Source organism: Crocodylus siamensis, chromosome 1, assembly GCF_052110815.1.
Source record: "Crocodylus siamensis isolate JL-2025a chromosome 1, ASM5211081v1, whole genome shotgun sequence".
Lineage (NCBI taxonomy): Eukaryota > Metazoa > Chordata > Crocodylia > Crocodylidae > Crocodylus > Crocodylus siamensis.
Window position 1 is genome coordinate 109,297,126 of NC_143395.1, and position 69,015 is coordinate 109,366,140.

Consider the following 69,015-nt stretch of genomic DNA (forward strand, 5'->3'; position numbering starts at 1 on the left):
AATTTGACGGCCATGGGAACTTCAGGATGTTGATCCTGCAATTGATTTAGGATTCCAGTAATTTTTTGGCATTCTCTTTTAGTAGTTGGAATTTGTAATTTGGTTTGCCATTGATACTTAGCCTGCCATGCCAAATCTGCTTTAATGTGTTCTGGTGTCCATGTTTTCCCCAGCCACTGTGTCACCTGGGCTGGTCCTTGTTCTTTCTCTAAATTAATTTGAAAGTTATGGGCATTTAAAATTTTCTCAACTCGATCAGTTAACTTCAGGCATTCTTCCTCTCCCTCAGTACAGAGGAGGATATCATCAATATATACAAAAAGGCCTTTTAATCCTAGCACTAAACTATTTACATACTGTGAAGCAATGCTTGGAGAATTGTGCCATCCCATTGGCAATCTAGTAAATCCGTATTGGACTCCTTTCCATGTAATACTCATGACCCTTTCTGGGTCTTGCAGCGGAATACTATAGAACATTTGATTTAAATCTAGTACTGTCATAAAAGGATTTTCAATCTGTGCTGAAGTTTTTCGTACTTGTAACTCTAAACAAGGCTTGTGTGCCACTGCTCCCCCTCCCAAAACCTTTGTACATTGGTTTACCTTTCTTAAATCTGCTACTACTCACAGTTTACTTCCACTAAATACTACAAAGATAGGGGAATTATGTGGGCTAATTTGTTTAATCAGTATTCATTTGTCTTGTAAATCTAATAACCATTGATCTATTATTGCATGCGAGTCCTTTTTAATCGAAAATTGAGGTGTATAGATAGGCCCTTCTTTAATGGGATAACTGGAGCATTGGCTACATCTTGATTTTTTTGTAAAGTCCTTAAATCAAAAGCTGAAAAACTATATTTCATATTATCTATTCCTAAAATGCAATGTTTGAGTCCTTCTACTCTATAAGCTTTAACTTGTCTTCCTTCTAAATTACCGAGAACTTCATACGCTATTCCATGGCCTGTCACGCCTGATATTCCACTGACTTTTCCTGTTTTCATTCCCCCTTCTGTAACTGCTGTAATTTGTGCACCTGTGTCTAACAAAAATAGTTTATTTTTTCCTTCCCATCGTAAAATAGCAAAAGGTCTAAAATCACCATCGTTACGGGGTTCTGTAGCCAGAGAAAGTTGCTCCATCTGGCGTGAAGAGCAACAACCCCCCTCCTGGCTGTCCTGTTGCAATAAATCTACTTCTTCTTGGCTGTCCAGTTGGGCAACCATGCTATTTTCTTCTGGCTGGCTTTTGGGATTTTGCCTCTGGGGAAGATCCTTAAGCCCTAACTGTCACGCTCTGCGCTCAAGCAGCCAATCTGGTTTTCTATCCCAGGCAGTCATGTCATCCCCTTTTTCTTTAAGGAATCTCCACCACATAGGTCATCTGGGATCCACCCTTTTAAGTGGGGTTACTGTTGCATTGCCGCGATTTGAGTTAAATATCTGTCCCTTTTTCCCCGTATTGTTGATGACCATTACTTGTCTGGAGGACTTACGTGAGTGTTGCTCTTTTGAGAATAAGTCCCACATTCCCTCCATAACATCTCTGATTCTCCGTCCCCCACTGGCTAAGATTAGGGTCCGAATTGCTTCAGACACTTCACAATTTTGATTTACTAACTTAGGATGGCGCAAAACAGCAGTATCGTGATTCCACCGTTCGCAGTCTGGGCCCCAAGTACTTGTAAACATTGTGCTTACTGACATTGCTAACATCAAATAGTACAAATCATCTGGGTCTTGAGGCTTTTTAACAAGCAATTCAAACATCTGAAATCCACCTCCTTGCCTGGCTGTCCACAAGTGCCACCAGACAAAATACTGATAATCTAATGCAAGCTGAGGGGGATTCTGAACTAAACGCCATTCATTCCAGGGAGGCCTTTCAGTAGGGACTACATGTTGGGGCGAAGCTGCATATACTATACACGCTTCTTCAGGGGTTAGCTGGGTAAATTCCTCTCCGGCTCTGAATATGTTTATCAGTCCCTGAATAAATCCTCCCCCGTATTGCTGTTGAACTAGACGTTTTAACTTTACAAGTTCATCAGGAGAGAAGTTACGAAGACTAGTAGAGGTAGTGACGATTGCTGGTGGAGCTTGTCCATCATCACCCACAGGACCTCATTGGGACCGTACTTCACTTTTTACTACTGGGTACACTTGGTTGACTGTAGCCAAGTTATACTCAGGGGGATCTAAAGGAGGAGCTGAAGGCATTTTGGGTTTTTCTGGCAATGTTGATAGCTGTAACAATGTTTTAAGCATAGACAGTAGGGCTTTTTTAGTTTCATTAATGTCTTTGACTATCTGATTGCTTAAGGCTTCAGACAGAAGGGTTTTAAGCTCTGTTTTGGACAATTGATATTTTCCTTTGGTCTCTTTAATCAAAGGAGGTACATCTGTACATTTTTCCGCAACTTTAAACATGGCAATTACTATGCGTTTGCGGCTTTCCAGATCCTTCGGAGGCAAAATAGGACTACCTGCAAGCTGATATACTTCATTTAACAATTGTCCTTTTAGTAACCAAAACACTTCTCCTTTATCTATTTTTTCATCTCTCACTATTACTTCCAAAGCTGGCACTCCGCCCGCTCCTCCATGAATATTCCTTGTTGCAGGGTTATTCCAATTGGCCCTTTTAGTGGCTACCAGCAAAATATTGGGGTCATCAAAACATCCATTTAGTTGACAACACAGATAATCTTGAGGGCTAAGAGTGACATATATCTGGGATGGGGTATTACCGGCTGCTGTCCCACTTTGTCGCAAATAAACTATTCTGCAACGCAAGTCTGTTAAAATGGGATTATCACTAGGGATAGCTCTATGATGAAAAACTATGTGATTTAATTTAATATCATTCCCTACTACTTGCAATACTCCTCCCTCTTGTTCTCCAATTAAATTATTAGCAAAACGCTCAGCATTACTTTGTAAATATTCGCATTGACTAAAGGGGGTATTAGAAGGCGTCTGATTTTGCAGTGCCTCAGTGAGATCTTGTAAAGGAGGACATTGGTGGCTAGGAGTGGGATTGGGAAGTGAACGACCCATACTCTACTCTGGCCCGGTATTTAATATCTAGGCCGAAAAAAGTTTTTTTCCAAACGAACAAGATCTTTAAAACAGAAGTGTTTTAAAAGTACAAACTTGGATAAGAGCGATAGGGATGGAATGGGCTCTCGGGTAGCTAAAGGACTGAGTATCCTAAGGTTAGTGCTTAAATGTCCAATCTTTTTACAATTTTGTTGAATATATCGCAATTCATATTCATGATAAATTTGCGGGATAAAATTTAAAGGGTGTAAGGTACAAAAAATGTTGGGAATTTTTATCTTACACCAAGGACGCCGCCGAGACCCTATTAAAAGCAGAATCCAAGGTCATACAGGAGGAAAAACTGCTTTAATAGCCCCTCCAAACAACAACAATTTATTTTGTAAGATTTCTACATTGTGTTCCTCACAAGCCCATAAAGAGCCTCTTACCCATTCGTCAAACCTAATATTTCTTATAAGGCAACAAACAGTATTAGGTGAAGGTTTAACGGGAAGCAAGGAAAAAAGACAAAGGTCACACACCTGATTCAATCGAGGCCAAGGGTCCAAACAGGAAGGAAAAGGTTCCCGTTCCAGATTTAGCAATGGACACGACCTCTGAAAAAGGGTACACCAATTATTTTTCCATAGCCACTTGGTGTAGGTGCTAAGTAATAAACCCTACACTTCTGCTCGGGCCACCATCTGAGAAACTTTATTATTTTATCTTGAGAGGCCGCCCATAATAACGCGTAAAGCTCGTCCTGACTACTAATAACTTGATCTAAATCAGTAGTTATATGTGAGTTAAGTACATGTCGTGTAGAAGCACACACCCACAACTTTGTCTTCCATCCCTTATTTTCCCATGCAGGGAATACTTGACTACAGTCGCAACACCGCTTTGCTATTTCTGCATCAAGAGTCTCACTTTTCTTTTGTACAATTAACTGTAAACAAGTTGAATCTATTAAATAATGGTCATAAATGACCTGTCCTGTAAATTTTGGTTTGTTTAGAGGCTCTATAAGGGGAAAAGGTAAACGGGGATAAGGGCCAAAATAATTTTGAATGTGTAGTTCGGGGTAATCTCCGACTCAGAGTACAGGAAAAGAAGGTCCCCACTCAATCACCTGTTCCATTTAAAATATAACAACACCCTGACATATATATTTAAGTAAATTCTGATAAGAGGCGTTATACAGTGCCAATGCTAACATGTAGGAGTCAATTAAAGGTAAAACTCCAATCATAATTAGCATTAACAACATACAGCCTACAAAGAGCTCTGTTGAATAGTCTATAATATACTCAGCAAAAAACAAAATTATCTATTCAAAATCATTTCTCAACGGCGTTTAAATTTACACCATGAATTTTAGGGAAAATGACTTCCTCCAACCAAACTCAAAGTAAAGTATAATGCCTATAACTATTCCAATTCCTATAGCACTAATAATACCTATTCCTATACGAAGTTTATTTCGCTCCCAATTTCTCCTTTCATCTTTGTTTTTTCTACTGTCAATTAACTGATAATGGAGACAATCTTTTATGTCCCCTTTCCAATTTACATCTCTCCCCACTAAACCCATAAGATTTTTTTATTATTACACAGATTTTTTATGGGCCTTAATCTTCTACTGCCAACCAAATTGCATCTGACCCAACCACTCAATAAATTCACGACACTTTAGATAATCATTGGGACCTTGAGCGCTGCCTGAGTACGCCTGAGTAGTTGAGTTATAACACGAAACTTTTAACAACTGATGACAATAATAACCATCTTGTTTCCAGTAAAAAAGACCCAACCAAAGTATTATGGCCAAAGCAAAGATCCCGATTACTAACTGAATATACAACCAAACTCCACAAAACCAGTCCTGTGTATCACAATGAGTATTTTGTCCATTTAAAGGACATTCGGGATTGTCAGGGTCATGACAACAATACCGAATTTCCTTTTCAAAATTTCCATAATCAGTGACCTTTTTTAAAATTTGTACCATTTAGACTTCTATGTCATTAATCTAACCAATTTCAACACAACTAAGTTCTGATATTATCCTCTCTTCCACAACTGATATTCTCCTTCTCCTTGAGGTGTATACACTGTGGCAACACACCGTTCACCTGGTAATAAATAATTGTTTACCAGAGCGGGGTTACTATTTTTCAGCCAGACTATTCTATATGGTCCTGAGGTTGCCAATAGACAGATTAAACTGTCCCCAAAACTATAATTTGAGTGAAAACTAATCACCCCTAAAAAATAGGAACTGATTTTTTTTTTGTGGCTCTCTGCTCCCGGTTCCCCCTATAATTACTTACAGATTTTATCTAGAGACCACTGTTTAACCCTACTCACACTCCCGTGACTAGGCTACTCTTACTGCCCCTCTCACACTCCCGTGATTAGGCTACTCTTACTGCCCTTCGGGCTATTCTGTGCCCTTTAGGCTATTCTTACCTGGTTGATTCCGAAGTCCAAAGTCTGAAAATCCGAAGATCCCTTGCTGTCCTCTAGCGGGAATCAGGATGCTCCTTCTTTCTTCGCTTTGTGAAACAGACTTTTTGGGTACCACTACAACCTCTTTGGGGTTGAGGGCACGCTGCTCGCTGCGCCAAATTGTGGGAGCTCGATGCCGAATTATATAGGACTGAATTAAGCACGGGCTCAGACCTGTTCAATTTAGAACTTTTATTGTTTCACAAAGTCATAAACTAAAGGAGGTCTGTTGGTTCACGAGGTTCCCAAATCAAGCCCTTGCTCTCTAACCTGGAGGCTAGGTGCGGCTGCCTGATTCAGTAGTCTCAGAACTGATCAACAGCTCATTTAAAAGGAGTCCCTTATCTTTTTTTAGGCAAAAGATACAAAACTGTCCCCATGGTGGAAGTGAGGCATCTAACATAACTTTACTATTAGTTATATATGATAACACTTATACATATGCATTTTCTAATTCTTACTTCTATTGGTTATTTAGTTAACTTATCTATATTATAATATCAGGTGATACGCTTTGTATTATAATCATTACGCTTCTTATGTTAATTCTTAATGACCTTTATATTTCTTATGCTAATTTTCTATAACCTAAATACATTATTCATCTATATGTTTTGCTGGTTTTTGCAGGGTTAAAATGTCAAAACTGACATAATATGCAGTTGTTTTTTCGTCATTGTGGTTTAGCCATGCAGTTTCCTATTCTTAACAATGTAAGTGGCATGTCTGCTATTTTTATCATTGTTCAAAGGTCAGAAGTTCAGTATTTTCATCTAAGGGTCAGAAAGTGATTACCAGAATGTCAGTCGCTGACTCCTCAACCTCCTTGAAGCATTTTGGGAGTTTTAGTGCATTTTTTTTAATGCTAGGCCTTGCTTAGCATAAGCACTCTCTCACAGATACACGCACAGCACCTAGCCAGCCTGTGACATGGCTGTCACCCTACAAATAGCTCTGTTTAGGTAGACTATGTGCTTGTAAGCAGCCCCAGTGAAGTAGGGTTGCCCACAGACTCGGTGGTGTGTCCATGAAGACAGTGGGCCCCCTCGGCAGCAAGACTGGCTGTGGGGGGACCCCTCCTGGTCAGTGGGACTGGTCACAGGGGGGGCACATGCCCCCCCGACTAAGGTGGCACCAGTAACCCATTCATGCAGACAAATTCGTAGGGCTGGCTGACCCCTATCTGAAGACTGGATTTTTTTTGGTTTGAATCTGTTTCTTTTGGGCACTGAACTGGCACCAACTGACTTAAGTCAGGCATCCTGGAGCACAAACAACTAATAGCCCAACACATTATATTAGCTTGCTTCACCAAAACATACCTGCAACTATGTAATAATCCACATCTCCTGTGAGTCTAATACAGTGGAAATTTGCAAAAATAGCTTCATGAGCTACATTGGACAGATTTAAAGTCTGGTGTATGCATTGCTACAAAGCATGCTGACCCCTACATACCCTTATGCACAATTTCAGAATGAACAGCCCAGATTAAAATAAAATTAAACCCATAGCAGCAACTATAACAGGGCTCTCCTCAGCAGGACCCAGGTTTTGTGCATACTGAGGCTAACAGATGGTGCAGAGAAATTAATAGACAGCCATTGTCTTTGCACCTGGCCAGTGGTGTCACAGTCTGAGACTATAAACACAGGGCAACCACAGCAACGACTGATGTTATTTTTCCAGAAAGACATAAATTACATGATAATTATAGCAGAAATATTTAATGTAAAACTTTATATATAAAGAGACATGCTGGAATTTTTAACTACAAACCCTTTTTTTAATCCTCTTGTTTTCAAAAGAAAGCGAGTCTTTTATAAACCAAAGAGAGGGGAACAGCTAGATCAGAAAATGCAAATCAACCCTCAACACATTGGACTAGACTTTAATCCTCATGAATCTATGGATAAGCAACAATGACAATTTTGACTGTTGGTTTTGTTAACTAAAAGAAACAGAACTCGTATACAAGGCCCATCTGTTTATAACGGCAAGAATGGGAGGAAAACAGAAGGCTCCCCTTCCTACACAAAGTGGTGTAATGCAAAATCATGTTGCTTTGGGTTTTGAATTCGTAATAATTAGCAGCTAAGTAATGATACAAGGGAAATAGGCCCTGAGTCAGCAAGCACTCAAGCATATGGCAAGCTTTTTGCTCATGCTTTGCTGAATTGGGTCATCATTCACCTATGATCATTACTCAGGTTCACTTCAGCACCAGTAGTGATGGACACCACTTTAAAATTTTTTTTTCTTTTTGTTCATGTAAACCTTTGAGTGGATGCTATAATTTTCCTACAACAGATGTCTAAACTGATATTCCTCATCAAATGAGTAACAGCAACTAGTAACAATAAAACCTATCCCCAGTGTTTTAATTAAAAACATACACACTCATTTATATACAGTTATTTATAACAGAAGAACAGTCCTTTGCACACACATCAAGTAACAGCAAGAGGCAGGTAATGATAATGTATGCTTTTACAGTGGGATTTTTACAACTTAACTTGATTTTAAAAAGTAAATGCTACAAATGGAACACAGACAATATGCCCCTCAGTTTTTGAGTTCAATCTTTCTATAGGTTCTGAGCAGATTTGTCAGGATAATATTTGGAACTTTGGAAAAATATAATCCACTGAAGATCTGACATAAAATGACTGCAGAATTAATAACAAATGCAAAGTTTCTTTATTGTTACTACTTAGAAATCACAAAAGAATTACTAACTACTTTGCTTGCTGCAAGAGTATCCACTTTTTTGTAGAACTCTCTTTAGAGAACCACTTATTTTTTAATGTAGGTGTACTAAATCTACACAGACATCAACAATGTGGCTCTGAAATGACCAGAAGTCACATAATAGCTATAAAAATAACCTCAAAGCCAGTGAACAGCACAACTAAATAGAGTGCCAGATCTAGTAGGCTTTGCTTATACAAATAACTCACTGCATTAACCATTGTTGTATGTGATTGAGACTTGGTTTTACCAAGAAGAGATTTGTTTAGAGAAAATTTGCTATCGACACATGGAAGCTTCCAGGAAGGAATGCAGAAGGGAAATTATCAAAATCAGTTTCATCCTCTTTGTGGCATAACTACAAAAATAAACGGTCCAGTGGAATGGATCTGTGGGAGTTTGTATCCTGGAGATGTCTCCACTTGTTTGCTTATTCTCCCATACTTCGGGGTCTCCCTTATTATTTTCCTGTCATGCCTTGGTGTTCAAAAGGAAAGAAAGCTAAGAAGGGAGGTTAGGTGTTTGTCACAAACAGTGGCAGGTGTGGTGGCCCAGTAGAGGGTGCTCCTGTGTTGAGCCACCCATCTCACTGTGCCTGACCACCTTCCAGGCTCTGAGTGCCTTCCTGGGGGGTGCCTCACATCTAGCCAACCCTTTTCCTGGAGCACACCTGCAAGTCTGGGGGTAGCACCACCACCACCCAGAGTCTAGACTGATCTTGGACCTGCACCCTCTGGGAAACACAGGCCTAGTAGTCCTTGAAGGTACTTGACCCCCTGCAAGAACTTGGGGTGCTTCCCTCAGCCTCAAGCACAAATAGTGGCCCCAACGCATAATCTAGACCCTGTCCCAATAAGCCTCCCATGCTAGGTAAAGGAGAACTTTATTGGTTACAAGGAGTAGGTTTGGAATAGGGTACAGGGTATGTCACAGGCCAGCTGGGCACTGTGAGTATATCAATTTAGTTGCAGACTGACTGAGCACTGCAACTTTATTAGCCACTGAGCTTTTTGGTCCGAGATCGAGAAGGTGATGTTGGAAAGAAAAGAAATGACAAGTTTCACTTACAAAAAGGAATGAATTTTACTTATGACAGCAAAAGATATAGTTTGCATATATAATAGTTAATAAAAAGGTTAAGCTAATAAGCAGACAACATAACAATACAGATTAAAATTGACAGTGATAATAAAACAGATAAAGAAATTAACCAAGAGTTTCCACTTGGTTAGTAACTTAGTGATAGTTCCTCGGTTAGAAGATGCACGTCAAGTTGAATCAGCAAAGTCAGACGTCTCTGAACTGGGCTGCCCAAAGGATACCGGTGGAAGCCCCTCAGTCAGGATCTGGTCCTCACTCTCATAGGGAGTAAGAAAGATCCGTGGAGTATGGGACAGCAATGACCCTTCTGTTCCGTCCTTCTCAAGGGTTACTATGACATGTGTGTTTTTTTATATTCTAATTATGCTAATTTTTAGTTATATAGCCATTCATAATATTGCTTTATAGCTGTTATCCTATGGGGTTAAAAGGTGTTAGAAATTATTATAATAAGTTACTGCCCAAGCTTGGGTTTATCCAATAAGCAAATTGCAACACAACATCTTCAGGTTTAAAATTAACATTACCCTGCCTAAATCCAGCCCCTTCAAAACTCTCTGACCGTGCTTTTTTGAGATGTCCTTTCTTGAAATGTACTGAATAAGCCGGGCACTTGAATCCAGTTTTTATCATCATAAAGGATAAATTCTGAGTGAGAAAGAACTATTAGGTCAGCTAATTTCACAGCTATAGCTTTGTCTTTGAGGCCTAGTCAGTTCCACAAACAGTTACAAGTTACATTTGTGGGTTACAAAAATACAAGCTTCGTATTAGACAAAAGTTCCAAATGCCTCCAAGAAGCACATATTTATTGCTTATTAATTTCTTTGGTTCTAGCCATCACAAGGGTAGAGCGATATCAGAGAAATATCTTAGAGAAAACAGTGGCATGATAGCCTTTGATTATGCATTTGTGTTACTGCAAGCTATGTATCTAGTTAGATCTCAAGTAGCTTACTCACAAGTATCATCCAGAGGCAGGTGGAGATTCCCTCTGGAGGCAAGCAGTTCATTGACAATGAGTTTCAAGAGAGAGAGCACATTTCAGATGGTTCCGCTTACCTGAGATTTCTTATTATGGCTGCTACCTCTCTTCCTGGGCAGTTCTTAACTTATATAGACCATATGACCTCATTTACCTGATCCAATGAAGGCCAGCAACAGCTAGCCAACAAATTTGAAATGTATCACTGGTTGCCGGGTAAACTAGCAGGGTCTCTAGCCCCTCCCATTGCTTAGAATAATAGGGAGTTTAAGCCCCTACCCAGGTGTGTGATGCCAGTCATGTAGGCAGAGAGAGCAAGTTTTCCCTCTCCCTCAGGAATGTATCCAGCTCAGGTTACAACTCAAGGCTACCTGAAGCTGATGGGGCCAGAGGTGTCTGCCCTCTGCAGTTACCATGGTAACCAAATTGTCAGCTAGCAGAGTTTAGGGAGAGACAGAGATGGTATTCTGCCACAGTGAGAATTAAAGCAAGTTTTTTCTTCACAGGGCTCCACCTCCCCTACACCCTGCCCCTACCACACCACCTAGCTGTGGAGACAGTTCAGCCTTTTGATGCTTGACAGGACTGAAAAGGTCCCTTAGGCCTGCAAGGCAGCCTTGACATAAGTAGGCTAAGAGTGGAGTTATGCAATTGTATGACCTGTTCTCTACAGAGAAAAGGTTCTGATGCAGCTTGTTTTTCTGCAAGTCTGATGATAAAAATGCTTGTTATGGGTAAAAGGATTTGTTATGGTGAATTCCACCCATATCTTAAGCAAATGGCTCCTGATACTAAGGAAGAGAAAAACAACGATAAAGTGAAGACAAACCCCAAGTTGATGAAAAACAGAATATTGGCCTAATTGGTTGGTATGTGACTAAAGGACTATAAATATTACATCCCCACCTTTTTCCTTCCCTTCTCTCTCTCCTTCTCCTCCCCTTTTCCATCCTGTCCGCTTCTGCCTTCCTTTCCACTAACCCCAATGATGTCTGAGAACTGAAGACATCTGATCTCCCTTCAAGGAACCTGAGCCCACTATGAGATGTCTTGTCAGCACTTGATGTGTGTATTATTAGGACTGGTAATATACAATTACTTGCTTGCTAAGATTGTATCTTATTAAGATTATTCCAACTGATAAGATTATATCTGTGTGTATTCCTGGAGTTAATACCTTATAATGCTGAATAAAATATAAAACTGATTTATTAAAGAGATAACTGAGTCCTCATTTGGAGAAGCTAAATAGAAACTGGGCCCTCAGTTGGAGGGCATGAATAAGTCCTTGGTTAGAAAAAAACTGAAGCATACTTTAATGCAATATTGATTGCTGTTTGTTCTTTCTCTGTTTGGGAGCAGAACAAGATAACCCCTGGTTCTTTGTGTAGCATAGCAGCTGCCTAGATCCCACCTTGCTTGCCTCCTCTGGCTTCTTAGGTTTCCACCCTGTTGTCCCATCTCCAATGCTATAATTGGACAGGAAGGCTGGCCCTAGTGGACAGGGGGGTTCACTTAGGTCCTTGTTTGGGCTGAGGCCCCCTGGCTTTGGCCCTTTACTCTACCTGGGGTCCGTTGAACCAGGACACTAGGCTTTCAGGTCCCAGCTCCAGCCTTGCCCTTCATGGGCTCTGGGCTTGTGCCCTCAGTCTTTTCTGTCTCACACCACAGTCCTTCAGCTGACAGCAGTGTTCACCCCTTTTGAAGGAGTTAGGACCTGGGGTGCCCCTAATGCCCTTCTCAGTGCCCTCTTCCTCCCCCACAGGCACAACTGGCCTTCTGCCCTCCCCCCCAAATACAAGTATCTGCTCCCAAACAAAAGGTTTGCCCAACCCTGGGTCAACATTCTACTGTGGCAACAAGCCACATCACGAGTCCCAAAATACTTGCTGCCTGGTGGTGCAGGGGCTTCCTTGCATCTCCCTGGAGTCCTTCCTCCTTGGTCAGTCAAGCCCCTCTCCTCCCAGACCTCCTTGCAACATGCAGGGCCAGACTGCCTGCCTTGTCCAGGTGCCCTGGGTCACCTGACCTCCTCCTCCCACCCCATGCCTGTTAATCATGGGCTGTACTGTGCTGGCCACACCTGGGGTGGGTGGCTGTTATATTAAAGGAGCTTCTGCCCCTATCAGTTCCTTTTAGGGGGCTGGAACCAGCCAGCTGCTCCCTGGCTCTCTCTGTCCATCAGTAATGGGGTAGGGGTCTATAGTTTCATAGTAGTTTCATAGTAGCTAGGGTCAGGAGGGACCTGAACAGATCATCTAGCTTGACCTCCTGCCACAGGCAGGAATAAATGCTGGGTTCACAAGACCCCAAACAGGTGATCATCCAACCTCCTCATGAATTTGCCCAAGGTAGGTGTGAGGACCACTCCCCTGGGAAGATTTTGGCCACCCTAACTGTAAAAATTTTCCTTCTGATCTCTAACCTAAACCTATTCTTCATCAGCTTATTACCATTGTTCCTTGTCATCCCAGGTGGTGCTGGGGAGAAAAGGGCTCTACCTATTTGCTGTTGATCTCCCTTAATGAGTTTGTAGGCAGCCACCAGGTCCCCCCTCAGCCTCCTCTTGCTGAGGCTGAACAGGTTCAGGTCCCTTAGTCTCTCCTCATAGGGCCTGTCATGCTGCCTTCTCACCAAGTGGGTGACCCTCCTCTGAACCGTCTCCAGGCTGGCTACATCCCTCTTGAAGTGCAGTGCCCTATACTGGATGCAGCACTCCAACTGTGGCCTGACCAAAGTCACATAGAGGGGGAGGATCACCTCTCTGGACCGGCTTGAGATGCACCTTTGGATGCATGACAAGGTATGGCTGGCCCTGCTGGCTGCGGTTTGGCATTGGCAGCTCATGTTCATCTTGGAGTCAATAATGACTCCAAGATCTCTTTCCACCTCTCCCAGCCTGTATGTATATTGTGATTCCTTCTCCCAAGGTGCAGCACCCTGCATTTGTCTATGTTGAACCCCATCCTATTTTCATCTGCCTACTTTTGTAGTCTGTCTAAATCTATTTGCAGCCTCTCTCTCCCTTCAAGTGTGTCCACCTTGCCCCACATCTTAGTGTCATAAGCAAACTTGGACAGCGTGCTTTCCACACCCTTGTCCAAGACGCTGATGAAGATGTTAAACAGTGTGGACCTGAGGACCAAGCTCTGGGATACCCCACTGCTCACATCTCGCCAGGTTGAGTACAACCATCCACCACTCCTCTCTGGGTGCGCCCTGTCAGCCAATTTTTTACCCATCCAACTATGTAGGCATCAGTGCCACAATTGCTTAAATTATTGATGAGGATGGGGTGAGAGACAGTGTCAAAGGCCTTCTTAAAGTCTAGAAAGGCTATGTCCATGGCGACACCATCATCCAAGGATTTAGTCACCTGGTCATAAAAGGCTATCAGATTGGTCAGGTAGGACCTGCCTTTGATGAACCCATGCTGATTGCCCCTGAACATGATCTCCCCTGCTGACCCCCTACAGATGTGCTCCTTCATGATTGTCTCTATAAGCAGCTGTGCTTCATTGGAATTGGCCACTTAAGTTTAGAGGACTGATCTTCCACTTGCCAGTTCTTAGGGTCTGACAGTTTGATCTGGCAAGCAGATGCTAGCAGTACACACCCTCCATCTCACCTGACACATCTTGATCTTTGCATGTAAGAAGGGAGGATCTTTGATGGTATTCACCTGCACCTGCAAGCATCGTATTGTTCCTCGGGGCTCCACCTCCCCTTTCACCCCATTCTTGTGCCAACCCAGTCTTACAATTTACTCAGGTCATCTGTCATCAGATGATAAGATATCCCTGTCCTCACAATTGGTTTATCCTATGTCAAGCACAGTTAATAGCCCTTCTTAACTCAGTTCCTAGGGCTTTGGGAATTATGCCAAACTGGGCCAGTCCTGCTAATTCTTATTTATTCCCCCCTCCACCCCTGGCAGAATAGACTCACTGTTTGCTGTCTTATTCCTTCCAGCAAAGCATATGTGGTCTCTTGGCTATCAGGCTGCTAGCTGTTGGTCCACTGCTGCAGTCTCGTTGGTCACATGATGACAATCAGACTCTGAGTCTCCGGTCAGAAGAGCAGATGTGGCTCTTCTCCCTTTGCCCCTGCCAGGGCACACTCCCTTTGCCCCTGCCAGGGCACACTCTGGCCAGAGCCGACTCTTCTACAGCCATGCTCTCTGGTCTCCACCTCCTCTCCCTCAGCTGGCATGGGGCATGTCTTTATGATGTGATCCACTGTGCACTGGCCAACCCAGATGTGGCACGAGCTGATAAAACGTGGCGGCTGTGGTGCCAGAGATTCCCCTGACTGCACCACCAGCATCTCTCTCTCTGGGTAAGTTCCTGCTCTTGGTAAGAGTGTCTTCCTCTTTCCCCCACACCCTGAGAGAGATAGGGTTGCTGTTGGGGGCTTCATGACCCCAATAAGGGTCAGCGGGGAGTATCCCACTATGAAAGGGCCATCCTTTTTTTTTTTCCAGGTTTAAAATCCAGTTGCTCCTGCTGGCTCTCCTGCTGGTTCTCTTCCTCGTTCTTCTGGGAAAAGAAGTCTGCATTGCCATGCAGCCTCCCTGGCTGGTGCTCTATACTAAAATTAAAGGATTGTAGGCTTAAGTATCATTGGGTTAATGATGGTTTGTCTGCCTTCATTCAGTGGAGCCATTTTAAAGGTGTGTTGTGTGTGATCTGTTATCACTGTGAATTTCCTCTCCAAAATGTAGTAATGGAAACTCTCCACCATCCACTTTATGGTTAACCTTTCTTTTTCAGTGGTGGTGCTCATTTGTGGGGATATAACTTGGGGCTGATATATGCTACCGGGTATTCTTTGGTATTCTTCTCTTTTTTCTTTTCATGACAGGACTGCCCCTACAGCCATGTTGGAGGTGTCAGTTTGCACAAGGAAGTGTCTTTCAAAGTCTGGTCCATATTGGTCAGCTCAAATAGGAGTGTTGTAAGCTAGCGAAACATGGGCACCAGCCAGTGATAATAGTTAACTATGACTAGGAAGGCTCACATCTACCTTTTCACATGTGGCATTGAGTAGTCCTTCAGTGTTTGCACTATATTGGGCAAGAGCTTAATTTGCCCCCTTGCCATCAGGAATCCAATATATTGTGTTTCCTCCTTGCCTAGGACACATTTTTTTCAGATTTGCTGGTTGGCCAGCTTTCCTCAGCTCTTCTAACACTGCCCTGAGACCTCTCAGGTGTTCATCCCACCTCCATAAAAAAAATATTACATCATTGATTTAAGCAACCACATAATCTTGGTAGCAAGATAACATGCTGCCCTTAAGCCCCTGGAAGCTGGCTGCAGTTCCAAAAGACATTTGGGTGAGCTCATAAAACCCCCATGGAGTGGTTAAGGCCATCTTCTCTTGGGACTTGCGTTAAAGGGGAATTTGCCAATACCCATTTGTGAGGCCTAAAGCAGAGATGAACTGAGCTCTCCCAGCTCTTTCAGTCAGGTCCTCAATTTACAGCATGGAGTAGGAGTCAAAGTTTGTTATTTCATTTACTTTCTGAAAGTCCACACAGAGATGCATCATTCTATCCTCTGGTCTATGCTTTCCTCTGACCCTGTTGCACACATTATGGCCTTACCCTATTTTTGACACGGTATGCTATAGATCAACTATATAATTGGCTCAATAAAAGATATCACCCTAAGAAATCCTTCTCTCTTATATCATACTATTACAGTTTCAGATGTTGGGCAACTTCTTGACTCTGCTCATTCCCTGATCCTTTCCACCCACATTCATGAGAAAGGATTTAGTAACCCTAAGCAAGCTGCTCCTTCTTCTGCATGGCTACTTAAGGGCAGCCTGGAGGCAGGAGGTATCTGATGTCCCTTTATTCTTCCATATGGATAGGCTGCAACTTGGTCATGTACATGGTTTTGGTTATTGTAGCTAGCTATTAATGTCTTTTTCTAGTCTAAAACACCTGTTTTAGGTTTTAGACTGAAATGTCATATACAATTTCTGAATGAGGAAGAATTATTTGGGAATATTTGTAAGTCAACGAGTAAATAAAAACAAAAAAATATATAGCATGTAAAGTCAAACACAAATTTCAGACATTACCAGGGCTCACTAGCATATGCTGCAGAGGGAATTGGAAGACCAGGCTGCATATGATGAACTGTTTTACTAACCTCTTCCTTCTCAAAATTATCAAAGCAGGAAGTCAATGATATAAACAAGTCTGTTTCTGACAAAGAAGTTCTGCCTCATCAAAGAATGTGAAAAAACTGGAAAGATTCAGGTGTGGATGGATTTCTAAATGAGTTCCCCAAAACTCCCTCTGAAAGTTTCCCTATCTGACTTTCAAATAATTCACTTGGGAATGGAACGCTCCTACCTACTCCGCCTATGGATTTCTGACAGCTGTAGTCCTGAAGCATAGATGTGATGGTTCTTGTCAAGTGAAAAAAAGATGTACTATGAGAGTTTTGGGCTTTTTCAAATCAACTTTACACATGATTTCATGCTCTTCATTCACTGTTATGTGAAAAGGTGGTGGCAGATCCGCAATTAACATCTGCATGGAAAAGAAACTGCCAAGTCTTTTGCAGATATTTTTGAGATTGCGCAAGTGAGTATTACTTTTAAAATAGAAACTTACAAGTTCCAGCTAATGTCCTGTGAGTCATGACTTCTTTTTCTATTTGCACCAGTTATTGTATATTCAGTTGCAAATGTAGAAGCAGCTGCTGAAAAGTATCCATTAGTTAGAAGTAAAGAAAATGGCAAGATTCCTCTTTGAACTTTCAGTGTGATAACCAACGTGTAATAGTGTATCCAATAAATCAATGGGAAAGGTCCAAATGGGTTTCCTAGGAGGCATACTAAGCATTTCCTAGCTTAAGAAAATTAATGTTCAATGTAAACATTTTAAATAGGGAGACAAAATTTACCAGATTATGCCAAAAAATCAACATAAATACAATGTCACTGTAATTACTAAGAAGAGAAGTGGGAAGAAAAACACCTACTGAAGCAGCTAGAGAAAAAGCAGGAGCTCTTTAACATCATTCATGTGATAGCTTCCATTCAATGAAATGACTGAACATTCGTTGAATAACATAACAGCCTTTGAAGGCCATGCTTAGAAAGGTCAGACCCATATTTGGCCTTGGTGGAAAATGGGGAAGCCTCAAGGAATGGGATGTTGCACAAACACCAAGGAATGTTCAGAGGAAAACTCCAAGTAGTGACAGCCCTTCTGAGATGTAAAATCCTAAGCAAAGTGAAAGGAAGTCTGCCAAGGATTAAAGATGATCAGATGTGATCCTTTTACCATGTAGCAAGATTGCTTGAGGCAGGGAGACTTAGTCAAGAGTAAACCAAGTAATAGATGGTTATTTGCTCTTGCAAATAGAATGTGTAAATATCCCAGCTTGTACCAAGTGGTCACTCTTCCAGGAAATACAGCCAGAACATGGACTAAGACATATGCAGAACTTGAACAGGAACAATTCAGAGCCACACAGGACCAAAAATCTAGGGAAGGAGGGACAACCTCTGGCTCTAGAAACAATGAGCCAGCTGAAGCAGAAACTAATGACTCAGTATCTGATGAAACAAGCCTTCTGCTTATGAAAGTGTATTTTATGTGTCTCTGATTGTTAGTCTATAAAAATGCAAATATAGCCTGCCTTCTGCCTGATTTCAGACTAACATGGCTAACTACCTCTCTCAAATAATATACCACACTGCAGTTGTTTGCTATCTGTGGAACTGTGTGCTGTATAGGGACAGTGCTAAAGACAGTTGTTCACAGTGGCTCATGTCCTGATCATCTCTGACCCCATTTTCATTGTTATCTGATTTTTATGTTTGTTAGTTAAATTACTAATTGAAATACATGCAATTCATTCATGACCATTTAGTTAACTGATTTAAATGGAGAGTGGTACATACAGACTGTGCCTTTAAGAGATTTGGGAGTGGCACATATCAAAAAGGGAACTGGCTGGCTCCATTTGTAGGGCAGGCAGTGTAATTCCTGAAAAGCTACAATAAAGGTCTGTTTGTTTGAGCTTTCTGAGGTCTGTCTTTGTGTTAGCTGCCTTTGCCTGACAGCAAACCAAGGGCATTGCAAAGTTAATGTTTGCATATGTAAATACTAGCAATAGGCAAAAGTAACCAATTAAATGTATATATGTTGTGATATAACATGTTGCTATCCACTATGATTGGTTCTAGGAAATCTCCAGAGATTTCCATGCTATGGTTTCACACATGGGACTTATATCTGTGCTAGTGGTATTCTCATGTCAGGTATCTTTTCACTGCTGAACACTGAGCCAATCACTGTACCAAGTTGTCCCAAACCCTGTCCCAGTCTTCTCCCCACCGCATTTCAAAAATCCATTTATAGAGAATTTTTCAGCAGTTCTTATCCATGTGGTCATCCATATCAGATTTTATATATACATCATTTCATTTCCCAGTGACCTAGCTCTGATGAGTTCCTCACAACCTCTCTGATCATTACCCTACATAGTTTTTAAGTTCACCAAAATCTCATTTCTTACAGGTTGTTAAACCCTAATAAGTCTATCCTTTGGTTAGCAGTACATAGTAATAGTGTTCTGTATATATGCAATACCTATCACAGGTGAACTATACCACAAAAAAACATCCAAGGAAGCATCACTGAAATGCTGTCACTTCACAGGTGGTACCAACTGATACAGAATACTCTAGTGTGAGGATAAAAAATTTCTTTTTCCCAAAACAAGAAGACAAATCTCTATGGTTACAAATAGTGCCTTGATTACTTAAGTCAATGCAGGGCAGTGAGAATCACATTTTCTATCATCTCAACCAGAAAAGGCCTTATCCTGTAAACTGCATAGAACTTACTTTTCTCTCTCAGGAGCATGTAAGGCTGAAGAGACTGCCAGGACCTGAGTCTGAAAACCAGTTTAAGCACTGAAAAACTGATGTTTAAACCATTACTCTACTGTAACAAGACTGGATTTTTAACCTGCCATTTCTCTTTTCCTTTAATTTGCCACTGAAGCATGATGATCTCTGAGGCTGAATGGCATCTTTAATAAGAAATATCATTGGCTGGGTAAAAAGAAAACACATTGCTCAAGCTTTGCTTCTTTATTTATTTATTTATTTATTTAGATAATTTATAGGAACATAGATTGGACATTGAGTCATTTGATTATGAGAAACTACTCAAAGATGTAAAGTTGAAATCCTTAAACTACTTACAGTAAAAGGAACCCAAATCAGTGGGAATACAGATTTGGTACTTCCTGGAGTTAGCCACTGTTTGTCTTCTTCAGTGATTTATTTTATGAAAATTCTTAAGAGGTGAGCAGGAGTGCAATTCAGAAGCTTCAAAAAAAGTGAAATAAAGTAGATGTACCAACATTTGCCAAATGCAAAGTTATTGAAACCCAGAGATTGGGGGTACAGTCCCACTTGCTCTGAAAATAGCAGAACCAGCTAACTCACCAAAAAAGTTAATGTCCGTGAGCATGAATTTGACCCGGGTCTTTTAAAACATTTTAAATGAACTTTTGTGAGGCCATAATTTGCAAAAGTTAGAAGCTACCTTATTAGAGTGTCAAAGTGCAGATCTACAGGATGATTTGGGTTGAACTATACACAAGAGCCAACCAGAATGCTGTTTCAGGTAACGCTGGTATGCCATAATATAAAAATATTTTAACAACAACCATTTGAAAGCATAACAATCTATTAGTATTATAATTATTATGCTTTTTATAATGATTGACCTCTATACCCAGTGTAAACCAGCATATCCACACTGTTTAATGGGATAGCAATTTTTCCATCTAGTCTGGCCCTGACATATGGATTGAGATCCGAGTCCCTATCTTGCAAGCTGCTCCGTGCAGAGATACTCTTATACTTATGACCCACTGGGTGCATCCACACAAGTGTACCTGTGCAGTTTGTGGCACCTCAAGGAGTTTTGAGGTGCTGCAAAACACACCCTGTACACATGATTTGATTCTGTGTGCTGCAGAGACTCCAGGTAAGACTGCTGGGGTCAGCCCAAGTGCCGGCCCCAGCCAGCTGGGACAATTTGCCCTGCCCCAGAGTGCATGTGCAGGGATGTTCCCCAATAATAAAAAGGATAAATATGTGCCATTGCTAGTTGTCCCTGGGGCAGCACATGTGCATGCTCATCTGGATGCACCACTAAAGGCAGCAGGATGCCTACTACATGGGATAGACAAGATTTGGGTCTTAAGGAAAGAGAGTGGTCATTTAGTGCCAGAGGAGGCTTGTAGGAACTTGCTGTACCTGTATTGCCTGTATTTCAAAGGAACATCTCCCACAGCAGTTGACTAGTGACCTATCACTAATACCCAGTGTTGCCAATGCCAAGCATTCAAAAAATCCTAAGTCAGGCATCTAGCTGTCTAGCTCTCTTAACCGCCCCCATCCCCGATCATTTTAAAAATCATCATAAATAAATTTAGTACTCATTTTTAGCATATTTTGGTTTTGGAGCCTGTAGGGTGAACTTGGGGTGCATTTTAAGCCTTATTTTTTAACAACAAAATCTAGAAAAATACTTTATATTTTAAATGAAAGCTGAGATTCCCATCTGCTCACAGGAATCCAGGAACTAGGTCCTGAAGAAAAAAATAAATCAGCTATTGAGAGACTCTGTTTCAATTAAACTTAGCAAGACTGCTTAGTCAGTAAGGAGCTACTAAAGAGCTTTTCTGATCAAGCTGGAATTTTCAAGCACTGCAATAAAAACATTTTCTACCACAAATAAAACATCGTGGGAGGATGACTGAAAGCTTTGCCCTATTTATTTTCCCCCTATGCAGTTTCCTCTTATTTCCTTGAAATGACATTTCAAGTGGTGCAATCTGAAGGCATTGCCATCCTGCCAGCGTGCTGAATGTATTGGCAGAAATGAGAACGTGAACCTGTAGTTCTCAACTACAGTGCTATGGCACTCTGGGGTGCCTTGACATCCTTTCATGAGTGCCACGGGGTGCTGCACAATATTACCACTGTTGCATGTGGAAACATGATTCACAAGATAAACCCAGAGATTGCACATAGGAATCTACAGTGTAAAAATGCTTCTGATCTGTTGCGGCCTTTCTGAGTTCTTTGCAACAGAAGAATTGCTCTATTATTTTTCTTTAGCCAAAAAACTAGTGAAAACTAAGAGCTGGCATTTTCTGAAGGGCATCTCACATCTAAAGGGAGGACCTTGGTTCTATAAAAAAGGCTGAGAACCACTGATATAAACCAGCAGATCTCAACCGAAGTGCTGCAGGATCCTTCTAAGGGGGTTGCACAGTATTAGCATCTACACGATCTGCAGGAGATCTCAAAGAGGAATCCACAGTGACAATCACGTTCTGCCCAGGCGTGGCCTTTCTCAGTTCTTTGCACCAGAAGCATTGCTGTTCTTTTTTCTGCAGGCAGGAAAAGAGTGAGAAGCTCAGCGCTGGCATATCCCGAGCACTGCCTTGAGCGTAGGGAGGGGAACATTAATAAACAAAAACGAAAAACCAGGTTGAGAACTGCTGGCCTAAACCCTTTTGCAGTGAAATTGCCTTGGGGGATTGAGTGCAAGTTTGCTGAGAGCCACTTCCCCTTCCCTTGCAGCAGCTACAGGCAGACATTGAGGGACAGGGTAGTATCAGTGGGAGAAGCTTGGGCTTTGGGGGGCCACTCCCATCCTTTGCTGGGAGCCCCCTGGAACTGAGGCTGAGTTTCAGCCCACATGGCTGTGGCAAGTTGCAGACAGGCTCCCCTCTCCCGCAGCAGCTTGGGGCAGATGTGTGTGAGCACCGGGTACGTATGCCCACCTGTGTGCGTCCAGATGTGCACCTGCATGTGTGTATGCGTGCACCTGTGAGTGTGCATGCCTGTGTGTGTGTGTGCACCTGCCTATGAGTGTACGTGCCTATGTGTGGGCACCTGCCTGTGAGCGCACTGCCTGCCTGCCTGCCTGCGAGTGTGTGTGCACCTGTGCGTATATGTACCTATGTTTGCGCGCCTGCGTGAATATGTCCGTGCGCCTGTGGGCGCCTGCCTGTGAGTGTGTGCGCAGGTGACTATGTGTGTGTGCGTTTGCCCGAGTATGCTTGTAAATGCGCGCACCGGTACGAATGTGCGTGTGCCCGTGACTATGCGTGTGCGTCCGCCTGTGTGTGTAAGAATGTGTGCGCGCCTCTGCGTGGGCACCTGCCCGGGAGTGTGGGCGCGTGCCCGCGCGTGGCCGCGTGCGCAGGGGGCCGGGCCTGCCCGCGCGGACACGCGCCCGCTCCCCCCTCCCAGGCGGGGCGGGGCGGGGCGCTGCAGCAGCAGGAGCCGCCGGGGCAGCGGAATCAAAACAAGCGGGACCCGCCTCCCGCCCCCCGCCCGCTCCGCTCCCCCCGCCATGATCCGCGGGTCGCGGTAGCCGGCGGAGGGCGCGGGGCGATGCCGAACCAGAAGAGCAGCAAGGGCAGGAAGAACAAGCGCGCCAACAGCAGCGGCGACGAGCAGGAAAATGGAGCCGCGGCGGCTGCAGCGGGAGCCGGATCCGGGCCCGGGCCCGGGGCCGGGGCGGCGGCAGCAGGAGGGGCGGCGGCGGCGGCGGCCGGGGGAGCGGCGGCGGCGGCGGCGGCAGTAGCAGCTCCGGCGGCGGCGCTGGGCGGCGGGGCGGCGGCGGCGGCGGCGCTGGGCGGCGGGGCGGCGGCGGCGGGGGCAGCGTTGGGCGGCGCCGGCCCCGGGGACGTCAAGCCGGGTGAGCGGGTCCGCGGAGCCTCCGGGGGCCGCCTTGGGCCCGGCCCGCTGCGCCAAGCCCGGCCGCGGCCTGGGCTGCCTGGCAGCGGGGGCGGGGGGAAGGCCCTCGCTGTCCCAGCAGGGAGGAGGCGGTGGTGGGGAGCAGGGGGTCCCCCCTCAGCACCCAGGGAGCTTGCACGGGAGGGGGAGCAGCCCCCCGGTGCTTCCTCGTGCTCCCACGGCACCCAGTGCCACGTGCGGGTAGGGGTGAAGTGGGCGGCTGACAGGAAGGGCGCCTGAAAATGGTCATTTTTAAAAATTATTGTTATCATTATCTCAGGCCGAGGGGGCTGATACCAGAAGTTTGCCTGGGGGTGTCTGAGAGTGACCTGGTGTAGCACCCAGTGTGTTTGGCTCTGCCCACGCTCCTGCAGCACTCAGGGCTGGACACGGCCACCTAGGCCCCCAAAACGGGGCCCAAGAATGGTGAAAATGATGATGATGATTATCATTGCCTCTGGCGGGAGAGGGGCTGATACTAACAGTCTGTCCAGGGCCTCCAGGAGTCTAGTTATGGTGCTGACAGCATCCGGTGGGTTTGGCATGAGCCCCTGGGGATTTGTTTTGCCCACTGGTGGCAGTTGTTGCTCCTGACAAGTTCAGGGGTGGTGGTGGTGGTGGGGCTGGTCTGTGTTGAGCACCTGGTGTGAGTTGCTGCTGCGGGTGGGCCTGTTAGCTGGTTTTGGGGGTGTTGGTCTAAGGACATAGGACAGGTATCCAGGTCATAGCCATATTGGTCCAGAGCACCAGTTCCCAAACTGACAGGTTGTGCATGACCAATTGAAAATGATACAACCTTCAGTACCACCAGCCAATCATCTGAAGTAATTATAAAAAATCAGTTGACACGTGCCACTGACAGGTTGTCTGTATGCCACTGCTGGTACCTGTACCACAGCTTGGGAACTGCCGGGGCAAAAGGAATAAAAAATTGTGGTCTTTTATGAGACCAACTAGATATTTGCCAAAAAAAAAAGCCTTGATTTGTAAGCTATTATTATTTCTTTAGCACCGGCACCCTTCCTCAGGCATAGGGGATTGCAAAGATTGTAAAAGTTCTCCTAGGTAGAAATGAAAATTCATGTTTAAGGACATAGGCAGACAAGGTTCTTTGGGTAGATGCGATGTCTTTTATTAGAGCAACTAAATATTTGGAAAAATGTTTCCTTGCAAGCTTTCGGGTACAAAGGCCCTTTTTCAGGCACAGGGAGATTCTGCTGGTGTTACGTGTTCTCCTGGATGGATAGAAGCTGGTACGTAAAAAATGCAGGTCTGTGAAAATGCACATATGTGATAGTGAGGATCGGAGGGGGTGAGAGAGGATGGGTGCAACACGTGTAGGTGGAGTGGGGGAAGAGGGAATGGTGACCTAGTGATAGGATGTAGCTGGTAAAGTGTAGAGAGGTAACCGGGGGTTATCGGATGGTAGGCAGCATTGTCTGGGTAGCTGATGTTACCTGTGGCTTCATCCCATCACAAAGCCTTTTGGGGGTCCTTCCATGAGTGTTGCATGGATATTTTTACATCTGCCTTGAGAGAGACCTGGTCCTCTCAAGCCTTTTGGTGGCACTGATGTTTTAAGCTTCCGGGTCATGTTTTATTTCTTCAGATACCCAATGTGCAGCTCATAGACCTCCATCTAGTACTCCAGTAACTGCCATCAGAAGAAGTAGGCAGACGGGGTTCTTTGGGTAAATGCGATACCTTTTGTTAGACCAACTAGATGGTTGGAAAAATTGTTCTTTGCAAGCTTTCAGGCACAAGCATGCAAAGAACAATTTTTCCAACTATTTAGTTGGTCTAATAAAAGGTATCGCATTTACCCAAAGAACCTTGTCTGCCTACGTCCTTAGACCAACATGGCTACAACCAACAACCCTGAAGCAGCAGGCAGCCAGCCCCTTCATTAGTCTTCAGCCATTGCTGTGATTAAAAGGAATTATTAACGCCAGCAACTCATTGCTCATACCCTTGCTTTGGTAGAGGCTTAAGGAAAGACCACATATCAAAGTAAATACTGGGAATATTATGTGACGAGCTATGGGATTGCCTGCAGTCAAAACTTGATGGGCTGAAAATACCCATCAGGGTTTAATAGTAGAAATCTTCATTGAGTGCTGAATCCTTGTTGAACATAAAAACTGGTGGTATCCTCTCCTTCCCTGCTTAGAAATTTTATTTTTGATTCAGAATGTTTGTTTTCATGTAGAATTTCTAAATTAGTGTAGTCGCAACTAAAGGGATGGAGTCCTAGGTTATTGTAAAATGGCAAATGATGAGAAATTTTTGAAGAGATGTATAATCATACATGCAGACTGGCTCTTAGGGTGATGTTTTTGCCTGAAGCCATTTCTGTGCTATATATTTTGACTCAGAGCAGTATGTTGTTTTCTTGTGGGAACCTTGTCACTTGCAGTTTCTTTGGAGAATGACAGTTTTTAGGTGCTTTAAATGAGCAGTTCAGGATTCTCCATATCCCAGGCTAGATAGGTGTGTTTGTGTTTGATTGGAAACAAGGCCTCAAATTGTGTTCACTTCTCAGATCTGCAAAGAACCCTATGCAGAGCCATAGAAAGTCAAAGTTAGGGCTTTCCCTAGCCTTTTTCTGTACCCTGAAGAATGGGGCAGTAGATGCAATTGGACAGAGACCTTTCCTTGACAGTTTTGCATGGCTGTAGTTATTCAGTAAAAATTTCAAGGATCTTGCTGCAAAAATATGTGAATTTAGAGGTACAATTATGTGTTTATTCTTGAGGAATATTGTGTGTTGATTAATTGCAAACCTTTTTGTCTTGCTAGGTCTTTGTCAGGGTTGTGTATGCATGCGTGTACAAAGACTATTGCTTACATACAACTATACAGAATATAATTGGAAGTTCCTATATTTTGGTTAGATAAAGGAATGGGAGGGAATGAAAAAAGAACTGAAGTTACAGAATTTTTAGAACCTTTTACCTTGATTATCATGTTGTGAAATAATGCAGGGTTTTGCTCCCATGATAGAGAATTAACAGGGCCTTTGCCTTGGAAAGGAGAATTGGTTTTTTTGTTTTTGTTTTGTTTTTTGCTTAAAAGAGAAAGTAGTATGTGTGTGTGTGGTGGGAAGGGTGGGGGTGGAAAGACTGCTATTTTTCCTCTCTCTTCCCCAGCAGAACCATTGTGACACTAGAAGGAAACATTGTAAACAAATGTGTTTGCATAGGGAAATGAGACCCTATTTCTTGGGCAGATTCCTGTTGAATACAATGGCAAATTCTGAGTTATAAACTGATAGCAGTATCAACCCCCAGCTGGACAGATTTTCTTTTTTTATAAATATACGCCTGATTGTGCCGTGCATTTCACATATATTTACTTTGTTTAATCTGGTTTCTGAGTAGTCCTTTTTTTGAAAACCATACTGAGAAGTTCCTTTGAACTATATATCTTTTTTTATGACTTCAGTGCTTGTAGAATGTTAGACTCTGACAGCTCTGGAGACCAAAGTCCTCTTTTGCACAGCAGAACGTGCAGCATTGGGTTGGCAATTACTCTGAGTAACGTGCCTCATTCCTGTCTTGACAAGGCAACTGGTAGGCACAAGTTTTCATCCAACTATGGTGCCAATTATGATGGTAGCTTTTATTATATGGCCTCTAATCTCTCTCTCTCTTATTATGTGGGCTCTATTATTGTTCTTTTATAATGGGCTCCCAAAGAGTCATCTGGTCATCCTTCCTAGGTTGTATTTCAGCATTTTTGCCCAAAGCATTTTATTTGGGTTTAGATTGCTGCCTTTAAAATCTGTGAATTTCATTTGAAACTGTAGTTTAAGCAGGTCCCTGGAAAAGTAGTGTTACCGCAGCTGAAACATTTATCAGAGATGATACATTATTTCCTGATGCGGGTTGTTTTGCTGCAGTGAATTTTAAGAACGTTTTCAATTACCCTACATTAATATAGTAGCATAACATAATTTAGTTCTTCCCCTGCATTAAATGTCTGTTGCATGCAAACTGAATGAAAAGAACATTCAGTTGAAGAGGTACAAAATGCCATAGTTAAGGTTGCCTTGTGCCTATTCGGTACAATAGTTTAATAGCATGCTCGCATGCTATTATTTCCTTTCCCCACAGGACCACTGCCTCATTTAGCAAAATTGGTAGTTAGGCATTTTTTTTTTTTAAAAAAAATCTTTATAGTGCATTTCCTTATGGGATTTTTTTGTATCCTTCCCATTGAATTTTAAATTAACTTTTGTATAAAACTATCTTCACAAATGGCTTGTGCAGCAAGGTGGTATTATCTCCATTTTACCTTGGGGAAGCCAAAACTTAGAATCTGAATCTTATGTTGGGAATCAAGAGAATGAAGAACAAAATGGTAAGATGTTGCTTCCTTTAGTTCATGGGCCTCTTGAAGAAAATCTCCCACTGATTCAGAAGCCTTTGGCTCAGTTTTGTAGTTGGAATAGACATGGAGCTTTGTGGAGTGATGGAACTTCATGGGAGAAGCAGGGGGAGATTCCAGTGCTCTGGGATGGCGTTCTGCTTCTTTAACCATGTGACAACATGCCTTTCTCTTCCTGCAGTCCCAGGTTCACATAACTTCCAACTTTATACCCTTTTTTTTTGTTTTACTTTGAAGGTAAATAATTCACCTTGCACAGGCCCATCCATCCCCAGGGGACTCTGGAGTCTCAAGTTTCTCCCCACTGTGCTGCCTTCTGCCTCAAAAGATAGACCTAGGGGATAGCTCCCGTCCCAGCAAGCCTCAGTTTCACTGCCTTGCTCCACTGGAGGACCAGTTCCACAAGGATCAGTTCTGCTGGATTTTCCAGCTGCAGTGAAGGAATCTCATCTGGGTTAGGGAAGAAATTGCCTGGAAATCACTCTTTCCACAGGCAATTAGTCAGGAGACGCACAACAAAAGGATTTATTATAAAAACAGAACAAGCATAAGAAATCAGTAACCATGTGCTGAGATAGACAGGGAAATAAGACTAAACAAAAAAAAAAAAAAAAAAGGAAAATACCAGAATATTGAACTGTTCTTACTTTGCACCTTAAATCCAAGGATGCAGTCCCTAGCTAGCTTTACGGGTCTAAATACAGACTCTGCCCCTGACCTTTCCTGTCAGGGCTTCCTGTATCTTTTGCTCTTCCCAGCTTCTATGGATAGAGGACCCCCCCCCCCCAACACCCCCCCCCCCAAGTCACACTTTTGAGGTAGGCTTAATTACTTTTGCTAGTCTGGTTATTAACATACTCACCCCTGTGTTTCTAGGTATGCCAGTAATTCCTGACCCTCAAAGGTGCGTATTTACTAGATTACAAAATTGCATTTTTTTTTTTTAGAAATGCAGATAGGCTAATGCAATATGCCTCTCTCCCCCATGATAGTTTTGAGTAGCCAGGTGTCAGGCTTCTGTCTTTTCTTTTAAAATGTAAATTTCTCACTGCCTGACCAGATCTTGGTTTTCTTGTGCCTGCATCCCACATTGGACCAGAAAACAACCCCAGTCAAGTGCTAATTATCAGCCATCAGCTCTTCTAAGTGTAAACAGTTGAGGGCTGCTCAAGTTAATAGCTGCCTTACTGACACAACCTGGCTGTGATTGATCGGTAATACATTTATATCAAATACTGTAAGGCAGGCAGGTATGAGAACAATAAAACTGTGAACACAGCTTTGCCCTGGCTACAATTAGATTTAAGCACCACAAGAGTGAACCTAATTTGGGAGAATATCCATGCATGCCGCATGGTGACCCCACAGAAGTAACTTTGTCTTGCGGTATATCTGTGATACCAGCCTCTACAACAATTAGGAGTGACCTGAAGAAGAATGCACCACATTAGAAAGCTTTGTCTAAGTCTATCCCCAACCTTGCAGTTGATCCAAAGCATATTACCCCCCAAAATTCTTTCTTCTCTTACATCTTGGGCCATCAACATCACTTCTATACCACTACACACATTGATGCTTGCAGTGCATGTAGTGATGCCTGGAACATTTAGATCCACCATGTAGAACTCTACTTCTTGCCATCAGCTTACAGTAGCTGATGGCAATAATTGGTGGCTGTTCTCCTCTCTGAGCACTAGCCCTGGAGGAAGATGAGATGCAGTTTCCAATAGGTTATATAGTTATTTGTTGGGAGCAAAGGAATGATGAAGCACTGATGTCTTGCATTCTGTTTTGGGTCTGAGATAAATAATTAGCAGTCACAGGCCATTTGGTCTCCATACTTGAGCCTGACCTCCTTTTGCCTCATCCTCTCCAGTGTTTGTCCTGCATGTCTCCTTATAAGGAGCTTCTCCCCTTAGTTGGTCATATCATTGCTGCCCTCCCCAACCTAGGTTGTGTTATATCTGGCCTGGCTTCCAATTCTAGTCTCCTTAGCCTGCAGCCTCCAGGTTCCTTATCTCTCTATTGTCTCCTGCTTGCCTCCTCAGACTCAACGTTTCCATCAGACTGGTTCTTTCTCCCAGCTGCCGCCTCACTGGTAGCAGCAGTGAGAGCACAGGAGAAAGTGGCCCCTTACTCTTTAATTTTTGGGCCCAGTATCTGTAGTTGAGGGTTCATCTCACGCAGGTAAATTGATGGAAAAATACAGCTTGTTTGCTCTATTCCAGCATCTTAATAAGTTAGCTGTCATATGGTAAAGCCTCCCTAACAGATATGTCATTAAATTGCAGAACAGCAGAATTGCTAGAAGTTGGCGGAATGTAATTACCTAACTTTGAATTTGGCCAAGACACTGGATTTAAGTATGCTCTTAGGAAGGCTAATGTTTGGATAGTGATCAGGATCTTGGTTTTGGGTTTCACTTAGGTCTACATTTTCTAACAAGGTAGTTTCCTTTTCCCTTGCAGAAGCCTTGTTCTAGTATCGGCCTTGTAGACAGTTCTCTCATGTCATTGCAACCACTTCCTGAAGCACTTACGTTTTGTGTCATGCAAGTAACAGTCTACTCTAAGCCTGTTTAATTTGAGAGATGCATTTTGGGCCTATGCTGTAAAATGGCATAGCTAGAAATATAATGCCATACTTATTAATTGTAAGTGAGATGGGGCAGAAGGGCATGCACTTAGGTTATCAGTTAATGTATTGTAATGTGCAAGGTCAGTGGCATGTTTTGAATATTTCTTGGTGTTATTTACCCACTCTGAGTTCTTCATTGCGACTGTAATGTGGCTACTTTTAAATTGCATTTCAAATCAGATAGTATTTTATTCTTTTTATATAAGAAAAAGTTATAAGTTATTAATACGATATTAAAACTGCACACTGTCATTTTAACTTAAACAGTGACGAAATAAATAAGCAGTCCTTGAAGTATATAAGAGTATCCACATGTGAAATCTTTCCAGCTAAGTTAAGTTCAGGTTTAAAATTAGATACCTATTTTAAAGGTTTAATTTAAAATAAAGTGGCTGGCTTTTTATCTTGACTGTACAAATTCTTAAAGACTTTTGTTTACTTTCAATTAAAAATACTAGGAGAAAATATTTTTAAGATTTGTGATTCTAGTTTTGGTAGTTGTGATACCTTTTATTAGATCAACTGAGTAGTTGGAAAAAAGTTCTTGGCAAGCTTTTGGGCACAGTCACCATTCTTCAGGCATGTGGACTCTCTATGCCTGAAGAAGGGTGACAGCACCCAAAAGCTTGCCAAGAACTTTTTTCCAGCTACCCAGTTGGTCTAATAAAAGATCACGTCTACTCAAAGATCCTTGCCTGCCTATGTCCTTAGACCAATATGGCTACAACCAAAAACCCAGCTGATTCTAGTTTTGTAACTAGAAAAATGAGACTAGAGATGACCAAGATCTTCTGGAAGTTGTAACTGGTCAACAGTTAAGATTCAAAAACTGATTATATTGTGGGGACAAAGCAGTTAAGGATATTTCACATGATTTGCCAATAGAGTGGGACAGTTTTGTAAAGGGAATGACATAATTCATGTTTAATTTGCACACTATCAGATACTCTGAGATGTGTGTAACTGTAATTCCAACTTGGTACTTGGATACTTTGTAGAAGAAGCCTCTTATTATTTACAAGTTGAGTAGGCCCTACACACAATTAAGATAGTTTAAGGTAAGAGTCAGAGTATAGTAATCTAACTCAGGTTGGCAACTCCTGGCGCATGTCAGTGTGGCATGTGAAGGCATTTTGCTTGGCATGTGCACCTTGGGCAGAAGGCAGGGAAGTTGCTGGGGCTGTTGTACCACAACAAGGATTGGGCCCCTTGCAGCTCCTCTGTCACCCACCCCTGGCATGGCAACGTCTTAAAAGTCAGGGTTGTGGGTGTTTATGGCAGTCTGCCCAAAAACATTGCTGATCTCTCTGATCTAACTTCTAACAAGCTACTAAAGCATTATTCTTGTGCTTCATACTTCTGTTATGTTCCACTAATCAGCTTGGTGAACATAGCTATTATCTATACTACAGTACTTCATTTTTACAGGGCAAAAAAACCCCCTTTCATATCATATTTGGGATACTTACTTTAGGACTCTTAAACTGTGCAGTTGCTTGTTTGTGTCAGAAAGATTCATATGCTACAAATGTATTCCAGTGGAAGCATATGTATAGTGTGTCTGAATAAAGTAACTATTGCCCTTTTGTGTAAGGCAACTGAACACACCCTGCCTTCTGTATCATCTGTGATCTTTTTTTTTTTTAAAGGTTTTTTGCTATCAAAATGGTTAACCATGTGCTTGAGTGTGCATTTTATTCTCAACATTGAATTCCTTTTAAGTAAGTTAGACCATACGTGTATAAATAAAAGTTGGTGGGTCTGACTATGTATTGCATTTCTCTTTGAGAGAGGTTTTTAAAATCTGATAACTTCTTTGCACCTGCATACTTGAGATCTTCCTCCTTACACTCTGTAGGCAAGAGTGATAAAACTGTTACTGGGTATTGGAGGCTTGTACAAATGCTGTCTCTATACTCCTTTACAGCCTTGCATATAGAAACATGCTGGTTTGCATGCTTAGTATTCATGGGTGTTGGATTCATCCTTGCTTATTTATGCCTGTGGCACAAATTAGACAAAAAAAAGCGATTTGTCCAAAATTGAACTAAAAGTTTCAATCATTGAGGTGCTGAGAGATTTTGCTTACTCTCCCCTCATAGGCCTCTCTTTCTTTCCTCTTCTTCCCAGTGCTGTTGATATTGGGAGTTGATGGTCAGCATCTTACAGATTTCCTCCTACTGTATAGGAAAGTCCATGGGATTTGTGATCTTAAAAAGGCACCTGAATTACAAAACCTCTGTAAAAAAATTTTTAAAAAAATCTTCTAATTAGTCTTAATAGAATTCAGGACAACAGAAGTGCAGAACTTTTGAGGAAATAGTTAAGTACACAACTGGAAGTTCAGATGCAGAAGGTTGGCTCCATTCTGATTATAAGACTAACCAGCACTGGAGTTTCAGGGTTAGTACAATGCAGAGCTCTGGAAACCGGATGCATGTAGGCTGTTGTAATATTCTTGAAACGTGTCATAAGAAAGTGCATCTTCCGTTAGGCTGAGAGAGGAAAAGGGAAAATACTTCTGCTGCAGTGAATGCAAATTCAGTTCTTTGTCCAGCAATGAGCGGTGTTTTTCAAAAGGGGATTCTCTGGAGGAGGACAAGATACCATTAGCACTGATCTTTCTTGAGGTGTCTGTTAGGAAAGGGCTGCTTTGGTTTGTACTGGAAGCTGCAGATGGATTTTAACAGAGATTAGCTAGGGAGTGTGCTCTGCAACCCCAACCATTAGGAGTGTTTAGTCTCTGGGCTTTGGGCCACATCTGTTTCATGGAGTCATGGCATTCAGCCTGCAGGGCTCCCCGTGGCTCAGGAAATTTGGCAGCAGAGGGGTGGTGGCACTTGAGACTACCAACCTTCCCCTGCTGCAAAATTTCCAAGCCCCACACAGCTGGATCAGCCTGAACGAGGCTGTTTTTGTGCAGCTGCAGTTGGGCCTGGGTTGAGCCTTCCACTTGGTTGAGCTGGATGGGGACCACTAGCTGAATCTTGTCCATGAGACAAAAGCATTAGGCATCACTCGTATATACCATTTCTTCAACCAAAGCAATCTAGTTTTGGGGCCATATAGGCCACTCTTATGTCTCATGCTGAAAAAGAGGTGGCAAACACCTTGTGCCACCTCCTATTTTATTTGTTCTCCCAAACAGGCTTTTTTGCTGTTGGACTGGGGTGGCTAGTAAATGCTGGCATTGACCTTGAGTGAATCTGAACTGCATTTGTTCCTCAGATTTAAGAATTAGTTATTTCATAACATAGCCTTTTACTTCAGGTTCTCCTTTCTTCACTTCAGAAGTTAGAATTTTGTGTTAGTAGTCTGAAATATCTTTGGGGAAAGACTTGAACCAGTTACTACTGCTCCTTTCCTGGGGTGTCTGTTGGGAAAAGCCCTAACAGTTTAGTAAACTGTTAGGGCAGCAGTATTGTAATTTACATTAATATTAAAGGTATTTTTCTTCCCTGAGGTCTGGGGGTTGATTTTACTTAAGGGCGTCAAATTTTTAAAGGCTGTGGGAAGCATGAAGAGGGAAGGTAATGATTAAATGATATATTCTCACAGCAGTGTGGCATGTGGGCAGAGCAAGCTAGGCAAGGTTTAATGCATGCACGCACGTGCACACCAGTTACAGGGGCCATTTTCTGAGTTAGCCAAATTTAGCCGGAAAAGACTTCTAGGGTGTCTGACACAAGAGGAGCAGTTAATATGCACATACATGCATTGTTTTGTAGTTGTTTAAATGCACAGTGTGCTGTCCCAGATGTCTTGGCATAAGCAGTTTTGGCACCATACCACACCTAAGCCTGTTAAGCTGGTTCCAGTGGCTTTATAGGAACCCAGAACCAAGGAGCTGTTAATCTGGCCTGGTGACTGTGTGGGAGATCCTAATGATAGCAGAAACCATCTCCCATTCTCTCTGTCTCCCTGAATGGGTGATGTTCTCAGTGTCCAGACAGGGCTTCTACTATGTAGTCAGCAGCAGGTGGATCCCATGTGTTCCGAAAACTGTGACAAGTGTTGCATATGTTGTGCTTTGGTGATCAGCTTTCATTCTGATTTTGGTGTTCAGTAGGCCCAGTAATCCATACCATTTTTTTGGCTTCATTGTTTGCGAGGAAAGGTATGATTAATGTGTGGCTGCTGGTCTGGTGTGGACAGAATTTCATCAAACTGGGGCATGGCATTTATTATCTGGGTCACAGCAAGCCCTGAATTATGTAGTATTTGAGTATTGACCCCATACCTGTATTCTGCCAGTTTGTTCAGGAGGCAGTCTTTTTTTTTTTTTAGTTTTCTAAGGTACTTGAGCCATGTAGAGTTTGCATGCAAGTAGGAAAGCTGGCTTTGAGTCATCTGTCAACCACTTACCATACAAAAAGATGACTTGTTTTGACTAGGAGAATCAGTTGCCAGAAGAACTCTTTTAGGAAGAGCTCTTGACATCTTATACAGCAGGCGTGTGTGCCCATTGTGTTGTAGGTTGTCACAGGATGTTTTTCTTTTCTTCTGCAATTCATTTTCAGCGTGCATAGCGAGCACTAGCACTTGGTCACATTGGCTTCAACTTGGTCAAAATTTGCTTGATCAGATCACGTGTTTTGCCATCAGTGTAACTATCACTCTAGCTTTTCACTATATGTGTACGATGCCAAGCATAAGAGGTTCACTGACTTTTCTTTCTAAGAAGTTGTAGGAGTCCTGGCAATGCATTGTCTGGTGATGCATTGCTTTCTCTTTATTGATTTTTATTAATTTTTTTTTTTTTATGTGCATTTCTTTTTCTTAGAGAATGATTGGAAATTTTGTGCTGCCCCAAACTTTTGAAGGCCTGTACATGCTTCCTTTTAGATCTTGACATGTCTGTTTCTGTGGATTCTCCCCAGTATGTTCTTCATGAGGTATTCAGGATCTCTAGTTGGTAGGGGTGCATTGATAAAGACTTTTGGGTCGATACCAATCTGATTCCCAATATACAAGCCAGACAGCTTGGAGAGCAGCGTCTGGCTGGTAAATCTGCTTCGGGGATGGGCATGGGGGGAGGGCAAATGGAGGTTCCCATGGTGAGGGAGGGAATGGGGCTAGGGCAGAGGCGGGTAGATTCATAGATGTTAGGGTTGGAAGGAACCTCAATAGATCATTGAGTCCAACCGCCTGCATAGGCAGGAAAGTGTGCTGGGTTGAGATGACCCCAGCCAGATACCTGTCTAACCTCCTCTTGAAATCCCCCAGGGTAGCCCCCCGTGGGAGCCCATTCTAGATTTTGGCCACTTTAACTGTGAAGAAGTTCTTCCTAATGTCCAGTCTAAATCTGCTCTATGCTAGCTTATGGCCATTATTTCTTGTAACCCCCAAGGGTGCCTTGGTGAGTACAGCCTCACCAATTCCCTGCTGCGCCCCCATGATGATTTTATAGGCAGCCACAAGGTCGCCTCTCAACCTTCTCTTGCAGAGGCTGAAGAGGTCCAGGTGCCCTAGTCTCTCCTCATAGGGCTTGGCCTGCAAGCCTTTACCCATATGAGTGGCCCTTCTCTGGACCCTCTCCAGGTTATCCACATCCCTCTTGAAGTGTGGTGCCCAAAACTGGATGCAGTATTCCAACTGCGGTCTGACCAGCGCCCGATAGAGTGGAAGTATCACCTCCTTAGTTCTGTTTGTCATGCATTTGCTGGTGCACGATAATGTGGCGTTAGCTTTGCTGATGACTTGGTCACACTGACTCATGTTCATCTTAGAGTCCACTAGGAGTCCAAGATCCCTTTCTGCTTCTGTACTGCTGAGCAGGTCATTTCCTAGGCAGTAGGTGTGCTGGATACTTTTCCGCCTTAGGTGTAGCACTTTGCATTTCTCCTTGTTAAATTGCGTTCTGTGGTTTTCTGCCCATTTGTCCAACCTGTCCAGGTCTGCCTGTAGTCGTTCCCTGCCCTCCAGTATGTCCACTTCTCCCCACAGTTTTGTATCATCCGCAAACTCGGACAGAGTACACTTCACTCCCTCGTCCAAGTCCCTGATGAAGACATGGAAGAGTATCAGTCCAAGGACCAAGCCCTGCGGGACTCCACTGCTGGGGCAGGTACCGGGGTAGGTGCTGTTTGGGCAGTGCGTGCCCTGGGATGGAGCTGCAAGCGGCTCATTCAGGGAAGGGGGGCGGCTTCCCCACTGCATGCACCCCCAGAGGAGGCATGGGGAGCATGTTCCTCAGATCTGTGCATAGGGTGAGGGTGGGCTGCCTGCTGCAGGCTGGGGCCAGGGCCAGTGCTGGGCTTTTCTTGGTGGTGGTGGGGGAAGGGTTGGACCAGGGCTGCATTTGATGTAGGCGGCAGCAGCACTGGGAAGGGGGAGCTACAGGGAATTTTGGAGTGGCTGTAGCCTACTCTGTAGCTTCCCGTCCCCGTGCCACCTGCCCCAAGCACAGCCTCAGCCCAACACCCATGCTGAGAAGAGCCCAAACTTCCCCCAGCCCCAGACTGCAGCAGACAGCCTGCCCTCACCCTCTGCGCAGATCTGGCGGGCACACGGCCCCCATGCCTCCCCCAGGGGTGGGAGATGCCCCCCCCACGCCTCCAGGACAAGCTGCTCACAGCTCTGTCCTGTGGCTGGGCAGCACCCCCCCCCCCCTTGCCCCAGCCCCACTCCCTCCCTCACCATGGGGGCCTTGGTCTGCCCCATATCCCTTCCCCCCGCTGGCTTACCCACCAAACGCTGCTCTCCAAGCTGCTGTGTTGCTTTCCTGGCCACTTGCGTGCTGCAGCTGTGCGCGTGCACGCAACATTTATCGGTAACATTATCGGCCATATCAGCTAAAAAAAACCCCTAATTGCTAATAATGTCAATTTCCCTTTTATCAGTGTTGATACAGTATGGACCGATGTATCAGTGCACCTCTACTAGTTGGTAGTTAGTTATTTGTGAATCTGTGATTGTACTGTTTAAAGAGCTCTATAAGTTCTTCCTTTAGATGTGATCTAGAAGTTTGTTTTTTTGCACAGGATTAAAAATTAATTTGGTGAACATGTATGCTTGAGTATGTTGAGATGTTGTGAGGACGGCATGCTAGATGTTGGTTAGTGAGCTTAGTGCAACTATCTTGTTCTGTCTTTCCTTGGTTTCTGGCATAGTGTTTGACTAGTGGTCACCATACATGTGACTAGTCTGATGTGGATGAGAAAAGTTGCTTGTAGGGGAAACTTCCAAGGCCCTGCATGTGACAGAGTGGGCCCAGCACTTCTCTATATAATTATGAGATCAGCTGAGTAGAACTGTTCCAGCAGGTAGAGTGAAGTGTTATTTGTTACTCAGGATTGTGATGGAGCTTGTTGAGGGAGTCTGCATTTGCAAGGTTGAACCCTGTTTGATCCAGTTCTCCTTAGCCTTGGGTGGCTATTAAAGTTGCAGCATAAATAGTGGGATGGTGGAGTAGCTCAGGATAGGACTCATTAAGGGACTTGGAAACATTTGCAATTTCAAATTAACTTATCCTTGTGATGTAATTAGAGGTGGGGTTGAAATAGTCATTTCTCCATGTCACCCAAACTGGAGTTTGGTCACATTTATCATGCAAGTTGTAGTTTGAGATAAAAACCAACTGGCAGCAAGATAATTAAGATGGAGATCCTGAAGGCAGATGAAGTTGGGAGAAAATGTTTTTGAGAACAGAACATTTTGCAGCTGACAAGCCCTGGGCCTTTAACTGTAGAGACGGGCCAAAGTTTTTACTATTTCCTTGACCACAGTAACCAGAATCCGCTGGATTTGGTTAATTACCGTTTGATGGAAACCAGAACTGCAACAGGGTACATTTTACCTCATTTAGGTATGGAAGTGGGAGAGTTTCCTTATATATTTGTTGCTCTCTTTTTTTCACAGTAAAAACATGTTAATAAGCTTTCATCAAGGATGATTGATTTAAATTGCCTATTTTAATCACCAGCTTTTATTGTAGTTCAAGTATGTAGAAAGTGAGTTCAGTGTAAACCAGTTTTCAATCATTTTTTGTTTCCTATTGCAAAGTTAATTCATACCATTTAGTGTAAAACATGCTTTATTTAAGCAATGAGTTATTTGGGCTTAGTATACTTTTATTCACAATGTTAATGTTTATGACTGTTATCTGGTACCTTACTAGAGCCTCTCTCTCACATTTCTTTGAAAGATTTATACCAAATAAAATGACTACATCAGCAGATGGGTATGCTTGTATCTACTGTGGTTTCTATGATGAAGCAAAACTTGCTAAGGTGATCAGTAGACACTTGCTTCAAATAGCTTCATCATTTGAATCCCTTTGTTTACTGACATACAGCCACATCCAGACCTAGAAGACATTTTTGTTAGTTTAACTTTTTTTTAATGTTTTAACTTTAAGTCACCCTTCACTTCAGCTTCAAAGCTGTAGGGGGAGTTTTAGGTAGGCAAAAAGAGCCATACAAGTTGATATACAGCCAGTATCTGTAAATTTTGCCTGCAGAAAAAAATCTGCAACTAAAAAATGATATAGGCACATGCAAGCATTCACTGATCTTACCAGTCAGTTAATTCATAAATGGAGATGATCCATCCATCTCTAAGTGCATGTTAGCTACTAAAATTATAATACTGAACTGCTGAATAGGTGCATGATTAGACAGTTACTTGGAAGCAGATTTATGTTGATAAAAAGCCAGCTTTTGGCTATTGGTGTCTTGCTATGGACGCTTTGCATGTCTGAAGTCCTATACATTCTCCATCTCATTATTACATTATCAATCTTGGGGTTGGTTCACAGGATGCATAATGGAAGTCAGAGCCATACATTGTTATCCCAAAATTGTGTCTGTGTGCACTGCCATTGATGTGTAGCAGGCAGGGTGGGAGTCCTTGGTTGGTAAGGTAAATGTTTAGTGTGCATGAATAATTAGAATTTTCATCTATAATTTTATTTCATAGTCGCATTTAAGTTTGGCAAAGAATGCTTCAGACATGTACGTGTCAAGTTTGAGTTCTAAAACAAACCCATTTGAGCTTAATGTAGTAAATGTCCCTGGCCAGCTGTGTTTTCTTTTTTAACATTTAGCTTCTGATAAGTTAACTAGTATGGCCTTTGCATTCCTCTAATTGAGATAGATATAAAACATTTTTTAAACTTAAATGTCAGAAGATATCAGCATTACTTTCAGTGCTCCTTTTCCTTCATCCTTCAGTGAAACTGAGATTTAGCAATAAAATTCAGATATTCAGTATATACTTCAGGGGGAAAAAAAGAAAGGGTACTTTTAACAGCCCTGCTATTTTTAGGGTTGAGGATGAAGAGGGATAATAAAGCAGAAAAGAGGGCAAACTCCATCCAGATTTCATGATGGATAAAACAGTAACAAAAAAGGCGCACAACCAAATTAAAAAAGAATACCTTCTTGGCAATTTACCTTTAAAATATTCCCTTTCCCTCAGCTGTAATCTTATTCTGTACAAACAGCAACAACAGTAGTGAACAAGTTGACTGGCAGCCTTCTGTATAAATCATGACTTTTTTTTTCTATTTTTAGCACTTATTTTATTAATCTAGTTTTGTTATTGGAGGCTGCTCAGACCTTCCTTCCCCTTTTAGGCTACTGAGACAGAATCCAAGAACCAGACTGAGTCTGAGTTTTTGGTGCCTTGATGGCTTTAGTTATATATGTATCTGGGAATTGAACCCGGTCTCCTGCGTGGCAGACAAGTGTTTTACCATTGACCCACAACAGTGGGTACGCTTCTCTATATGATTATACATATTCTATTTATTTTGCATCCAGTAAACTGGAGGTACTGTGTGAGAGGGGTTTTTTTTGGTGGGGGGGTGGAAGCGGGTCAAAGAAAGCATTTCATTAGCTTTAATGATAACTATTATACTGGTATTAAGAAACAGAGTTAATGCTTGCATTCTGTTCCAAAGGGTGTGCTAATTAAAAAAAATTCCCCAAACCTGAGATCTTTGTTAAAATTAAAAAAGCCTTTAAATTATAGGTATTTATGGTGGTATTTGTATGCACAGATGTTTGAGCATTTTGAATTTTGGGGGTGGGTAAGTGGACTTTTAGTCTCCTCTTCTCTTAGAAATGGTATTAAGAAAACTGCATCCTAGTACAAATGAGTACTGGGAATGTGTGAGTGATGTTTTTCTTTTTTTTAATAGTAATTTTTTATTGCTTATTCAGCATTAGGTTTATGATGATGTGCCTTTGATGGTTTAACTTTAATTGGCCCCTCTGAGATAAATTGCCTGTTATTGCTTTGGATGCTATAATTAAATTACACTTCCAAATATCAAGCACAGTATCTTAAAGCTTTAACTGCTTGCCATATAGCCAGGAGAAGAAAAACATCTACCTAGGAGTTGCTTGACATGGCGTGATATAGTTGTAACTGACTGGAAGGGGACAATAATAAATAGGGTGGGTGGGAGCAGGGGTGGGAGAGGCTGTGTGAACTGGGAAACTGGCAGTTTTTGGCTCAAGGCAGATAAGTTGTAATCGTTTCTCATCTTGGTCTTCAAAATATGTGTTCAACAATACTCAGTAGCAGCTTAAAGAGAAGTCATAATAATTGGTGTCAGCCCAAACACTATTTATTGAAGAGTAAACACCTGAAAACACAAAACAAAAGCTTACAGTATTCTTTCTGGGCTGTTCAAAAGTCTAGATTAGCAGTCATCAACCTCCAGCCCATGGGCTGGATCTGGCCTGTGGAACTGTCTCATTAGGCACAGGGGGATTCCCCTAAGTTCAGAAATTTGGTGGTGGGGGAGCAGCATTAATTGCAAGTAATGCTACCACTGCTCCCTTGTCACCAAATTTCTGGGCTTGTGGGGAACTTGCAGTCTAAATGACATGGCCCCATATGCAAGATTGCGCTGCCACACAGTTGCTCTGCAGCTGGATCTGGTGTGCATCGTCAGGCCAGCACATGGTGTTGTGCTGCAGCCCTATCCAGTGCATGGGGTTGGGCTGGTGCCTGGGGTTGTGCTGCAGCCAGATTGTGCTGATGGACTGACCATATGCGCAGACCGCAAGGTGGATCTAACCTGAGGGCCAGCCCGTCATGTAACATCTGGCCCCAGAGCTGAAGAGTTGGTTTAGAGTTTAGACAACTAGTAAGATAATAGATTTAATTCTAGCAGGATGAACTTCTTAAATAGTGCCAGAGGGATACCTTGGTTCTTCCCTCTGATGTTAGCTGTACTATCCAGGAGGACCTGTTTCCTTCTCCCCTTAGCTTACTTTGCGTATGAATATTAGATGCATTCTGAAATGAAGCATGTCATTCTTTGTCAATTCAGAGAGAAGAGTTTGAAAAAAAAAAAAAAACCATGGTGAAAATGTATTAGTCCAGTTCTTGATAGAAAGGTAACTGTAGGAGAGAATCCCACTGTAATTTCCACCCTTGTTGGCATAGAGAACAGAGCGGTAAATGATTGACGTAGTTTGGAGACTATTGCCTGTAGAGGTGGGTAGCAGCTTTCCCCCCCATTTTTTGCATACCTTCCCTCCCCGCCCTGCCTTGAATAGTTGAATGGGACACTGCAAGCATCCAGTTACACAGATATTTAGGATCTGATCCTGCAAGGACTTTGCATGATCACTAGTTTCTGATCCTTTGCTGAAGACTATCAGTTTGTAAAACCTTGAGGGTAGATAAATTGGAAATTATGGTGGCTTTTTTCTTGTCTGAGAACCTGCCCTAGCATCTGCTTTCACTCTCACAAATATAAGCTGCTTGTTTTTCAAAAGCCCTTCCAAGCTTATCTCTACCTTGTCATCTCTCGTTAATTACCAGAGGGTCAGTTTCCACCTCTAATCAGCCATGAAGCCAGCCTCCATTGCTTACACACTTATTGGAAAATTGAATAGCCTTGTGTTTTCTCCTGTGCTATCCTGCATGCCATGGAGTCATTCCCCATAGCATCTGCCTTATTTGTTCCTCTCCAAATCCTTCTTGAAATGTTTCCTTTGGTATTGTGCCTACAGATTCATGACAACAGGTGTGCCAGGGCCTGCTTTCACACTGACTGTAACATTTACCATGTTATCATTGTTTTCTTGTGCTTCTGTCTGCATCTCATCTCTCATCTTGTATTTATAAGCACTTTGGGTCAAGGGCCATCTTTGTTCTGTTTTTGCAGCTAGCATAATCTTAGCCCATGATTAGTGCTCTTAGGCCTGAAAGTAAAGTGAATGTTAAATAACAAACAGGCCTTGTCCTGCCGAGTGATACACACACAAGTAACAAATATGCAAATAACGAATTGCACAGAGGGTAAGTTTATTATTAATATATTTGTTTTGTGTTCCACAGAAGCACCTTGTGCTACTCCACTGATATGTAGTTTTGGAAGGCCTGTTGACCTTGAAAAGGATGACTACCAGAAGGTTATATGCAACAATGAACATTGCCCTTACAGCACCTGGATGCACCTTCAGTGTTTTTATGAGTGGGAAAGCAGCATTCTTGTCCAGTTTAATTGTATTGGCAGAGCAAGGAGTTGGAATGAAAAGCAGTGTCGCCAGAACATGTGGACAAAGAAAGGATATGATCTTGCTTTTCGCTTTTGCTCCTGCCGATGTGGACAGGGCCACTTAAAGAAAGATACTGATTGGTACCAAGTGAAACGCATGCAGGATGACAAGAAGAAAAAGTCTGTGGCGGAGAAGAGCACAGGAAGGTCCATGGGAGAGTCTGCAGAAGATGCTAAAAAGGGCAGGCCTACTAACAAGCCACAGAAAGGTTTAAGTCATGATATTCAGCGAAGGCATTCGATGGACAGACAGAACTCTCAAGAGAAAGGTGTAGTTAGTGGAGGCTATGCTGTTCGTTCTCCCTGTGGCTCTCCTGGCCAGTCCCCTCCTACAGGCTACTCCATTCTTGCCCCTGCACATTTCAGTGGTCCCCGTTCTTCACGCTATTTAGGAGAATTTTTAAAAAACGCCATTCACCTGGAACCACACAAGAAGAATATGGCTGGTGGTGGGATGTTCAGAAATGCCCATTTTGATTATGGGGCAGCTGGGCTGCAAGCACATAGGTCAGGACATTTCGATGCGCCTGTGCAATTTTTGAGGAGGCTTGATCTATCTGAACTTCTCACTCATATCCCAAGACATAAGTTGAATACTTTCCATGTTCGGATGGAAGATGATGCCCAAGTGGGTCAAGGAGAGGACCTTCGGAAGTTTATTCTCGCAGCACTTAGTGCCAGCCACAGAAATGTTGTAAATTGTGCGCTGTGCCACAGAACATTGCCAGTATTTGAACAGTTCCCACTTGTGGATGGAACCCTGTTTCTTAGTCCATCGAGGCACGATGAAATTGAATATGATGTTCCCTGTCACCTTCAAGGTACAGGTTGTCTGTCCGTTGTGTGTGATCTCTCATTAAAAGATGGAAATGCTTTCTGTGCATTTCAGATGTCTCCCCGGGCAGTGTTTTTAAAGTAATTATGTAAAGCCTAAATTCATGTTCGTGTGACTCTGGTTGAAATCTGAAAGAATATTTAGAAAGAAGAGGTCTAAACACTGACTTACTTCGTTGCTTCTGTGTTTGGCATTTAGTACTTTTTTTTACAAGTAAGGAATTTGCCTTTAGGGTTCTAGTCAGTATGTAAAGGTTTTTAGCCAGTATGTGTTATAGTTTATGCACACTGGTTTGTTTGCTCTGAGCCTGAGACAAAATCATGCATTTGGACTTGAAAGTTAAGTTTATTGCTGTAGCACAGAATAGGGATTTGAAGTTAAATAGGTACTGTGGAAGTCAAGCATGCCACTCCTTGGGTGGCTATATGTGCTGTTTTCTCATTTATAGCTTGTTATATCCCACACTTAGATATAATACTCTTTTACCTAAGATCCTTTTTATTTAACAGGTAACGAGGTGTATTTAAGACTTTTGCATTCAAGTCACAAAGCCACGTCTGTGCTAACAATATTGTTTTTATAATATCTACTGTACTTCAGAGGAAAACTAGTGATAGATAAAAGGCAAATGAACTAAGATTCGTAACATAAGCTACCATAAACCAGTATTTTCTCCTTGTTACATGTACATGATAACGAAGTCACCTTTTTAGTGTTGATGGATTTACCAGATTGAGTTGGCTCCAGTGTATATAATTCTCCTGATCTAACAAGTGTGGCGCATAAATCTGACAAAATCAGTAAATGAAATAAACTCTAATGAGGTGATGTTACAAATCAAAATGCTTATTGCCATTTTGGAGAAAGGTACACGGTATGGTTGTGCTTTTGCCAGTACTGTGTTTTGGCAACAGTGAATGTATTGTCACTTACTAAGGATAGTTTGAAACTCTGCCTAACATAACTATTACTTTAAAAAAATAATATTACTTTCCATTCCAGGTGTTTGGTAAATTTGTGGAAATCCTGGCTCAGAAGACAGAATCTACATAATTCATTGCTTTTTTTCCTCCTCTTCTTTTTTCCTTATCTTCAGAAGATTGGTTTGTTACTGAAAGATATATTTTTAGTGGATATTTAGAATTGTAGGTAAACATTTGTTTTACGGTAGTATTTTCTTTGTGGATTAAACAAATAATAATTGTTTCTTTTTCAGTGGGCATGTCGGAGGTCAGGTGGTTGGTTTTATATTTTTGATGAGGAATGTCAAATGGTTAGTGGAGAGTGAAGTAATGAAGTATTTCTGCTTTGCAGCAGCAGCTAGTATGTCCAAAGTTACTTTCTGAGGAAAAAAAATAATATTGTCATGCACAAAGCTTTATAAATGCATGGAATTATTTGAAGACTAATTTCAGGTGTTCACTTAGGCTATGAGATTTAAACACTTTCTTGGATGGGGAATGCTTTTGGTAATTTGAAATAACTACGGTTTTAAGTGTTTGTAGTTAAAAATAATTGGGAGTTTAATTGCTTTTCAAAGGGTTTTGTTCTCTATTTCTCTAAGAAGGTTGCTTCAAAAATATTAATTTAACTGTGGTAGACTGATCAGATTTTTTTTGGCTTCTCTGCATTTTGGATACGTTAACTGAGTTTTCAAAGTGGCTGCTACATACATATTGATTGTATGAATTTTGTATGAATTATGCACACATCCAACACCTTCTTGCTTAAGATTATAGACTGTCGTGAAAAGCGCGTAAGCCCAACCCACAATTCTTTTGTAGCTCATATTTGTAATTGTATTCATTTTACATTGTCTTGCATACCAGTCATGAAAAATGTGGTGCTAATTTTTTATTTATATAGCATGTAGGCACAGAGAATGGAGCATTGGCATTGGCTATTAAACTAGATGTCAGATCAAAACACTGAATACCAGAAATGTATGTGGAGTTTTTTATATTTTGATCTGGATTTTGCTTGTTGGAACAAGTCTTTAGTAAGACTCATATAAAAGTTTTTATGGCTTAACTATTCAGTTATGAGGTCTGAACTGCTTGGCTTCATGGGAATTCACCCGACAGGGTGATAGGAATTCAGAATATGGTTGGAGGGTAGGGAGATTCTTTAAAGTTAAAATAAGGTAGAATGCATTGAGTCAGCAGTGTGCATAAATGTGTAAATCTGAAAACATAATATGTATTAAAGATTATTTACTCACACCTTAAATACACCCACCTTAAAGTGAACTGGTGAACAAAACCAAAATTTTCAGTTTTGCTCTTTTCTATTTTGCTTGCTCCTCGTGTTAGCAATGTCAGGTCCTTACTTCTCCCTCCTTCGTAGAAGAACATGGTAAGATGCAGATTGAACTGGCCAGTTATAACATTTCCTTCTTAAGGTGGGAACCGAGGAAGGGCAAAATATTATTTTTGGAGCATAGTTGAGTATACTGTTTGCTGTGACTGTTCTTTCCATCATTTGATATTGTGTTAATAACTTCCAGTGAAGAGAGGATTAAGGATCGGATGTCCCTGGGGATGTTTTACTGGGATTTTTTTTTGTGAAGGGGTTTTTTGATCTTCGTAGAATATACTTTGGGCCAAGCTCTCTTAAATTTACTACAGAAGCATTTTTTAATAAGGTATGACTTGTATTGCAACAAACAGCAAATAGCATGTTAAAGGAAATGTCTGTTTTGATCTTTTGACAATATGTCCTTTCCTTAAGAAATGTGTTTCCTGTCCACAGGAAGGCTTATGCACCTTTATGCTGTTTGTGTAGACTGCTTAGAAGGAGTTCACAAAATCATCTGCATTAAGTGCAAGTCCCGATGGGATGGAAGTTGGCACCAGCTGGGAACTATGTATACTTACGATATTCTGGCAGCTTCTCCCTGTTGTCAGGTCAGTATTATGCATAACAAGGCTTGCAAGGTGAAGTTCCAACTGGTAAGTGAAACTGATGGGTGTTTTACATTTTCCCCGCTTCCTCTTCCTCCAAAAAAACAAATGGCCTACAAGCCAGTGTTATTTAGGATGTCAGACTAATACTGTAATGGTCCTTCATAGCTTTAAATGGTGAAATTATAAAGCATTTAGGTGTATAATAATAGAACTTAAAAATTGGGGAGCTGTTAGTTTATGGAATTTTATTTATTTAAAAATTATTTAAATATATTAACTCCTAATACTGAGATTGAATAAGCACTACAGAGTATCTCATGCACCTCTAGTTTTTGCATTAGTGTTTACTTTAATATTATTTTTTACTTTAATAGTATATTAATAGCACCCTAGTAGTTACTGCAAACAATGTCAAGTTAGTTTAGACAACTAAAAGTCTCTAAATACGCCTTTATCAAGGGATAGTCATAGTAGAAAGGTAGAGTTAATGGAAAGTCTTAAAGGAGCTCCCCCTCACTCCTTTTTGTTTAACTTTTGGAAAGCACGTGTCTATTTGAAATAATATCACATTTTGAAAGAACTTCTTTTTGATATGTATAACAGCAGCCCAGTTTGTTTGTCTCATGCCATGTTGTTGCAGATTAACATGTGATTGATAATTGATGAGATTGCTTCGCAGTTCACAGCATCAGGCCTCAAGAGGTTTTTCAAAATTGTCACATTGGCAGTAGCTCATTGGCATATTGCTTAAGTATATATTAAGGGTGAGCTAAATTGTATGCAAGTTGCATTGAGCAGTGTGAGTGGAGGGGCTCAATGGAAATGTTATTTAAACAGAAAAGAAAATAGAAAAAAATAGATCCTTTCAGTTCAATATGTAGCTCTATTGCATTCATATCCAATGATACATAGACTGGTTTCATCACAATGGAAGAAAAGAATAGATTTTTTCATTCAATATTTAATTACTTTGCTTGTGCACTCACTTTATAAAACTTTCCAGTTTCTAGATGTTATTAATGCTAAGTACCACAAATTCTTGGCTCTACGTAAAACATGAAAGGGGACAGTCCCTGCCCTGAAGACCTTTGCATGATGAGAAGAGACTGTCCGCTCATCATGGAAATATGCATTAACTTCCTTTATATTTAACTTTAAAATTTCCATATACATGTGGGCATGTACCCAAAGGGGCAGAGTTAAGAGTTGCTTTGTAAATTAATTCTGAATTGATTTTCTACTTCTCAGCTAAATAATTTAGTACCTTGTTCCAAAAAATCCCAGAGCACTTCATGAACTGTATAAGCAGCATTATTATAATATAGCCACTGTAAGGATGGAAGCCAACAAGCTGACTGACATAAGGAGGTTGAGGGGTGTTGGAGGAGGGAAACTTGACCAAGGTGACTTATACATGTGCTTTCCATCAGAGAATGCTTTAGGACGGGTGTCGGCAACCCCTGTCACACATGCCATTAGTGGCACGCGGAGACATTTTTCCTGGCATGCCAGAAGGCATGCAAAGAAGCTGGGTTTTTTTGGGTTTTTTTTTTTTAAGTTGCTGCTCTGGGCTCTCCTGTGCAGCCACAAGTCACAGCACCATGGCAGGCACCGGGGTGGAGCCAGAAGAACGCAGGCAGGGTGGCTGTCTGTGCTCTACTACCCCCAACCCATGCGTCCAGGTTGCACCCTCCAGCTCGGCTGGCCCCTGGAGGGAGCTGCCCAGGCAGGCAGAAACCCTGTCCCACCCAGGGCAGGACTGAGGTGTTGAGTCCTGGGGCCGGGCGGTTGGGACAGGGTCTGGGCAGTGTGGAAGGAGGCGCTGTGGGCAAGCCAGCTTGGTTGGTCCCTTAGGAAGGTGGGGGCTGCCCCAGGGCTGTGAGGGCTTGAGCTGTGGTGGGTGGGCAGGCGGGGATGCCTAGCAGCACCCATGGTGGGGCCTGGCCTGGCCCATGCAGCTCCTCAGGGTGGGCCGCAGCCACCCCATGAACATGGGGATGCTGCCCGGCTGGGGCAGGATGCTGGGCTCAGGGGGTTTCCCCCTCTGGGATTGGCCTCTCTGCATGCTGGGCACAGCGCAGGTAGGGCAGAGCCATTCCTGATGCAGGGGCCTGGCCACAGGAGCCCCCTGGAGCCTGGGAACAGCCACCGTGGCTGCCTCAGCCCACCTAGGTCCTGGCCTTGCCTACCCGCAACTCCCCTCAAGGGGCCAGGGCTAGAGTAGGCACTGCACAGAGACGCTGCGCTGCAGGCTCCCGGCTGGCTTGGCCCTGAGCACCGGTTGTGGCAGCTGTTCCCAGATCCCAGGGAACAGCCTGTGGCTGCAGCTCCCACTTCCACTGTACCCGGCGCACACACACAGACCAAGCAGGAGCCACCTGAACATGGCGTCCTGCCTTAGCCAGGCAGCCTCCCTTTGTGGGTAGGGTGGCTGCGCCCATCCCTGCGGAGCTGCGCAGGCCAGCTGGGCCCCACCTCCAGTGCTGCTGGGCCCCACGCTGTGGCCCGAGTATCAGAGCCCTGGGGCAGCCCCCACTCCCTGCCTGACACCAGCTCTCTATTTACTGTGTTAAAAAAATAAAAAAACCAAAAAAGCAACATTAATGATGATGATTAACAGTATTAAATACGCAGCACATCCTGCCATGTATCCCCTCCACCCCAGTTTTGTTTTTGTGGCATGCCAGCACTCCAGCACCTTACAAGGTAGACATTGTGGTTTTTTCGGCACTCTGGCCAAAAAACGTTGCCTACCCCTGCTTTAGGATCTTTGGTGTCCTAGCAGAGAAGATGAGAACGATTTATTTATTCATTTATTTATACATAAATCTATATTAATGCTCTCTTACTTGAATTTTATAGATTTCTTAGACATTTGGGCTGGAAGGGACCCCAGAGGATCATTGAGTCCAGCCCCGATATAATAGACAATTTTAATATATACATATAACATATAATAAACAATGTATACTTTAAGCTATTAAATATTTTTTCCAAGTAAAGATCTAATGAATCTGACACTTTGAGCAGTCATTGTTGCTCTTGACCTGTGGTAGGAGTTCCAAAGTAGCCATTAAATTGTGTTTAGGGCTTTATTGTGCATTTTGGACCCTACCTACGTGTCAGTCCTCTTTCCTTCTATGCTCTGCCTCATGTTTCTTCTGTTCTTATATCTGTCTTCTCCTAAACCCCCTCCACCTTGTTTGCTATGGTTCTAGCAGCCTGCTGCCTTGTATATCAGGTGGCCTGATTTTTCACAGCCCAGTATCTTCCTTAAACCCACTTATTTTGCCTAGCCATCTGTTCTATTCAGCAATAGTTCTAGCTGTTCTCATCCTGACACTTACTTTTTAATTGCCTCACAGATCTATCCAATTAAAGTAGGGCCTATGTAAATTGGATTTTTTAAAATGCTTTTATACTATAATAATATCTAGCTCATACATAAGTTTTCAAAATCTGAAAAAGATTTTAAGCTACAATACATTGTATAATACCATATCATGCTACTGAAATATGGTAACCTTTAAAATTGTTAATCCATAAAGATTAAAATGTTGATGTGCTGCATACTAAGATTATGTTTAAATATAAACCTAAATAGCATCACAGTAAGAATCTGTAGATTAAGAATTATGTTGCAAGGACTTAAAAATTGTTTGTTTTTCTTTTCTTTAGTGTCTTTTCAAAGTTAAGGTATATAGACAGGAATAATAATGTGAAGTACATAGATCTAGTTTAGGAATATAATCAATATAAAAATCAGTATTTTTGCATTTAAAGTTGGTATTTTGCATATATGTCAAGTAAGAACTTAACTCCCCTTAATTTCTTAGCAGCTGAAGACACTACTGTGCTTAGTTTTCATATAAAAATAACTCTCATGATGTGTACTAAGGGCTTTGGAAGTGACTTCAAGTTGATTAATCAAGTCTGTATAGGTACATACAAGCAAATACGCCGTTTGCTTTTGTTTTTAGACTTGCCAAAATGTTGTTAACTTACAAATTCAAGTATTATATTGCTAAAATATACATACTGCTTATGTTGGGGACTCTAGCACTGTTTGGAGACCTCTCTAGAATGTACCGTAATTAGTTGGGATGACCTACTAGATGGCCATTGATGAGATTAACTAGAAAGCTATTGATTAGCTGAAGGTTTTTTTTTCCCCCAGTTGCTTTGATCGCCTCATTATACTTTTTACCAAGCTTTATGACTTACTAAAAAATCAAAAAATAAAATTCCCTGAGTAATTTAGGTTTCTCAAATTTTACATGATAATGAGTCTGCCAGAAATGTGGACACTCATGCTATGGCAGCCTGACAAAGGGGAACTCTGAGTGCATTTGGAGAGAAGTTGGTTTTTTGTTTGTTTTTTGGGTTTTTTTGTTTTTCTTAATAGAAGGGGATTTTGAAGTAATTTTTGGAGTTTTATGCAGAGTAAAACTTTGATTATATTTACATGGTACAGCACAGAGATATCAGAGGCAGTTTGAACAAGCCAGTTGCATTCTGGAAGCAGTTACAGCCATATTGGCCCAGACACACACTGCACTAAATGCAGGTCTGCTGAGCCAGTTCTGAGCAATCTATCTGCGTGGTGCTGTGAAGATGTTCTCTAAGGGCTCAGTCTTGAAGAGTGCTTAAAAGGTAGCTGAAACTACCCAGTGCTTTACCGGAGTGGATCCAAAATCACACGGAGATGTCCCAGTTAATGGAGTTTACTATTCTAAGCAGTTGTCTTCACCATTAAATAATATTAGATATAGTTCCTGATTGAAGCCTGATTTCCTTTTATGAAAGAGGAATGAACTGTGTAAAATAACTTATTTTTCTGTGGTGTAGTTACTTGTTTCAGAAGTGTTTCTCTGCTCTTTTACAGGCTCGACTGAACTGTAAGCACTGCGGAAAGCCAGTCATTGATGTACGGATTGGGATGCAGTATTTCTCAGAGTACAGCAACGTCCAGCAGTGTCCACACTGTGGAAATCTAGACTACCATTTTGTGAAGCCATTCTCTTCATTTAAAGTTCTGGAGGCTTATTGACAAAAGCTTTGCTTTAGTAATAGCTATTTTATGGGTATTACTACTTTATTACATATCTTTTATAGGATGCATTCTGTGACAGAATTAATTTCTTTTCTAACTGAAAGAGCAGCTTCTTGTCTGTGTACACATTAAGATATGTGTGTTGTTAAGACCAGGGTCCTCCTGGCAAGATGTCAGTTGAAGGTTGTAGGAAAGCCAGTTAATGGCCTGGAAGTATGCCCTAAGAATGGGGGAAACTTCAGCTGGAAGTGGACTGGTTTTATTTTTCATGTTATCATAATATTGGAAAGGTTGGAAATGAGATATCTTATGGGCCTGTTGCTCATATGGCTGGGTGGGAAGAGGAAAACCTCATAAAGGGTGCAGTCTTATTACTGCTGAATTTATTAAAGTCTTTGCTATTGATGCCACTGGGAGCAGAATTTGTCCCTAAGTTCATAGTAGCAGTAGAGATCTGTTGTTTAGATTCCTCAGAATTGAGTAAGTAAAATATTGTGACGAGTGAATGTAAATCTATGCCAGAAAATGCAGCCTTTAAAAAATGGGGTTTTTTTTCCACTTTTGGCATAGTGTCTTCCTGCAGTGTATATTTGATATCCGTTACCCTCACTGACAGATCATATGGAGATAGTACTGTTTCCACCAGTATTGTAATTTTAGCCATTGGGTAAATGGTTTATACCAAAACCAAGTTTGAGATTTTAAAACACTTCATTTAAAGGTATTCTTATTTTTTAAATATTTTAGGAATCTGCTGTGTTACACAGAAGGAACAGAGAGTGGTATGGTCTGTGGCAAAGCAGCTATAGAGAGGAGTGTGTGCATGTTTGCGTCTTGGGGCTGGACCTTTTCAGGTAGCATGCCTCAGACCAGTATGGCTGACTTTGAAAGAAGACCCTAAAGTGTGATCTGTAAGATCTGTGGGGTATTTGTGTCATTTTAGTGCAAGTGTGTCATGAAGAGGATGTTTGCACTGATATTTAGAGTCAACACTGAGGTCACCCACAAGAAGCCTGAGCTATGTGAGATGCCCTTTCCCATCTATATCATATCCCGCAGCCTGTGCCAAAACCATCCATATTGTGATGTTTAATGCTTGAGCATAGTGGCAAGATGTATTCCATTATAGAGCCCTTCCAGGTATTGATCTCCAGGTTTCTTGTCTCTGCCTATGGGGAGAGGAAGTCAAGAACCAGGGAACTGTGGGGTTGCTGATACTAGTGCAGGAGGTGGTGATCTGTGGTGCCTCATAAATTCCAAACACACTGCAGAAAGAGTGGCACTGGGAAGTGAGCAGGGGTGGGGCTGATCTCATGCCCCAAACTTCAGGAGAGCTTCCAAAGTTGGGTTGGGCTGGGCTGCTGCCAGGACTTAAAGTGTATATGATTGGTGTATAAAGGTTCGAGGCCTTAAGGTCAACTCTTAATCATCAGTGTAGACTTGGCAGAATTCATTTAAAGCAAACACTGCACCTTTGTCTTTCAAAATTATCCAAGTCTAGTTGAGATTCTGAGGACTGGGAGAATATGCTTTAAAAAAAAAAAAAAAAAAGTTGTAAAATTATTTTTTTAAATACCTATGCCTAGCAGACTCTACACCAGAAAATTAATTTGTATCAGAGGGGTAGCCTTTGTCAATGTTCTGTTTCTTGGTTTCCACATTTTTAATGCAGAAATTTAAAAATAAAACATCCTAATCTATATTACTTGGTTTTATAAGATCAGTCTAAGTTATTTTCATGCCATGTTCATTGTGAATTCTTTTCCCGAGTCAAGAATTGCTGTTGCATAAATAGAATAATTTTTTAAAAAGTTGTAAGATGCTGTGTTCAAACAAAACAGTTTTCTTGCATTGGAATTTTTCAGAATGTGTTTTGTTTGAAGTACGTGTTTTTAAATGGCTTTGACATGCTGCACACCCTATAATGGAAGCCTAACCCCCAAACCAAGCAAAAATGAAAACCTGTCACATTCCGTATAGGTAGGCTTTCTACCAGTTTAAATACAGTACCATTTACATAGTACTTGAAAAATCTGGCCAGGTTATTAAATACTAAATGATCCTCCCCATTGGGAATGCGTAGACAGTACATGCAGGTGCATGTACACCCCCTGAGATTCGCTTCCTGAAAGCACCAGCTGCAAAACTGGAAGTGCACTTCCAGTTTTGCCACTGGCTTGGCGATCAGCTGCTAGGGGACCTCCTCTTCCCCCCACCCCCAATCGGAAATCTGGTACCCCCCAGACTTGGGAGGCACCAGTCGCCCACGATCCTCCCCTTATTAATGTGTTCTTATGGTTTCTGCACTTGCGTGTACATTTGGAGCATATTCTGTGGGTCTGTGTGCTAACCTAAACCCACAGCTGGGTGAGCTAGTCTTAGCTTGAAATGTATCCCAGAAGAGGTCAGAGGCTTTTCTCTGTGGTCAGTGGTTAATGGTATACCCTAGGTGAAAATGGAAGATGCATGTAGGACAACACTCAAGCTGTAACTTGAATGAACTCTGCAGGGAAGACATTCTCAGACATTTAGACTTGATTTTGACACACAGGAGTCACTTGTATTCTCCATGACTAAATGATTAATTACGTTTAAATAATCTGACTCTTTTGCCTAATGGTATGATGAGTGGTTTGAGGGTACAGTATACTGCACTCATTTTAGTGTTCTAAAATCATGTAGCAGTGAGTAATGCTGTAATACAAGGAGAACAAATGAGGGCACTTGTAACTGTATCACTCCTCTACCTTGGGTTAAAGGTAGTGATTCCCACCTGTGCAGAGTAGGACAGGCGCCAATGGGAGTGGTAACTTCCTATTTGTGTCTCTGTGTCTTGCTCTCTAAAGCTGCCGTATAACTACGCATGGTATAAGGCAGCAGAGACATAGGCTCTTCCTGCTTTCTTTGGGGCTCCTTCCCCCTCTCCCCTCCCCCACCACCGCCAATCACTTCCCTCCCTCTTTTTTCAATTAATTTTGCCTTTCATACAGTTGCTTAATTTTTGCTGCTTTTGTTTCAGTATTTAACCAGTTAGATGCCTATCCATACATGTATGTATGACAATCTGTAATAAGAGCATAGGCAAAAAGAGCTTTGGCTGATTTAAAAAAAAATCATTGTATGAAAGGCTATACAAGTCTGCAAAACAAAGCCAAGAATACAGCACACAATATATTGGGATAAAGCATGCTTAACATCTTAAGCAAATGTACCGAGGGCTTTAGATGCAACACTATCATAAGAAAACAATTTAGTTCTCAAACAAGCTCTTTATTTTGATTTTGCTATTCAGTGTGCCCTAGCCATTGCTTGAAAGAATGCATATTATCTTACATACTGCAGCTCTCAACTGGATGTTAACATTGCATGGGTAAAAGGTATCCTTGATAGAAACCAGCTGAACTATAAAAGTACTCCTCCTGGTATCTCTTCCAAAGTAAACTGCCTTTAATTGGTAGACAATTATTTTTGTATTTCTTGCCAACACTGAAAACTGGGTCTCAAGTTGTTACCTAATATGATATTTTGTTTAACATAACAACCGGAGCCCAAGTTCTGCAGTTAAATCTGCAAGAGTCTGCTTTCACAGTTTTGAGCTAGAGTTGTATACAGATAGAAGGGACCAGTGATGGAGTCTACAGTTGCTTTTAAAATGTAGGTTTTAAAGACTTTATTTGTTTTGCTGCGCATCTTGATGAGAGCTGGAAAGTGTCAGGAGCCCTTCGATTTTTCAAGTGGGAAATAACTTCAAAAGTTGGTTGCTTTGCTTGTCTAGCACAAGTTTTATATTTACATTTCATTTGTCTGGGGTTGAATCTTTTTATTTGATGTTGTGGTCGGAGTAAAATTATGTGCATGAAATGTGCTTTTGTAAAACAGAACGTAGCCTGTTGGATTTGGGGATTCATTCTGCTCACCCCACATGCGTGGTGCTCTCTTGATATTATTGGGGGAGATGTGCATATGTCACTTAGTTCTCTCAATAGCCAAATAAATTTTCCAGAGGAGATGTGTGCATTCAGGTAGACATAGTCTCGAATTTGTAAATTTAATTCATCCATCAATAGAACATCTAAAACTAGATTTTGGTAATGGTAATGAACACAGTCTCTTACTTGATAGGTAATTAGACACCTACCCACACAATCTGGTTGAAATTCTTCTTTAACCTAGTGCTACAAAGACACTAAAGATATAGTGCCCTATTGCCTGAGCTGAGAGAGAGATACAAAATTTCATTAATCTGCCTAGTATTAAGCAGTGTATAAAAGGTTGAATTTCTGGGGTGGCTTAGTTGAAGGAAATAAGCAATTTTCATTAAGTATTCCTAAGATGAATAACATCTAACCCAATTTCTTTATTTTCATATACTGTTTTTTTTGTTTTTTTTTTAATTATACCAGGTAACTAAGGACAAACGTGAGGTAATCTCTGGGGGTGGGTCGGGGGGAGGGGGCTCTAAAATCTACTTCTCAATAAAGTTTCTCATTGAGACATTATCAGATTGCACTTTTGCAAAGGGAAGTGTATGTACATAACAAATGAATGTTGATGAAATTTAAATAATTGGTTATGATATCATTTGCGTGTGGTGTTAGAGGATTTTTTTTGTTGTGACTTCTCTGTATTAAGAAAATAATAAATTCTAGAAAGGTGATTGTGTGGGTCTCTCTTTTTTTAATAGGAGGAACAAGAGTTCCTAATGGTCTGATTTTGGTTTGTTTAGGAAATAACTTGAGCTAGCTAGTTTTCTTTAAAAAATATATTTCTGGACATTCAAATACCCAAGTACTATCACTTTCCAGGAGCTGGGTGTGTCACGCTAGCTTTTCTACTTTTTATAGAAAACACCTGTGGTATTCAAGGACATCATGGCTTTAATTTTTTCAAGACCTTATCAATAACTGTATTTTAGACAGGTCGGTGTCTAGGAAGGTAGCTTTATTGAGAGGTAGAGGCAGTGCTTGATAAAGTGGGAGTTCTGTTACTCAGGTTAGCTCTTTAGCTGTTGATGCTGCAATACAGCAAAGTCCCTGTATACTATATATACAGTTCCATTTATCAGCTGGAATAAACAGTATGCAGCCCACTAAAGCCTTTCTTGAATATATTTAAAGGGAACAGCCCTTCCTATACCTGTCAGGGCTTAATCGGAGATTGTGACAGGAAAATCCTGCTCTGCAGTGTTACTATTCTGTTCAGACTGAGCTCTTCACTTTTGAAACTATGCTCAGGGGGATGGATTTCATTTGTTTCCCATGTCAGGTTGGCTGCTGCCTACCTTCAGTGCTGGCAAGTAAGTAGATTTACATTTTAGCAGGTCAGTGCATATATTTAGTACAAGTTTTCCCACATTTGTAAGCAACAAACAGGAATGCCAAGATGAGCTACAAGACATAAGGGGGATTCAGAAGTTGTTTCAGCTAGTACAGAACGTGTCTGAGGATTTACCGAAGGTGAAAGAAGAAAGGCCTAGTGACTGATGGCTCATAGGGTAAGAATCTGAGACAAGAAAGATGCCCTGATGATGAGTCAGTAGAGGTCAAGATGTCCAGACCTGAAGTTGGGGGCAAATGCTGCACATGGTTTTGATAGCTTGCATACCCAGAAGATTGGTATTCACATTAGCTAGTGACAGCACACTGCATGTGCCTCCTAAATGAGAAAAGAACTGGTATATTCATGCAGTAGACTTTTATATGGAGTATAGAATAGGGCATGGGGGGAACCCCAGTAACCTGGGATTCATTATGTTGGGGAATATTTGTGGCAGGGATATTAAGCCTTGTGCTTCCTCAAGGCTTAAGCCGAAATGAGCTCTTAGAAACATGATGATCACCCCATGCTGAGGGACAGATTATCTTACAACTTCTTATTGCAGGGTTCTTTATCCCTTCCTATAAAGACAGTGGGTGCTAAATTTAGGACTGCACGTGTGATCCAATACAATAATTCCTGTGTTCCTAAATTAATGGACTGTCATTGGGTGACTATGGAGGAAGGCTAGAATTACAAGGAAAAAAGATTTCAAACTGTCACATAATGCAGTGTGAAGTTAAGTGGAGGTGCCATAGGTTTAGACTGGGTCAGAAATGTGCTTTGTTTTGTATTTCTCCTGACAGTGTTCTTCATTATTTCAGTCGCAAGGAACAAGCTACATAGATTGCATGTACACATGAGCATCTATACCTAGGAATACATTTGCAAGCTTTACATGACTGTTTTAGGATGTTCTTTCTGTTCAGACAGAGTTCTCTGAACAGAGGTGTAACAAGCAGGTGCTGTGCTCTAGGCTGCCAAGCTAACATTGGCAGCTGCTGTTCTTATGTCCCCTCTAAGTGCCCCAGTAATGATCCCTTGTCTCTGAAACACTGCTGTTTCTGAAAACTATTCTTTTCATTCTGCTTCTTGTAAAACCTACCTGTTTAATCAAAACATCTTCCTTTTAAGTTATTGGTGATGTACTTTGTCATTTATTTTATACATTTTTAAAGAATGTCTTAGCCTTCAAGAGAGGCATACAGAGGGAGAAGTGTTGGTCCCAACTGTAACTCAGAACGCTTTCCAGAAATCATTCTGAGTTACAAGGTTACCCCAGACCAAACAGAAGTTCACTGTTGGTTGTGGGGGAGAGGAAGGGAGAACCTAGTACTGGCTCTAAGCCTGCAGCCAGGATCCCATAGCAATGGCCAGGCTCTCTGCCAGTGTGCACTGTTTTCAGAATGGGAGGGAGGAAAGGCAGCGGAGGGAGCTCATTCTTGGGATGCAGGTGTTAAAGGATGGGGTGGGTGAATTGGAACCCCCCCACACACTTTGGGTGGGGTAAGGGCTCCAGTATACCCATACCACAGTCTAGGGGAGCTGAACCCCTCCCAGACTGAGCTCCTCTCCTCTTCCCCACCCCCCATTCTGAAAACAGCAACAGGCTGGGAACTCAGCAGATGCGAGTTACAGAAGACACTACAATTTTTAAGTGTCTATCTTATACCTCATGCAATGAGGGGTCAGATTTTCACCTGATCATCCATTTTTTAAGCTGTTTGCAGCCATGCACTTGTGTTTGGTCACATCTAAACTGCTCTCTGTAGCCAGATCAGGCAAACATTGTCACTTCTGCCTGTACCTGAAGTCATAGATTTTGTTGTTAATTTTTTTTTTCAGTGTCTGATGTTCAGTTCAATTCAATATGGCTTGCAGAGCAAACCACGTTGTCTGGTATAATACACTGGTCCATGGATGGATCTTAATACCTTTCTCCTCCAATTTTAATTCTTTGGTGGAACTGCTAATGCATGTAAGTCTTGCAAGATTGGACCCACAGTAATGACATTTCACGAGCTCTGTATCGGTTATGTTTTCAAGAGAGACTTGTTGCCCTGCCAGTGGAATCAAAGATTTTTTTTTTTAATTTTTAAACAACTTCCTGGAGCAAGTATATTCAAGAGTTTAGAACTGGCTCCACTTGTATAACTGAACCTTGAAGCTACTGACTTCTGTTACACTGATACTCCCTTTTGTTTCCTTGTGAGAGAAAGCATGTTTATAACCCACATTTTACTTGCTTCTACATTGAATTTTCTGTGCTATCTGCTCTGGTAACAGGTGAAAAATTAAATTAAAAGCTCCAGCATGATGTTTTCAAAAGAAAAATGCAGCATCTCTATGGTTATCCTGAGAGAATTATAGAATTATGTTGCTTTTGGTAATCCTGCATGATTCTTACTAGTGCAGTAATTCTAGCTGTGGAACAGATTCCTCAAAAATCTTGATGTAATCCAGCCACAAAGCTAAGAAAACTTGAATAGTGATACAAAGCTACCAGACGTTTTAGTCATGCTTGTTTCCAATGTCTTGGCTTTTAGGACCATTAGCTTGGATATATTTAGAGTAATCTATCTACCTTCTTTGGAATTTGAATTATTGTCTCAAGCTAGCTGCTCAAGAGTGATTCCAAGCAATGTCCCATTGCCTTCTGAAATGAGGTAAAGTATATGATGATCATAAACCTACCACTTTTCATAATAGGATATATTCCTGTTGACACATATATAAGGATAACCCAACTCCCCCCAAGGCAAGCAACCATACTTCCTCTAGTCTTCCATAAAAACTTCAAGCATACAAGACTTCTGAGAATTTACACAGGAAAGTTGACATGGGAAAGTAAAGGGAATCAAATTACTGTATGTTCAATGGGGGAGAAGATAAAAGATGGGAAGCTGTGTCACTTCTTTACTCAAGTAGTAATTAAAAGTGGGCTGAAATCCCTTTCCAGGTACACTAAAGAATACTTTGAGCAGTATGGAAGGCTTCTCTGCTGCAAGATAATCTTTCAGCTCTTGAGGCCTATCAGAATCCAAGTGTGGACATCTTTCAGAAATGCTGTAAGGCCCTTCTATTTGGGCAGCTATTTAACCAACGAAGGTGGGTCGAGATACTATTTAGAGGTTGTCTGTTTTATGTTGATATCCTAGTTCCCTTTTTGTTCTCTTGTCATTCTCCTTTCTTGTCATTTATTGTGATCTGTTATTATAAGCCTTCCTGAGCCTCTGCTGGGAAAGGTGGCATATGAATTGAATAAATAAATGCTGTATATTCAGCACTGGACAGGCTAGATGACAGCAGAAACTAGATGACAGCAACTGAACTCTTCAAGGCCCATCAGTCCAAGGATGCGAGTCTAATACAGTTAGTAGCAAGGTAAAGCACAAACAGTATTTTGCTGATGACATCAGTGCAGTATCCAGACGTGCTCAAGCTGCCAGGAGACTGTCACAAGGACCAGTTCCTGCCATATAGTCTATGGACTCAATTGACAGGCAGAGGAAATTTTCGTACATAGATCTGCTTAACTGCTTCTGCTTTGGTGCATTGGTAGGGCAGTACTTCTAATCCCATGCTTCAAAGAGTATGGAGGGTTTCCTGGAATTTGTTTGTACCATGGCTGTGGGGAGGTCCAATCAGGCATGTAGCCATCTTAGATATATGCTGACTGCAACATAATAGTTATGGGCATGTTTCTTTTGCAGCAACAATGAGGTGTGCCTCTTGTGAGGCATTCTGCCCAATCCACAAATATGGTTAATACTGTTTCCTGCCTAACCAGCCCATCTTCCACCAGGAAACATAGGGCTTTGAATCCAGGGTTAAATCCTAGCTAAATAAAAATTGTAATACATTATATTTCTGTTGCTGAAATGAGTTGGAGAAATAAAATCTTCAGGGGAGCAAAGGAATAAGTGTGTGTCTGTGTCTGGGTGTTTGTGTGTGAGAGTAAGAGAGTTGCCAGAGTTAGACTACAGATTTACCACTGTAATAAATGGGCATGCCTTTGCTTGAAATAGTTTTTTGCCTGCTTATGCCAGATGGAAATGTCTGCTAACACATGAACAGGGAAAAAAAAGCAGTTCAAAGTACAGATGCCAGTAAAATGAAGTACTGCATAAATGAATCTAATCATATTGGGGGGATTTCTCATTAACTCTAGTTAGCAATTACCCATGTAAACACACTTTGCAGTAAGAAAAGAACCTGATGTTTGATTTGTAGTGAGTAAATTTAGTGAAGGCACTCGGAGAAAGGGAGGTGGCATAAGACTTAACATGGATACATTATTTGTAGAATAACGTACAATGGAAAGTTATCATTAAATTACATAATTAAAGGAGGAATGTTCATTATCTGGCAAAATGCAAGAGTCAAGATAAGAATTTCAGAGGAATGGAAGAGATAACTGATACTCAGATGTTTTACTAGCTGCTTTAATTTTCTGATGAGATGAGATTTGGTTTGGGAAGAACATTGGTACCAAATAACAAGGGCTCAAATGCAACTTCGGTCCCCCTTTGCGATAGAAATTGGAATTAAACCAAGGATGAGTTTCCTGTGGTAGTATTAGAAACAATCTGCAAAAAGTGTATCACAGGCTCTTGAAAGCATTGTAGAATCATATGTTTAACTCAGTTTTTGCTAAGGAACAAGACTATTCTGTTTAGCCTCTGCGCTCTGGTACAGTGTTACTGGAAATGTGTTAAGTGTGTAGATTTTGGCATGCTTATAGACTGACTGTCTCCAGTGAAAATACAGTGAAATCACAAGTCATAGCAACAGATTTGGCAAAGGAGAGGATAGTCCATACTCCATTCTTTTTGGGACATTACTACTGACAGATCCATTTTTTCATGTCACCTCAGTACTGCTAAGACTATCTAAACACAAATCTATACCGAATAAGCAGCAAGATGTGAAAATCTGCAGTAATATTTTATGCTGCTCTTCTTTCCTCCTAAATTAAATCTTGTCTTTTCTCTTTAGACGTAGTTGCATAAGCCACGGTGGAGAACATGGGCCAGATTCAGAGGTGGATATAAGTAAAGCTAAAGAATGTTGGAGTACGAGTTGGAGTGAATTGCACCTTCATCTGTTCTCTTTATGGGACATAAGTCTGGTATCCCATGAGAACTCGCACTGCTTTCACTAAAAATCATTTTAAAATGCTTTTACTTAAGCATAGGATAAACCTGTTTTTTTTTTTTGCATCTCTGTTAGGTTCACACTAACTAGACTGATACTTAAACCTGATCTAATTGCAACTCGTAGACTTTTGCTGGACTTAGGTTCAATAGCAAAATTCAAAGATAATTTGCAAGTTAGACTCTCTAACTGTTTTTGAAAAAACTGCTTACATCCACTGTCAGCTCAAATGCCCTTCATTATGTATACTACAAATGACATGTAAAATGCTTTGTTTGGCACTTGAGAGATCTGTCCGCAAGCAGTGATAACGGTGCAGATAAAGAGGGAGGAGAGCAAAGCAATGGATCGGGATGGCACTCTGTGAAGGCACAGGCTTACTTTGTGGCATGCCAGCCAAAAAGACTGGCTCTCACTTGATTAAAACACTGACTTTCAAAACCATTTCCATGTATTTTCTAATTTAGGCTTTGCTGTTTGGAAGAGAAAGGGAGACACTCTCTTTATGGCAGCGGTCCCCAACCTATGGCTTGCAGATGGTATGTTGGCTATAAGACCCTCTGATGTTGCTCACTGGTACAAAAAATCCAAAAATTAAACCTGAGGTTGACAGAACAAAGTAGTGCATTACCTGTGGTGCATTCCCTGTTCAGTATTGTAGCTACTGGGCCAGTGAAGTGGGGAACCCTTCCTCTGAAGCAGCAATTCTCAACCAGCATGTCATGGCACCCTGGAGTGCCTTGAGAACCTTTCAAGGGTACCACAGGGTGACCCACACAGTGACAGCACTGCTACGTGTGCAAACATGATTCACAAGATAAACCCAGCGATTTCAAATAGGAATCCATAGCGTTAAAATATTCTGACCTGTTATGACCTTTCTGAATTCTTGGCAACAGAAGAATTGCTCTATTACTTCTACCAGTCAAAAACTGAGGGAAAACTAAGACCTGACACTTTCCAAAGGTGTCTTGTATCTATTGAGGGGTGCCTTGAATCTAAAATGTTGAAAACCGCTGTTCTGCAGTCTGTTTCATAGAGTTATATTTGTATGATTAGTTAGTCTGACTGGATAACCTATCTGTTTGTTAGTTTGACTTTTTTATTGTTTGAGGATTCAGATCTCCTCTTCCTCCTTTAATGTGCTGGTTGTAATGTGAGCAGATTGTGAAAGGCTGTCCATTTTCATCCTTAATCACAATAGCATCCTGTCTTTTTCCTGTAAAGCCAGGGATAGAACCAATCAGAAATTCATATACCTGCATAAAAGCTATTCTTTGTTGCTGTTGCTGGGCTACTAATGTCTTGAGGATACATGATAGTCAAGCCTTCCTGGAAAGTGATGGAAACTGGACATGTTGGTATGGAAACTGGAACCAAACTAGGAGGGTTGTAACTTACACCTTGGGTACAAGTTCCTTTGTGGAAACTCTTTTTTTGGAAGAAGAGTTTCCTATTTTACATAAAGTGACTTAGTTTTGTAGCTATTTGGGTTATGTTACAACCGAGTACTCTTAATTCAAAATGAGTGCACAGACTTGCTCAAGCTCAGTCTCCCCATAGGAAACTGAAGCAGTAAACTCAGTTGGTTCATCTAAGGATGTAAGGATTACCAAAGGCTGACATTAGAATTTAGAAACTGTAAGGGCTTTATGTAGGGCTCTTATCATATCTCTTATGCACACTAGGTGCATTTACATGTGCAATTTTTCCAAAGCAATAACTCTGGAGTACTTTGAACCAGAGTAGACTACTCCCGGGCACAGCTTCTACCCATACACCCGGGACAGCAGTAATTTGAACCAGGGCAGGGCAGTTTACACCCGGGATGCTCATCTTTGGGTGGTGGCACCAGGCAGCAGAGGGGTTGGCTGGAGCATAAGGGTGCTGAAAGTACAGAGCTATGTGGCCAGGTGGCAGGCAGGAGTGTGGCCCCCAGCTGGCTGGGCTGACTGGGTGCAAGTTATGCCTGTGGTCAGTGTCTACACGTGTGTTTAATCGTAATAAATTACCCGAGTGTAACATAATACTGTCCCTGACTGTCTTACTGAAGTGTTGATTAGTTTAGTGTAGCCTAATACTGTCACGTGTAGACAGTGATGCTTTACAGCTAATTAGTCTACTCCGCAGTTAAGTGCATGTCTGGATGTGGTCAGTATGCATACCTTTTTGTTATTGGTGGTGATACTGTCAGGCCTGTATTAACATTCACAAACAAACATAAATTATGTTGCTTTGCTGTGTTATGTCAAGTGATTTAAAATTCGGATCGACATGTTTCTGTGGTAAGCATTGAGTTATATACTAAGGAGCCCTGTATAACATAGTGAGAATTGCTTTGCACACACCCAGTGAATATATGAATATGATAATTTTATACAGTGGAGGTGCTCAGTTTTCTTTCCGTAAAGCCAGCTTAAGTTCCACACTGTTGCTGGTTTGTACAGTTGTCCTGTTTCACTGGTTTTTAAAATATCTTTTTTGAAATCATATGGACAAATTTAATGCTCCTGCAAATGAAGAACAAAAAATGAAATAGGTTAACTCATGCATAGTGTGGGAAAACTGCTGAGTAAGTTGTCTTTCACAGCTGAAAATACATCTTTTTTCCAGACCCTCGTCAACCTCATTCTTCTAGTCCTTGGCTTTCTATGAGCAGACATTTTCAGCTGTGATAAATAGTGCCAGGGTGGTGGGTTGTTTTCTGTAGTGGTGTAGTGTTCAGATGAGCAAATTTTAAGCCCAAAGTTATCTTTCTTTTGATTGAAACCAGATCCGACCCTAAATATGTGACCTTAATGTGAGATTGCATTATCTAACCACAAAAATGTTGCTTGTAACACAATTAGGCATTGACCGCATTGTTCTTTGTTTTTGCTTTTTAAGAAAATGTTTCTAATTTTCTTCCTGTTTCTTGAAGCATCTGGCTTTAATCTGATTTGAGGGAAAACTAATTTAGTTAAATCTTTGTGTGCTGGAAGATTGTGGTCTACAGACAGTTTGGTATTGCATATCTTGCAATGCAATAAACAGTGTCCAATATGGTTGAATTTGACATTTTGACAAAATGTTGAATTGGACATTAGACAAAAATCCTGAGCAGTCTTACTGCTGAAGGAGCTCACCCTTTAGCAAACAATGAAATTACTGGAGCCACATAGATAAATCTAGTCAATGATCAGCTGGATGAAGATGTATTCTGTCAGGTCTCCTTCTTGGAACATTTGAGAGCCTCTACATCTCTGTTTCCAAGCATGATTTACTTTCTTTATTAGTGAAAGATGTAAAAGCAAGTTATCTTAACTTTATGGCTCCAGGCCCTTCTGAGCCATAAACATTCTTCACCTTTATTTAGTGGGCAGAAAAAAAATAACAAGTCCTTGGACCAGGGAAGAAGAGCATTATTCTCCGTACCAGTAGTGAAGGAACTTAGTTCAGAGGAGTGGTTGATTACACTCCCTGTCCCAAGGGCTGCTTGTTTACTGTACATGAAACAGACACCAAATAAAATGCAAAAGCAGTTCTTGGAGCATGAGTCAGGACCTAGGACTCCATTCCCTCTCAGATGAATGCCTTAGTTACTCTGTTGTAGAGTCTCTCTCTCTGACTTAATGATTTTTTTCTTCATAGCTGATCAACTTTTACAGGAGGCATGGAAAGTATTCCCCATTCCAGCTCAGAATAGTCTCTTGTCTGGTAACTAGAGCACACTCTAGAGAGGTGGGAGCTGTGGATTTGAAACCTTGAGTCAGAGGAGGAGACAGAACCTAGGTCTTCCACAGCCGTGAATGGTCTAATCCAGCTGTTTTCACTCTCTTTACATTTGAGACATGGTTTGGATAATGCAAAAAAAAAGAATAATTCATTCATTGCAAAGAACTCAGCAAGATCACAACAGATCAGAATTGTTTTTTACACAGCAGATTCCTATGTGAAATCTGTGCTTATCTTGTGAATTGTGTGTAGATGTTTGCACACCTAACAGTGCTAATATTATGTGTTACCCTTCATAGAATCATAGAAGTAGGGTCGGAAGAGACCTTGTAGATCTTCAAGTCTGACCCCCCTGCCTGGGCAGGAGAAAAACTGGGCTCAGATGACTCCAGCCAGGTAGGCATCAAGCCTTTTCTTAAAGACCCCCAGGGTAGGAGCCAGCACCACTTCCCTTGCAAGTTGGTTCCAGATCCTAGCCACCCTAACTGTGAAGTAGTTCTTGCGGATGTCTAATTAAAACCTGCTCTCCAACAACTTGTGGCCATTATGCCTTGTTATGCCAGGGGGTGCTAGGGGAAACAAGGTCTCTCCCAAATCCTTCTGGTCCCCCCTAGTGAGTTTATAGATCGTCACCAGGTCCTCCCTCAGCCTTCTCTTGTGAAGGCTGAATAGGTTCAGGTCCCACAGTCTCTCATTGTAGGGTCTGCCCTGTTGTCCCCAGATCATGTGGGTGGCCCTCCTCTGGATCCTCTCAATGTTGTCCACATCCCTCCTGAAGTGGGGTGCACAGAACTGGACACAGTACTCCAGCTGTGGCCTGACCAGTGTCGCGTAGAGGGGGAGGATCACCTCCTTGGCCCTACTTGAGATGCACCTTTGGATACACAACAAGGTCCAGTTAGCTCTTCCAACCGTGACCTCGCATTGTCAGCCCATGTTCATCTTGGAGTCGATAATGACTCCAAGATCCTTTTCTGCCTCTGTGCGCTCAAGAAGGGAGTTTCCCATCTTACAAGTGTGCTGCTGGTTACTACTGCCCGAGTGCAGCACCCTGCACTTGTCAGTGTTGAAGCACATCCTGTTTTTGCTAGTCCACCCCTGTAACCTATCCAAGTCTTGCTGCAGTCTTTCCCTCCCTACTAGCGTGCTCACCTCACCCCAAATTTTGGTATCATCAGCGAATTTAAACAGGTTGCTTTTCACCCCATCGTCCAAATCGCTAATGAAGAGATTGAACAGCGCGGGCCCAAGGACTGAGCCCTGGGGGACTCTGCTCCCCGCTTCTCCCCAGGTCAAATATGACCCGTCCACCACCACCCTCTGAGTGCGACCTTTCAGCTAATCTGCAATCCATCTGACTGTGTAGGCATCAATGCCACAGTCGCCTAGTTTTTTTTAATGAGGATGGGGTGGGAGATGGTGTCAAAGGCCTTGCTGAAGTCCAGAAAGACTACGTCCCCGGCGACACCTGCATCCACTGCTTTTGTGACCTGATCATAAAAGGCAATCAGGTTGGTCTGACATGACCTGCCCCTAGTGAAACCGTGCTGGTTGTCCTTGAGCATCATCTCTGAGGCTAGCCCATCACAGGTGTGCTCCTTGAGGATCTTCTCGACAAGTTTCCCTAGGATTGAGGTAAGACTGATGGGCCTATATTTGCCTGGGTCCTCCCTCCTCCCTTTTCTTCAAAGGATCTCACATCACGCCCATTGAGAATCACTGAATGTTTCTATGAAAGAAGGGCAGCTGTACACTACCCTTTCATTAAAAAAAAAAAAAAAAAGTCACTATTTTGGGCAGAGCCTCATTTCCTAGGCCTGTTCTGTGAAAGCCTCTGCCCCTTGAGTGAGATAGGCAGATGTGTGCCTACTTTCTGGATGTTTATCATTTTCAGGGGAAACTAAGTGTCAAGCTACTCAGTTGTGTTGTGATGGAGATGCTTATGTGCATGTGCAGAAGGGAGTTTTTAGCATCCTGGGAGTGGAGAACTGAGCCAACTGTGTAGTTTAGGTGCCTCCAGGGATGAGTGAAGGTGAGTGGGAGTTTTCAGGACTTGGGTACTTAGGTGTCTTTTACACATGGTCCAGGGGTCTCAGGAGCTGCTCTAATTAAAGTGCTTTCAGCATCTCATGTATTTAGCATCCCATGCTTCAAAATGGTAGTGAGGGCATTTTAACTAAAGCTTGTTCAACAAACTTTGATTAAAGCACCCCTACTGCCATTTTGAAGCATGGGGATGCTGAATACACAAGACACTGAGGTTGCTAGAGCATGCTAATTAGCACACTCCAGCACACTCAATTAATCAAGTCTGCTCCAACGCATTACATGTCTACAGGCACCTCTAAAGTCTACCTAAGTGCCACTTCAGATAGTTCAGAACCTTTTTTGGGACTTTGGCTTGAATAATTAGCTGAGAAAACTGCCAAGCATTTCCATGAACCCCCTACTGACTGCTTGAAACTGAGTTCAAGTTTTGTTGGAAATGAGACCTGAACACTGGTGAGATTTTGTCATTCTTTTATGGTTTGGTATAGTAGGTGTGAACACATTTTTCTAACCAGTTACAGTAAGCAGAGCAAGCGGGCCTAGTAATGGGATGGGAGACCTTTTGGAGTGTTGTGTTGAAGGAACTGTCTTTTGGACGAGGTTAAAACCAGCTGTGGTCACTAAAGATCCAAGTAGATAATTAAACATGATCTTCTGGACTCATTCTAATTTGGTAACTTTATTTTGTATATCTCAAGGCCACTGTAATTTCAGCTGGGTAAAATATTTGCCTGTTAGGAACAGTGAACTTGCCAGTGTTCTATATATAAGTATACAGATTTACACTAGTAGAGAATTTGGCCTTCTGTCTCTGACTGTTACCATCAGAGGAAGATGCAAAAATTAAATGATTATGGGATAATCTGGCCATTGGGAAAACAGTTCCCAAATCCCATGCAATTAGTGGTTGAATCTGCTCAGAAGTATGAGTATACATATCCCTTATCTGTTTAATAAAAACATCTGTCCAGAATTTATATATTATTGTGAACTGTTGCAAGATGGTTACTGTTCAGCTCTGTGAATTGATTCTGTGTGCTTACAGAACGTAAAGCATTTGCAGATCCTTTGTGATTAAAGGGACTATACATGGTATTTTATGAAAAGTACTATATGAAAAGGATAATAAGAATGGGCAGGCAGCATCTTGATCTATGGTAAAAGAAACAGGGAATCGTTTACAAATTAGGAAATCATTTACATGGGTGCTGCATTCTGATGTTCTAATAAAG

At 41.9% G+C, this 69,015-nt stretch overlaps 1 protein-coding gene across 1 annotated transcript; it reads left to right on the forward strand.

The window, feature by feature from the left end:
- Positions 1-22,693: 22,693 nt before the first annotated feature.
- On the forward strand, positions 22,694-53,252 carry HECA (HECA ribonucleoprotein granule regulator). Its single transcript, XM_090040508.1, has 4 exons — positions 22,694-23,166; positions 42,534-43,574; positions 46,340-46,494; positions 51,380-53,252. Exons 1-4 carry the CDS (start codon positions 22,860-22,862, stop codon positions 51,542-51,544), a joined length of 1,668 nt encoding a protein of 555 aa, XP_089896634.1. The 5' UTR covers positions 22,694-22,859; the 3' UTR covers positions 51,545-53,252.
- The last annotated feature ends 15,763 nt before the right edge of the window (positions 53,253-69,015 follow it).

What these genes read in the sequence shown, in the direction of transcription:
- HECA (XM_090040508.1), top strand. Translation starts at nt 22,860, where the DNA reads ATGCCGAACCAGAAGAGCAGCAAGGGCAGGAAGAACAAGCGCGCCAAC. An exon ending in CCCCGGGGACGTCAAGCCGG is followed by an intron (nt 23,167 to 42,533) that starts GTGAGCGGGTCC and finishes TGTGTTCCACAG; the next exon opens with AAGCACCTTGTGCTACTCCA. An exon ending in TGTTCCCTGTCACCTTCAAG is followed by an intron (nt 43,575 to 46,339) that starts GTACAGGTTGTC and finishes TCCTGTCCACAG; the next exon opens with GAAGGCTTATGCACCTTTAT.